We start from the raw sequence: 72,089 nt of genomic DNA on the forward strand, positions 1-72,089 counted from the left end.
CCCACATAACAAACAATTTGAACCACGGCACTTTCTATGTTGTCCAAGGCCCTCTCTCATGTCAGAGGAGATCTTCACACAACCTAAATTTTCTGAGGTGAAGTCTGGCTTGCTGCACTGTAACAATTTTGATTTATTTAAAGAGATATGACATTCAAAAAGTCCTGTTGCCCAGTTCCTGACAGTGAAGCCCTGGGAGACTACTGTATGATGCTTATTCAAACATTATTCAGTTTTCAAAACTTGACTTAAACTATATTGCAAGTAATCGAAGTCCACTGAGGACTGGTCTTCTACTTCTAACCTCATCCTGGTTGGTATTGACTCTTGTAACCAAAATGGCATTTATAATTGTACGGCTAATTAAATGGGATTGGTAGTTCTCATTTATTGTTTTTAAATAAGCCCTCAATGATGCTGCAGTAAGGCTGAGACTATCTGGATATGATGCATTTCGAAAATCCTCTGCTCATTTCAGACAGAGATTAAGTAATCCTTACTCTTGAAATAGGAAAGTGTGTCATCAGACAAAAAGCTCCGATGCTTAAGATCATACTGAAATAGTCATTCTGTTTGTTCAGCTGTACATATTATGGTAAGTCTGAGCTCACTGCCTATCTGCATTATAAAGGCACTTTACTTTAAATCGCTTATCTCTTCTAAGCATATGCTTTTTACTCCTGGATAGAGAGAAAAGAAGAAAGAAGAAAGGAGGAAGGGAATGAAAGGGAAGGGGTGGGAAAGGTAGAAGGAAAAGATTTGGTTTTGATTAATAGTGATTAGTGATGCTAAAACAAATCAGAAAAGTAGCAGTGGGTTCTAACCAGGTTTAAAGACAGAATCTTCTTGCTTCCTAGACCCATTTGTATTTGAAGATGACATCTTCCTCCTTCACAATTCACAGTGACCAAAAGAAGAATATCAATAGCATGGATAGCAAAACAAAAGATGAAATCACAAACAAAAATATCTGTGGTCATGTGTACTTCATGTCTGAAGTATGCATTTGAAGAGGAGAACAATCCATGTGCTGAACAGTAACAAAGATACCAGTTTTCTTGGGTTAAGGAATAAGTTCAGCTAGAAAACAGGTTAGCTTCAATGCAACTAACAGTATGCAAACTTATTTTTTTTATGCTTATTATAAAGCTAAATTTGAGCATGCACTCACATGGAGAGCAGAGAACATCCCTTTATCCAGGCACCCACCCAAACACCTCCATCTGAAACAGAAGGAATATAGAGCTTCTCAGAAACAAGGGTGCCACAGCCACAACTCCCAGAAACATTTTTTCTCTATCACACCCAGTCAAGAACAATTTCTAGATGAGTTTTATAGTGCTTTGTAAATATTTGACTTTTTTTTTTTTTTTCTCTGTTTGCTTGCTTTTCTTTAAACTCACAGGTCCATATAATGACTCTCTGGAGTCATTCCAATAAGCATTGGCACAGCTGTAGTTGTGCAGTGAGAATGAGTATGACTGCTGCCGGTGGGTGGGACCTACTCATTTCTTCAAGTTAGGTGCACGTTTAAGAGATTTGTTTGGACACTGTGCTCCACAGTAAGTGCTGTGTTGAATCAGGGCCTAAATGTAGTTTGCCGTGTGGGGCCTTCTTGGCCTTGCTGATTACCTACCTGGCAGCCTTTCTTGCTTAGATGAGAACTCCTTTACTTCAGAGCATGTGTTCAGCAATTTAAAGGCTACCTTCTTGTAGTAAAAAATCAGTGATTATTCTCTTTTGGATAATAATACAACATTCTCATGGTAAAACTTTGAATTAACGCTCTCTTGAGCTGAGATTACAGGATTAGGAGATCATCATAAACATCTGAAAACACAGCATGTATGGAGTTATATTGGGAGTTACACAGCTATCACAAACTACAAATAAAAATGTTGTCTGCTGCCTTTTGTAAAATTCTGCTTACATTTCCTTTCTTCATGCCTCCTTTTGCAATACGATGTAACTAGAGTTTTATTTCTTGCCAGGTTTAGCCAGGTGAGGAAACAGAAACCTCTTTTCCTTAACTAATGGGGAAATCTGAAACAGTTGTAGCAGCAAAGCAAACTTATTAGCATGCTTTTTCTGCTCTTTTTTCCTTCTGCGAACCCAAATTTTCCATAAAATAGGGTTGTTCAAATGAACCATGGGCTGTGCAGGAGCCACCAAACTCACGGCTTGCAAAACAATCCTCATATTCCAGCACAACCACTTTAGGTCACTGAAACTTGACCTGTGGCTGGAACGTTGCCCGTGCATTAGGGCTCACTTCCAAAGTCTGGCACTTGGGATGTTCACATTGCTTATCCTGAATAAAGAAAGAAAAATAAGAAGACAATATTGCATTTTCTTTTTTTTAAATGTGTAACTCATGAAAACAATGCTGTATGAGATTTAATTCACCAACAGGAGGAATAGTGAGTCATCATACTGTAGTTCTTTTTTAAAGTACATATCATTCTTAATTTTTCTGCTATTATATAAATACCTTTTGCCTAAAAAGTCTGCAATCGATTTGTACTGGATAGTACTTTGTAAAGTTCTTTAGGTCAGATTTCCAGGCAGGAATCCACACAGATCAATAAATCCAGCTGAAGTCAACAGAACTATTTTGGACACACATGACATGTAAGTATTGTGAACTCTCTCTCTTCTCTAGAATGCCAGAACTCATTCAGCTCTGGAGTTTATGTTAGCTGCTGTCCAAGGCTTTGCTGAAAACTGTATCCTCATGTAAGAGTTCATAGTATGTAAAAAAATATTGGATATCTCTCTTCGATAGCTTCATGGAGCTGTGATTAGATAGTGAGAAATTGGTATCCTCTCCTAAACTAGATAAAGAATTAGTAGTTGTAACTACTTAAAAAAATAATCAAAATTCCACTCGGATAAATACAATTACATACTGAAAACATTTACTCGGACGTCAGTATCTGCCTCTCAGTGACATTGGTAGATGCGACGATACCCACTAGAGGGAGCTCACACAGTCACGTTGCCTTCTACAGATTTACGAGATGTTTTTTGTAAGGTCATAAATAGATTTTTAAATACATTTTAATGAACGGCTGGATATAAATGAGTTTAGCTGAGAACTTTTACCACAGATTTTTTTCTTTCTATTAAGAATACTCCTTTTCGGAAATTATTTCACAGTTTGTGTATTCCTTTTCGATAGTAAATCAATCTTATCTAGCTCTTACTGTGTTTGGAGTGATGTACCCAATGACTCAGGTTGCAGTTGCAAGTGCTCAGCAGTTTTGCATATCACTTTCAAGTCCTACACTCAGGAAATGTGGAATCCATCAACAGAACAAGGGGCAATGGGCACAAATAGAGCAAGTTCCATTTGAACACGAGGAAAAACTTTTATACTGTGAGGGTGACAAAGCACTGGAACAGGCTGCCCAGAGAGGCTGTGGAGTCTCCTTCTCTTAAAATATTCAAGACCTGTATAAATGTTTTCCTGTGCGACCTGCTGTAGGGAACTGCTTTAGTAGGCGTTGGACTCAATGGTCTCCAGAGGCACCATCCAACCTCTATGATTCTGTGATTCTCATTCTCCTTGGCCTGCTGATAGTTATAGAATCAGAGAATATCCCGAGCTGGAAGGGACTGACGAGGATCACCACGTCCAATTCTGTCTCCATTCATGATCACCCCAAATCAAAACCTACATCTGACACTGTTGTCCAAACGCTCCTTGAGCTCCATCACTGGTGGCCGTGCCCACAGCCCCGTGCATCCCGTTCCCCGCCCACCGCCCTGTGGTGCAGCCCCTTTCCCTGACCCCCAGCTGCCCTCCCCTGACGCAGCTCCATGCCGTTCCCTCGGGCCCTGTCGCTGTCACACAGAGCAGAGCTCAGCGCTGCCCCTCCGCTCCCTGTGAGGAGCTGCAGCCGCCATCAGGCCTCCCCTCAGCTCCTCTGCTCTGCGCTGAGCACAGCGAGGGGCCTCAGCCGCTCCTCGTACATCTTGTCCTCCAGACCCTTCACCAGGAAGTATTCTACAGGAAGGTTTTATTTTGCATGTGAGCAGCAGACTTCTTTTCTGATCAGACACACAGCAAAGGACTGAGCTTCCCAAATATGCTGAATAAAGAATTAAAGACTATTCCAAGTTGGAAGGGACCTGTAAGGATCATTGAGTATAACTCGTGGCTCCACACAGGACCACCAAAAAATTACGTTCAGGACTGTATTACTATGAATATGTCCGAACAAGTCTGCCTTCTGTGAGTATGACCACTTCCTTAGTATTGTCTGTACTGACATTTTATCAGTGAGTCTCTGTGCTGACATGAACGCAGAAGGATTTGAGCAGAAGGCAGCTGAAGCTTTCAGCAGGTAACATTTTCAAAGGATGACTCTGCTGCTCTGCTGGCTGCTGTTAGCAGCTCTCAGGGGCAGACACCTCCAGCCAGCCCCACGCAGCGGGGTGGCTGACAGGCACACGCCAGAGGAACAGCTGGGAGCCCACTGTGGGGAGCGGGCTGCGGAGGAGGGCTGTGCGCTGGCAGGGAAGTCACGAGGCAGAAGTAGGAGGTTTTTCCCTTCCAGAACATCATGTCACTGTCTCTTCACATGGGTCACTGGGGGTCTAGTTAATACAACCAACTTACTGCACTTTTGTGGTGGTAGCAGTAAAAGCCAACTAGTGGGGATGCATTTATTACAGTGCCAAAGAGCTCTACTTTCAGAGTAGTTTTTATTATATATAGGCCGTAATCTGTAATTTAATTATTTTTAATGCAAATATAGTCACTAGCATAGATACATCTACACCAGCAGAATAGAGCCATATATCAGTGCTGGTTATTCCTCTTTGTATATGAGAATGCTCTGCAAAACTATAAGCTTCTTTACCCCAGGTAGCTCTGTTCATATTAAGCATGTAAGACAGAAACAGTACAAGAAAGATGCAGAGCTCTTGCAATGAGTCCAGAGGAGGGCCACTAAGATGATCAGTAGGCTGGAGCACCTCTCCTATGAAGAAAGGTTGAGGGAACTTATCTAGGGTTGCATCTAAGGAGGAATAATTGCTTGCACCAGTATAGGTTGGGGGATGAGCTGCTGGAGAGGAGCTCTGCAGAGAGGGACCTGGTGGACGACAGGTTGGCCATGAGCCAGCAGTGTGCCCTTGTGGCCAAAAAGGCCAATGGCATTCTGGGGTGCATTAAAAAGAGCGTGTCCAGCAGGTCGAGGGAGGTGATCCTCCCCCTCTACTCTGCCCTGGTGAGGCCTCATCTGCAGCACTGCGTCCAGTTCTGGGCCCCCCAGTACAAAAAAGACAGGGATCTCTTGGAAAGAGTCCAGCGGAGGGCCACAAAGATGGTGAAGGGCCTGGAGCATCTCTCCTATGAAGAAAGGCTGAGTGAACTGGGTCTGTTCAGCCTTGAGAAAAGACGACTGAGAGGGGACCTGATCCAGGTCTATAAATATCTAAGGTGTGGGGGGCAGAATGGCGAGGCCGGACTCTTTTCAGCAGTGTGTGGAGACAGGACAAGGGGAAACGGCTGGAAACTGTAGCATAGGAAGTTCTGCACAAATGTGTGCAAGAACTTCTTTACAGTGAGGTGATGGAGCACTGGAACAGGCTGCCCAGGGAGGTGGTGGAGTCTCCTTCTCTGGAGATGTTCAAGACCTGCCTGGATGCCTACCTGTGCGACCTGCTGTAGGGAACCTGCTTTGGCAGGGGGGTTGGACTCGATGATCTCTGGAGGTCCCTCCCAACCCCTACGATTCTGTGATTCTGTGAACTGTGCTTGTTTAGCTTGGAGAAGGCTCCAGGGAGACCTCATTGTGGCCTTCCAATACTTGAAGGAAGTGTATAAACAGGAGGGGGAATGGCTGTTTAATAGGGTGGACAGTGATAGGACAAGGGGGAATGGTTTTAAACTGAGACAGAGGAAGTTTAGGTTAGATGTTAGGAAGTTTTTCACGCAGAGGTGGTGAGGCACTGGAACAGGTTGCCCAAGGAGGCTGTGGATGCCCCATCCCTGGAGGCATTCAAGGCCAGGCTGGATGTGGCTCTGGGCAGCCTGGTCTGCTGGTTGGCGACCCTGCACACAGCAGGGGGGTTGAAACTGGATGATCATTGTGGTCCTTTTCAACCCAGGCCATTCTATAACTCTATGAACATTCCCATAATGTAAATATTTGGAAATAAATATTTCAGTGTAAAATATCCCAGTATAAAACCTTTAAGAGAAGCTTTTTAATTTTGGGCTGAGAATAACCGTCTGTACACCCCTCCAATGTCAGCCATAAAAAGCAAGCAAGCCAGCAGTCATAGCATACAGCTCACTCACCAGTTCCCCTTCTCGCAGCTCTCATATCCCTGTGCTCACCCTAGCCATCCAAAGCTCGGTCTTGCATCTGTCCATGCATTTGTTACATCAGCACACACATCCTTATTTCATTTCCCTAATTTATCTATTAAAATTAAATGCACAATTCAGTCAAATAACTAAATCCACAGATACTCATTCTCATATTTTCCTAAATAGTTCAGAGAAGGACAAAGCACCTCAAAGCTGGCAGCTGCAAGCTGGCTGAGCACTTTGCTGCCATGCAGCCATGCCCCAGCACTCAGTCATAGTGTCCTACAACCTGAACCTTTGGGAGACATGTGAAGAACAAGTGATCATCAGACCATGTCATGACATCACCAGTCAACTGGATCTGCACTCCGGACTATTGCTCTGTTCTCCAGAAGGGGTAAGGATGCATGGGCTGAGAATGAGGGAACTGAAGGAACTGAGGTTTAGAAGGGGGAACTGATGATGGTCACACAGAAATGCTGAATGACTCATGCTAAAGCCCTTGCTTGCTACAGCTTAAACCACTGGACTGTTCAGTCTAGAAAGCCTGGGTTGAGGTATTTTGTGAATGATTGCAGTCTTTTATTCATATGGGTGTGACTAACACATGATACGCCTTTTAAGGAACGCTGAAGAATCTATTCCAAGAAGGTAGGCTTTCTTTAATTTTAAATGTTAATTAAACAGCTTTTTGTTCATCTGAAGCATTATCTCCAAATCAAGGCATCCAAGAGAAGAAACAGTGAAGACTGCCCATCCAACTTTACCTTGCTTCCATTCTCTCCCTCTCCTTGCAGGATAGGCAACTGGGGGCAGCTTTTTGGTACTTGGTATTCTCCTCCTCATTCTGAAACAGCTCCAGGGCTCCCTTATTACACACCTTTTGGTGCCACTTGAAGACACGCAAGAGTATCTGTATGGATTTTCCAAGGATATTTATAGAATTATAGAATCATTTGAGTTGAAAGGGATCCTTAGAAGCCACCTGATCCAACTCCCCTGCAATGAACAGGCATTATCTACAGCTAGATAAGATTGCTCAGAGCCCTATCCAGCCTGACCTTGAGTGACTCCAGGGGCTGGGCATTCACCACATCTCAGCTCACCGTGTTCACCACTGCATTATCCATGGGTCTCCCACATTAATTTTTCTACACTGAAAGATGCATTAATTTTCTTAGTATGTGCTCCCATCCCTTCTCTCATATAGAACTGAGGCACACAGATTAGAACACAAAATGGCCATTAATACAGCCTGTTTGGAGATACACAGAGTATCGCAGACTGGGGCATTTAGCTTCAGAGAACACTTCAAGAGTTGAAAGTCCAACTTTCGTGGGTATTAATGCTCACTGAGTTGGGAAATTGGAGCCACAGTGCGTTCTGCCAACCTTCCTCATAGTCATGCTGGCCAGAATCAGCACTCCTCCTGCTACGCCTAAGCCTGAAGCAAAATTTCTCTCCCCGAGACCTTCTTCTTTAGTCAGTGCCCATTTTGCATTCTCCTCCACGAGAAGAGTAGCAAGGCTTCTCCCACCAGCAGCCCCCCTGGCCCTTCCGGTGCTGTCATCCTGAGCATCAACCAAGTGCAGAATGTTAGGTGGGGGAAAATGAGCTCCGTGTCATGGTCACAAGGGCCTCGGTGGCAACAAAGCTTTTTAGACAAGGGAGATGACACATTTCCGAAGATGATTAATCCACAGAAGCCACCAGAATAGAGATAACCTCGGAAAGAGGAACATTAAGATAGAGAAAAAAACATGCTGCCAAACCCAAACCTGCTGCAGGTTCTTATCTTCCAGACTTTTCACATGTGAAAGTACCCTGGGATCTGGCTGCTTTGAGACCACATGAGTCATATCCTTGCTAACTGGAATACTTAAATTAAGCTTGTTCAGCACTTTTTACGATGGAAGGAAGTTAGTAAAAATAGGAAATGGATAGCACAGGTCTTGTTCCTTTAAACCCATTTACTTCTTTCTTAAGTGGTCTGAAGCAAATCTTTGTCATTGTTTGTCATTGTAGTTGCATGTTTATTTTTGCTAATATTTGCCAAATAATACCAAGGAATACACTTTCCCTGTGTAGCAGACTCTATCTGCATAGTTTTATATGTTTAGAAACTCCTGCTATCTGAGCCCTTTTCATGTCTTTCCTTGCCCCTTTCCTTTGAAAATTCCACTCGTCTACTCTCTTTGAATCACATTGTGCGACCTGCTGTAGGGAACCTGCTTTAGCAGGGAATTGGACTCGATAGTCTCCAGACATCCCTTCCAACCCCTATGATTCTGTGATATTGTGATCCCAGATTCCACAGCATCCAGTGCTCAAAACGGAATCCTGAAGCCTGCACAAGGTATGTTAGCCATCAGAATGGCTTTTCCAGCATTCCCAAGTTTGACATCCCAAGTGCTTTTTATTCATTACCGTATTTTTTTTTCTCTCCAGTGTTCACAACGCAGAGTGCAAACTGGGTCCTCAAGTAACAGTGGGCTCAGAAAGAGGAACAGAATCATAGAATCTCTTGGGTTGGAAGGGACCCATAAGGATCATTGAGTCCACCTCCTGACTTTACACAAGGCCACCCAAAATTCAAACTCTGTGTCTGAGTCCTTCTATGAAAAGCTATGTATGTCCAAACGTGTCTTGAACTCTAGCAGGCTTGTGGCCTTGACCACTGCACAGTGTTTTACTGCTCATAAAGCAGTCCAACAGCAGACAGGCACATGTGATTGCTTATCACCCTTTACGTCTCCACTGGGGTGGGGTGATAGAACAAGTGCTGTGCACATACACTGCCCTGGCATCCCAGATGGAGAAGTGGGCACAAGGCTGCACTCCCGTGATCTCATGCTCTCCTGTTGCAATGTGAGGCACTGGCAGCAAAGCAGGGCCTGCCTCTACTCTTTGCCATGGGGAACGCTGAGGTGAAGAGGCAGCTCATGCTCCAGTCTCTGCTGCCAGAGTCACTGGGGTGCCAAAGGACTTCCCTAGGAAACGTTCAGATGAACCTAAAACCTAAGAGCTTACTGATAATAGTCACACTTAAAGGCAAAAATCTGAAGTTTTCAATTACTAAGACATTTTAGAACTGATGACAAATCAAGTTTGCATTGAATTCCAACCTCATGAAGATGTAACAAGACGAATTAACAATTCCAGCTAAAAATACAGGGAGGTTTAATAATGTTCAGAACATAAAATGGTTTTTCCATATTTGCTTTTAATGAAAAAAATACTGTATGAATAGAAATGGAAGTATAACAAAGAATTTCAATTGAATTAGGAAAATACAGGGATAAATAGAGCAAGTAAAACAAGCATTTTAATTCCAGGTTATTTGTGTATCATGGAACTCTTGTCTGTACTTATAGCTACTTACGTTTCCAAACAGACCAGAAGATGAGAACAAAATACCCTCATGATACGCTTACTGACATGTTCTCAGTTACAACTATGATGGTAGCATTCATATATTAACTTTTCATTTCTCAGATGGCAAAGAGCACAGTAAAAAAGACTCTCAGGTCATCTACGTTTGGGGAAGGAAAGCCTGATCTCATCTGTTCCTTGCAATTTCAAAACTTGCAAATTATTGTTGTCACTACTCTCACTTCACAACTAGTAACTGGGTTAATTCAATTCTAATGTACAATTTATCTGATTTTATACAGCAGTGTAAAGCTGACATGGGATAATAAAGTCTAGTTTTCACCCATGAGGAGATCCGTTTTAAGATAACTTCCAAACACTTTAGGCATGAGGAATATAATTTTAAAAATCTTCACCAAACTAAAATTAACATACGTGTATTCCATATATTAACATTGTCCCTGCTGTATGCCTTAGTATGGTCCAAATTCCCAACACAGAGACTATTTATATCATTTTCTAGTGTGTCCATATCTTCTTAAATTGGAAGAAATATGTTTAGAAAAGAAACCTGATCTACTAGAACATATAATGGGGATAGATTAACTTCAATTATGTTACTTGAAATAAAATATCCATTATATAATGGATGAAATATCCATTATATTAAGCTACTGGCTGGCAAGCATTAAATCAAATATAGACTTCTACATATTCTGTATCTGTAGTGAAGTATTATAACATATTAAACAGACCTTTATTTTAAAATCTCTTTCCAACACAGGATCAATCCTGTATTAACTGCCTGACATAAGCTAGTTGCGAGTTATGAGGATCCCTGCCTTTTTTGGTACTGTATTCTGAGCTTTTCCAGTTGTTCTACACACTGTGTCTGGGCCAGCTTCAGTGTTCGGTTCTCCTCTGTCAGTTCTGCATACTCCTTGGCCAGCTGAGCAGCATCCATGCTTTCTTTTTCCACTTGTTCCAGTCTGGCAATCAGCTCTTTTCTGGCAATAACATTAAAAAGAAATTCACAAAGATTAAAAATGGCAGCAAGCAAAACACGTATTGTCATGGGTTAGGAGAAAGCTGGAGTACACCTTGTTGATGTGAAATACACAGCTAGAATACATATCTGCTACAGATGCTCTTTTTCCTTTAAAAGATGAATTCTGTGATAGGTTTGTTTTCCTGAGGTCAAACCTGCAAAATGCTGGGGACCTTTAAGTAAATATCTCTACCTTCAGTAAGAGTTCACTGTGCAGCCGTATGGGGAGGACCAACATCCTAGAGACTGAATGCTAATATGCTGCCTGTGTAAGAACAGCAGCTATTTATTTTTCTCTCCCATACCAAATATATTTGAAAGCCATCAAGGTTTTCTAATGTTGTTGTTGTCCAGTTGCTTATCCAGTTGGTATATTCTGTGAAGCACGCCTGGTTTTGTTTTCTATGCTGCCAAGAAAAAGGATTCTAGAGCACACTAGGCACACAGATCTGAACTAAACAAATTGCTTCTTTTCAGTTTTTATACTCAGACCTTACTTCTGCTGCTGAAGCATGGTCACCAACTGCAAACCTGACCCCTCCTGGCCTTTTTGAGTGCAGACACCCAAGAATTCAAGCTGTTGCTCCATCCCAACTGGAGTCACCTGGTGCCCTGTGTTCCCAGATTTGGCCAGAAATCACAGGCTACTGTAGACCATCAGCTGAAATTCCCTCCACAGGAGTTAAGATAGCGGAGGCCTTAAAACAAAACACGCTGAACGCATATGGGATATCTAATCGCACTCCACTTAGTTAGCCAGCAGACTAGTCTGACCTCTGTTTTATTTCCCTTTAAGTCAAATCATTTTTCATCTCTGCTACAAGAAGTCTCTTTTAAAGGGTTCTTGGCTCTTTTGATCACTCTATCTCAGTGATTAGTTAATCTTTTAACTCTTTGGAGCCCTCTGACGTTCTCAGTCACGTCAAAACAATGCTTGTAGGTCATCTGCTGGAAGACGTAATGCCTTCAAAGCAGATTGCTTTTTCTGCAGTCTTTGAAGGAGTCCCCTGGCAAGCTGAACCAGTGCTTTCATGCAGGAAATTCTTACAGATTAGTGATTCCGCTTCCATAGGTCAGAGCATTCACAAAAAGATAACATTTCAGTATTTGCTGATCGCTTGCATTACTTACACCTGCAAAACCACAGTTTCTAGCAGTGAGATTTTAAGCACCTGGGTTTTCAAACAATTGTCTTATCTGGCCTTCTTTTAAGATTAATTTAATCTTTCTTTACTGCAGCTTTGAGAGATAGCATCGTTTAGCCAAGGATTTGCTGGCTGTTTACAGCCGCAGTTACTGCAGTTCAACGAGTTGTAAGAGAGCCGTGGCAGACCCATTTCTCAAAAAAATGATTCCCATACAAAAAAGAAATAGGGAAGAGTTAGCAGGCTTTACAGCACTTTAAATCACCCCCAAGATGCAGTATATGGAAGCCCTCCTGTAGCTATGTTTTAGCTTTGTTTTAGACCACTGGTGTAATGCACAGGTGATGCAGTGGCACAGGCTGCCCAGGGAGGTGGTGCAGTCACCGTCCCTGAGGTGTTCAGGAGCCGTGTGGATGTGGCACTGAGGGACGTGGGCAGTGGGCGTGGGGGGGGGAGATGGGCTGGTGGTTGGACTGGGGGATCTGAGAGGTCTTTTCCAATCTTTAGTAGAATTCTGTTAACATTTGGCATAATGGAGTTGTAAAAATTTTAAAACCAGCAAAGCCATTAACAGATTAATTTTTCATTGTTTAGGCTGTGCTACATCTACTGCTCTTCGATGTAGGCTAGATGAACTGATCATGCCAGACAGTTTGATATTCCAGTTCCTGTTAATGGGGCTACTGAACATGCAAAAAAATGCAGGTAAGATTTAGAGAGTAAGAAATGTATTGAATGCAGTGAAATTTTACTAGCTTAATCACTTCAGCCCCTTCAGCTTCCACTGGAAGATTTTTGTCTCTTAGAGCCAAAAGAGAGCTTTAGCAATACTTTCTTGCAATTATTCTACTGGCGCAGTGCTGGGCGGAAGGATTACATGACTCTTTTTCACACTACAGACTGCTGGATGAGGAGTCTTCTAAACCAATTAATTTGGAATAATTATTTTCTCACTCTTTATGAGGTTCTTAAATGCAGGGGCAGTGGACACACTTGTAAGTAATCAGCATAGTAAGAGCAGATAAACCTTTTCCATGGGAAATTTTAGCACTTGTGAAAGAAAGGTACTGCCTACCCTATTTGGACTTGAGCCAGAGGCGGCACAGGCAGACAGCGTACAAACTCAGACAGCTCTATTAATGAATGCCAGTCCTGATTTGATAAGGCTGCTTGCAAGCATGGTTTTCATGCTGCTATCTAATGAAACTCAAGTAGCATAGATTTTTTTTTTAATTATTATTATTATTTTTTTTTTTTCAGCAGCTTTGCTGCTGAAGAAAGCAAAAATGAATTAAGATCAAAGTAAACTCATTTCTGCAGTCCAGACTCTAGGACCTCCCTTCCTTGCCCTGAGGTAGTAAAATTGCCCTCTTCTGAGTCAGCAGAACCTACTTATTCCCTTCCCATCAGGATCAACACCTGTTTACAGGGTAGGGTGATGTTTCAGGCAAATACTACCAGCCTGCCACAGAGACCTAAAATTAGAATACCAGGGAATTGCTAAATGTTATGAATGGTGTGGTTTACGAAGCTTACAAAGGATGAGGACAGTAACTAACATTTGCTTCTGATCTAATCCAGAATTTGAACTTAGCTCTCAGAGGTTAAAGAACACCATACTAAGCTCTTGCACCATCTAGCCTTTGTTATGGATGACTAATAAATAGATTTATCATTGTGTAACCAGTGTTTGCTGTTAATGGTTACCCCATGTTTAAATATTAACAGCACTTATAAGGTATTTTCTAAAATGGTGTTGAGGTACTTAAATTTTTGAGACAATCTGTAACATGCACTTTAAATGCTCTTTTCTGGGGAGGGGTTAAGGTGGGAAAGAAAGACCAGTGTGATTTGCATCATAAACCCATAAACCATAATCAATATCAGAAAAGAAAAGAAAACGAAAGGAAAAAGAAAAGAAGAAAATCAGCATGATCTTAGGGAAAGTGTTATTTTAGTCCTGATCTTAATGACTTTGCCCATGCAAAGAACAGAATTACTTTATAGTAATATTCACAATGAATAAATACCAAAAAAAAAGGGACAGACGAAGCAGATATACTTGTCTCCAGATAAATCTATTGGCAGACAGATATATCAGACTCAAGGAAAACTGCTTCCACAGTGCAAAGACACAGGCTTGTCTCCCTGCAGTTCTGAACAAGGTATTCAGGATCACACACGTGGTACAATGCACGTCTTCCTAGCTGACGTGTTCTGGTGGCCATAAGGTCATTTACTTTTCCCATATTTGACACAGCTTTCACGTCAGGAGGAATCACGACACCCCCGTATGATAACTGCTGACTGGGAAGACTAACCTTGCATGTTTAAAGTCCAGTAACTAATTTTTAAACTGTGAGACAGCCTGTTTTAATGTTAATAAACAGGCTGTAATAAAGCTATTTCTCCAATACAAAAGAAATCTCCTATTTCTCACAGCAGATAAAAGATATGCATTTCTTACTACAACAGGGGAAGTTGTGGTTTCTCTTTGTACTTGAAAAGCTTTAATTTCTACTGATTTGGCAAGTTAACAAGATGTGCGTAAGAAATCAAGTCTGGAATGAAAAAAAATAGTAAGATAAAAGGTTGTTTTTATGCCATAACATCAGTCTTTTTCTGCAGTATCTGGAAGTCTGAAGAGGACTTTTCTTAACAGCACAGGGAAAGTCACACCAAAAAGTGTGCCTGGAGGAGCCACTTGAATTTGAGACCTTAGAAATACTCCAAGGTCACAGTAACACATTGAAGCACATAGAAGGCTCGCACAAAATTCAGTGGACGTCTCCACTGCATGTCTACTGTAATGTGCAAAGGCAGGAAAAACCATCATAACCATGGCAAAGAAGAAGAGTGAACCTAAACCAGGTGGTGGTCGAGTGATATTTTCTGGACAGTTATATTAGAATTGTCTGGGAGAGGAAAAAGAGAAAAGCAGCCAGAGCTAAGAATATAAGGTATAGCTAGCAACCATGGCAACTCTAATATTTAACTACATAATCCAGGGTCATTATCTAGTAATAGCAATATAACAAGTGCTCAAAATAACCAGCTATCCCATCCCTTTCACCCAAACTTAGATACCCAAAAACATCTGTTATGGAAATACATGTGTGTTTCTGGAACATAAATTAAATAACATTCTGTGACCTAAATGTGGTGTGTTCTCACTTCCCCACCCTTTTCTTTCTTTTTGATCATGTCTCCCATTCCAGACTGATTTTGTCCCTCCTACTTCGTATTGTTGGCATAAAAGGGAAGAGTCTGAGTCAAGACTGCAAACAGAGCTATGATGAATTATGTTAGCAAAGCAAATCTATTTAATATTCCCTTCAATTATTTCAATTTCTTGCTTCCTTTTGTCTTTTTCCTTGCCTCAGTCTACCTTCTCATTGCTTTGCCCTCTGATTTTTCCATTTTTGAACCTGAAACCTCCCTTTCACATTTCCCATTTTCTTATGAAATAGTTGTCATCTTCTCTCTCACTACTAGTCTAGTAGATTCCCTTTCCATCTGTACTACACAAAAAAGAAGGGGCAAATAAGCTCTGTTCTAGCTCTGAGGAAAAGCAACCCCAGTCATTTCACACTACTGCCTTTCAGTACTCCAGCCATACATAACGCACACACTCCAGGGAGAGACAAGCTAAACTAAGAATTAAAAACCATTGAAAAGTTTCAAAAAGAGTAACTATTTTAATTTTATTCATCTTTTTATTTCTCAAAGATGCTTCTTTTATAAGTATACCTATGCGTTATTTCTCTATATGAAAGGTTACTCTGAACTTTGGAGGCTGAAAAAAAAAAAAAACCACCAAAACACCACACCTCCAATAACTGTTAATTTCAGGTTGACTTTCTTTCTCCTAGCCACCAAATTAAAAAGAAAAAATCTTATTTTCTGCTTTGAGCCTGACAACCACCATCAATAATCTGCATGCACAGAATTACTAGTAGTAGGCACCACAGGTGCCGACACTGCCAGATGGGACTCAACATTTGAGTTCCACGGGTGAATTGACTTGTGAAGAAGAAATTCAGAAGACTAACAGGGCCGTCAGCCAATAGCACTTCTCATTATCTTTAGTAAAAACGGAAGCTGAAAAACACTGCACAAATTATTTGTTCCCATTACAAGGGATTCTTTGTCCATTTTATCACGTGGATATTTAAAAAAAATAGGCAGGTGTATTAAGCAATTGTGATTCTCCACTTCCATACATTCAAATTCAAATTTAGAAAATTAAGACACCTGTAACATTTCCTCATCTGCTCATGGTTCAGAAAGCTACAGCATCTCCACATTTTCCATTTGATTATAACTGTTCTTTAGTCTAAAATCTCTGCATCACCTTGGACTTCCTTTAGAAAAGACAAAGCATCTTTCTCTTCTGAGAAAGGAATACTGAATATGCATGTCACCCCAGCCGTCATGATCCACTCTTCACGTTGTCACTTCAGCATATGATAAATTTCCTATAACTTTCAAACTGTTACTATTGAGAATAATTTTGGATATAAATCACTGATTGCTAGACCAAAAATTTCATTTATGTCTTGCTTATCTCTACACCCATACTCCTTTCAACATAGTTTTATATAAAAAAACAAGGTAAATGTGTTCAGGTCCTGCATCCTTACATGTGTGTAGAGGTGTGTATCTCCTAGTAAGATTTTAATCCACCTTCCAACTTCAACCAAACTTTACATTTACATGTAAAATATAATTGAATAACAATGTTTCCGTTTCTCAAAGGTTTAAAAAACAAACATAGTGCTACAGAAAAGAAAGACACCCCCAAAGAGGAAAGACAGTACCATGACCCCTCCTCCAAAGCACTGAAAGATCGAGATTTATATGGAGGAGGGGACTTCAAAAATAGTTCCCTGGAGAAAAAGTTTCAGTTGGTATTTGCAGGTTTTTAAGCCTCAAAATCAAATACCTACAGTGCACCTACTGGTAGGAAATAAGAATCTTTGATCTAATGCTTGTTGGTCCATTTCTTTTGATTAAAAGATTTGAAAGGTGGGGAAAGATGCTGCACAGACATCTTTCACTTCTAGGGATTTCACAGCTACGAAGCATGTGAGCATCTGGGCCATTAGATGTGCAATTAGGAGGGTCGTAAGAAGGATTCTAATAGAATTCTATTTGCTGCCTTATTCAGCTGCTCTTCTATTATTGTATTTTCTGGAGCATGAAATCTTATGTCCACCACGCAAGTTCAGCAGAGATAGAAATATGGAAACTTCCTCAGATGCACTGTTTGCATCCTCTAGCGAAATGAAGGAAAATGGCAGCTTGAAGCCCTTTAATAATTCATCCAGAATTACAACTGTTGAGAAACTTTCTTCTGGTCTCAGAGGCTGATGAGGATAGTTTTTGAGCTCAAGTAAACAATTCCATGCATGCATCTGCCATTTTCAAGGAGAAAATGTTTATAATGTAGCTAGTACCACAGACTGCAAAAATGCACTCAAACAGCATTCTTTTTTTTTTCATTCTTGCAAATGCAGAACATATATATTAGTGTAGTTTTCAAGAGTCTCAAGATAAGTTTGCAAATGTGTAGAGCTGATTCAGGAATGAGTTAATAACAATAATGAATTTGTATTGGTGGGCTGCAAAATACAATTAATCTAAGGCTGTCATTTGAATTTGTGTCTGAAGCTAAGCAGCAACATTCAATATTTTATATTCAGTTGGCATTTACAGAAAGGATAAGCACATATGGTTCCCTCTGAATTCCCTTGGTTTTTAATTAAACACATAAACAGCTTATATTAGATGATCAAATTTGACAAATCATTGTAAAATTATTTGAACTGTGTATCTTCTCTCTACACAATTTTTAAAACGTCAGTTACTTTCCACTGGCCAAGTTTAATTAATGATGAAACAAGTGCAGTCACTGAGAGAATGTAGTGTTAAGACTCTTCAGGTTATCGTTTCCTTTTTTTTAACCTCTGTGCCAATACGATAGCAATTGAGTGCCATGCAGATCCCACAGTGGAAGAGGATTTGGTACTGGGAAACCTCAACTGTTTCTGATACGTTTGGCAACAACTAACCGTATTTTGTCTACAGCCATCGACTCTGATAAAGACAAGCGTCACTTTCTTACTCCACAAAGTTTGGTTTCACAGTGATCTCTCACTATATTACTTACAGTGATCTTACAAGACCACAGAATTTCATCAGTTTCCACCCCTTCAGCTTGCTGCAGACTCCCACAGATGCAAATGTGGCTGAACTGTGTGGTCATATCGTGCTACTATTGCCATGACACATCTAGAATGGTTCCTCCTCTAGTCAAAACCCTCTCTGCTAGAGCTTTTCCAAGCCCCATTGCTATGCTATGAATGTTTCTCTTCCAAACATGTTAAGAGCTATAGTCTTTCTTTTACTACTTTTACTTACAACTTTAACTACAGCAATCAGAAGAACTTTGTGCAACATTTGGATGTATGGTTGTGTGGTTTTATTTTCCCAATAAATCTCAGCTATCCACACTGAGGTAACTATCCTTGAGGATGGCAGCACTCCTTGAAGTCACCCTCAATGTGAATGTCAAAATAAAAAAGCACTTGTAGTAGAAAGTCTTCTTTGCAGTAACTGTTATTGCTTGGGGCTTACTGTCACTCACCCTTTTTCCTCCCTCACAGAATTCCTTTTTGCCAGGTTTCTTGTAGAAAGAGTCCCAGAAAACCCACTTTGTCATTTAATAGTCATGTGAAGATGACAGGGCTATGAATAGAGGACACAGACAAAAATTTAAAAAATAATTTAGATTTCTCCCTCCAGCTTAAGCACTCTGGATGTGAGCACCTGAAATACGAATCTACATAGAGATGACACCCAGAAAAAAATTTACTAACATTGTCAAATAACTGACATCAAACTGATCCATTATGCTTTTCATTAAGACATACAAAGTTACATTGGGAAAAAAACAACCCTAAAACTAACAAGGTAACTGCTCCAGATGATCTAGATTGCTGTGTGACAAGGATAAAGTGTCCCAATGCTGTGAGTGAGGGTTTTAAGGGACTCTGAACAACTGAGGGCCCAAAGCTCTGACAGCTCTGTGTTCTTAGTGGTCTCAGTTAATCCTAACCAAGGGCCTGTTGTGCTGTACTGTGACTGTCACGCGGAGGAATAAGGTCACAAAGTGTCATCTAAGACCCTCGCATTTAGAATGGAGCTTTACAAGGAGAATATACAGCAGTAAATACTGTGGGAAAGTTACTCACTTTCTTTCTTCCAGCAGAGCAATTTCTTTTTTCACCTCATGATACTCTTCTGCTATTTTGCAGTGTTGTTTGTACACCTGCATCGATTCCTTAGAGTCATGACAAGGAGGCAGAGGCTTTATGAACAGAAGAAGAAAAAAATACTGCTTTTGAATGCAATATTAGGAATAAACACATATTTTGAAAGATGCAATTGTCAGTTCATCTCCGTGAGAATACTTAGAGAAAAAGTCGAACACTTTGAGAAAAGCTGCTGTATTGAAAATACTCCTAGTGATGGCTTTCCACAGAAGGGAAAGAATGCTTTTCTGCACATGAATATGCATAACCCTTCAATCTTTGTAAGGATTTTCGGAGCTTTTCACAACAACTTTGCAAAGTATCATGAAAGACTGTTTAAAGAAAGACTTCTCCCTTACCTATTCCTTTTTCAGCTATAGAAAAGTAAGAATGATAAAGCTGACACATCAGTCATATCTACAAAATATGTGAGCATCTTTACACTGCAGAAACTACAGAACTGAAGAGGAGGGTAATTTGAGTGTAAACCAGCCCTTATTCTCCAATTCTCAAAAGGAGAATAAAAGGTATGGAAAGTTATTGACTAAACACTCTTTTTCAGAGAAGCCCTGCTTCCTCCAGCTTATTATTAAAATGGACGAGACTGTGAATTGAGTCTAGGGCTGACTCTGCTGGATTCACAAGGAGCTACACTTCTGACCCTGGTAAAGCCAAGATTTCATAGTGTGTGTGACCCAGCAATGCCTCAGTCTCTAAGTAGTTTGCTCAAGACTGTCTCCAGTTTCTCTGCACTGCTAGTTCCTGTAGAAGAGGATATACTTAGCAGAAATGTTATGGGAGCATTGGCAAAGTGTGTCCAATTTCCACCAGAGGAGTGTGTGAGATTCAGAGTAGAAAGATGACAGTCATTAAAAAATCTGATAAAAAACAGTGAAGTGAAAGCATTGTACCCCCAACCTGTATACCTTATTATTATTAATAATTATACATTATTACAGAAAGATTTGTTGTTGTTGTTGTTCCAGCGCATACTAAGTACAGCAGATTAAATCACCCTGTCCTCAGTCTCTTCATAAGAATTTCAACTAAAAAGCTTGAAAATATGGTGTGGTTAAGTGTCAGTGTATTTTGTTCCTTAAAAGAGTACAACTTAATTTGGCCTCAAGCTTGGCTGGCACATCGTGACCACAGCACTTTCAGGAAGTGTATTATTTTTAAGTTATTAGCCATGAATCAATTGACTGTAAATGAAGTCCAAATAGCATGCTTGAGCCACCTGTTTGAAGCAAAAGGAAGCACTTAAAATAGTTCCTTTACTGTCCAGTTAAAGAAATCCAATTGCCTTTCACAATATAAGCAGACTTTTATTTCTTGTCGTTCTATTTTGACTCTTATTTGTAGCGTAATATTCCTTCAAGTGCATTCTTAGAAAAAGAAAAACACAAGTCTTCAGACATTTCCTATCCATGGTCTTGCAATCTTGTGTTCTAGCTAAACTGGAAATACATATTTTATCAAACACGTTCAGAAACAAACGTGAAAAATGTTTTTATCCAAGAGGCAGAGTGTGTTGGCTTGAGATGCGCACCAGTGCAAAAATGTAACTAATGAATGGACCTCTGAAAGTATTTGCAGATGGTATGCAGTTCCGCATTGAAAATTTAAAACAGATAGTCATTTTCCATCTTCTAAATGTAAGAAATGCCACAGCAGAATAGTTTTCATGGCACAGTTCTGAGCTCGGAGAATTTGGGACCCCAGAGAAAGGGCTGTTCATTACTGGGTGAATGTGGTCCTAGGAATGGGCTTTTAATTGCATTTCAATGTGGCTGAGCAATAGCACCATTCATATAGTCACCCAAATAATAACCACAAATTTAACAGGACAGAATATAGAAGTCTCGGCGCTCTAATCCAAGAATGCAAGGGTGAGCCAAAGTAGCATCTGTGGTATCTACCAGAGATCAGCAAACAACAAATGCATCATAACAAAACGATCTTTAACAATACCCAGTGAGGGAAAGTCCCCGGAGTGATACTTCAAAGAAGAAGAAACCTGCTTTTGCTTTCAACATAGTTTCCGCAAAACTAGCTGGTTTAAATCAGTTTAAAAATTAAAGCAGCATTCAGTTTCTGTATTCCAGCTTCCCACTCAAAAGATATATTTAGACAGTTAAAATTATCTAGTCATGCTGAGCCTTAATATCTAATTCCCACTTAGAACCAGTTGCTGGCTTTCAAACTCCTACCATTGTTTCCTCTTCAGCGTCATTTTTTCTTACATTGATATTTTATCACTAGACAATAAAAGATACGGTTTACTGATATTCTGTTCGTACAATTCTGTTTCAACTTCGACGGATGTTCTTACACAATAAATCAATAACTTTGTTTCTAATTGTGAAAAGATACCTATTCGGTACATAAAAATCAGGACTGCATTTTGCTTTAAAATGTAGATTTGATAATGTTTTCGTATGACTGGACATTTTGGTTTGCTCTTTGGTAAAACTGACATTTCTAAGAATGGTTTTGGAGATAATACCTACAGTTCCTATGAGTAATTTCTGGGCTGTGGTACATAAAACACAGGCTTATGCATCATTATTTAACAAGCAGCTGTACTGTAATCACAAGAGACGTGAAGGAGCAACATTCTGTTTCTTTGCTGCTCACCATAAAAGACCAAGCAACACATAAGCACAGGGAAATTATTTTAGCCATGTCGAACAGTCTACTTTTTGCCATAAAGAAGGGTGCAGAGAATTAATGATACATCTGTTCCCAATAAAATAAGCATTTTCAGAAGATGGAAGGGCAAACTCCTGAAAAAAAACACCTCAGAAAGATGGGAAGGTTACTTGTTCCAAAGCTGTACCTCTGAATTGGCACACATTTACAGTGTAGACAAATTTCCTTAGAAAAGAAATGAAAAACAGTAATGTAGCAGTTACTGAACTTGTCCATAATCATCCAAATAAGACTGGGAGAAATGTGCTAAAATCTGAATCCAGCCCCATGTTATCAGAATCAAATTCTGCAGTCCACGGGCTTATCATGTTGTTAGAGCAGCTTAAGTCCTCTGCCTCAGCTAAGGGTCTGCCCCAGAGCCTCACCAAGACTAGAAATTACGCTGTTACTTCCAGTCCCATTTTGCCGAAGACAAATTTCCAGTTTTTTTATTATGCCAGCATTGGCTTTCATTCAAATGGTGCTCCTTTATCCTGCCTATTCTACCCCTGTGATATGCTTACAGAGAGTTCTCATGCACTTTCCAACCCTACATCCAAGCTGCACTCCTCTAATCCCTCACAGACAAAGCTTTTTCCTCTAGCTTGTCCTAAGCAGCCTCTGCTCCCTGTTCTACCTCCAGTGCCTTTTTGAATACCTGTGACCAGGCCACATGAAGCCTTACAGTGCCCACCCAGAGGGCAGTCCTCTGGCACAGAACTGGCATCCCCATTCTAATCCATGAAGTCTGTATGCTATTTTTTGGTAAGAGCACTCTAGCTTCCATAGGTGACAAACGACAGAAGTCCTAAAAAAGTTCAATTTACAGTATGGTGTCTTTTTTTTCATTCGGATACTTCAGGAAGTGTCTTGCCAGTCCATAATTAATATATATAAAAGCATACCTGCTACGTAAGCAAAAAAAGCTCCGGCCAAAGAAAGTTATATTTAATGGCAACAGTTGCTACTTTTAATCCTGCTTATTTCAGGCTTCAGTGTCATCCACCCTCATTTTCCTGTGTTGGCAAAATATGTGCACACAGCATCTCTGATTTGGTTCTCAAAGCTATTACAGAAACTATAGTTTTCAGTGGTACCGTTGGTCTATCCTGCCATCCCTAATTTTCAGCAAGGTCTGATTTTCCTTGCACTTTATGGAATGACTCACCTTGACAAACTTTCTCAAGAACCCAGCAAACAGACACTAAGAGATCCTGTTATAGGCTATTCTGTTACTGCACATAGGTACGCACATCTGTACACGACATCTGCAATGTCTATTTAGGTTTTCATTTCAAATGCAGATATGAAAGACGTTGAAAGATGATACGTAAGGATAGTTCATGAAAAGACAGCTAAGACACTGAGCTTTCTGCCTAAGACAGGCTGTTCTGATTATCTTTGCTGAACAATTTTCAATTTTGTTTTGTGCATTTTTCCTTGATTTGTTCACTTTGCAAACTACATTTTCCCTTGCCACATGAATTCTCAACCCACAGAAGTTCACAGTCAAATCTGTAAGCTCTGTGTAGTCAATAGTGTCACTGCGGTATTCAAAAACTTTAAAAATCAATTTTTTATGTATTAATTTTTGTTTGTGGTGTTGTAGTTGTTCTAGGTACTTCAAAAAGAAATCAAGACTTGTTTCTGGGAAGTTTAAAGAAAAAGATTGTGTCATGCATTTTTGCCAGCTGAGCATGCAGACTCAACGAGGAGGTAATCTCCAGCCCAGATCTGGAGTGGCATCCTGTATTTTTTGTAGGTCTGGTAAACTAAATCCAGCTAAACCATTCTGGAAGAACAGAAAGCCCAGTGACAATATTTTGCATGTGGCCTATTTTCATTACATGGCCTTGTGCTTTCATGTGATAGCTGGACATTGCAGCTCCTTTTTGGTAGCAACTGCAACTCTTCAAGCAATTTCAGGCAGCTAGTCTAGGATATATCTAGTCTAGTCTACTTTTACTATGGAAATAAGCAGCTATCTTTCTTTCAAACAATTCAGGTCAGCTGGATGGAAGCAACTGAGAGTTTTGCTTTCATTGCCTGAGAGATTTTCTATACTTTCGCAATCACAGTGCGATGCTTTGGCTTTGTCAACACCCATGTCACACAGAATCTAAAAGTGCAGTTATTACAGCAGTGTTACGGGAGACTTCATCAGTTCATTGGCAATCAAATCTAATTATAGAGTACCAAAGTACTGTAGGAAGTCTCTTGGAATTTAGAGCTTTTAATACAGAGCAAACTTTTTAGAACTTCTGTATGCTTTTTAACTTTCTAAAATATTTTTTTTGTTGTTTGTGTACCAGTAGTCTTGGCAGCGAGCAGAAGCAATGGTTCCATTATTTAAGTTCCGGACAGAATAAACAAAGTTTCTGATAAATGCTTGTGTCACATTCAAACTGTCCTTACTGCAATGTTTTCCTCGCTTCTTTTGTATAGACATTTCCTACTTAAGCATGAAAAACAACTCCTTGACTTAACAAGCTGATATTATGAACAGTTGGAGTCTTTTCTCTGCCATAGGAAATGTTATGGTCATCCAACTCTACTGATTACAGGAGATTTATCATTCATACAAAATATGATACAAACACTTGTCTCAGGCTCGCGATTTCATGAAGGATAAGGAGTTACAGAACACTCCATATATCTGCACGAGATCTGTGTTCTTTCCTATTTAGAATCAAACACCCAGATGGAATAAATTGTTTCTGGGAGATGAACCACAGGAAATGCTGGAGCAGGACAGACAGCCTAGCAATTTAAGTCTTTAATACCAGATACATTCATCTACATTCTGTGACCTGTGCAATAAGGCTTTACATGCTGATGTAGATGTCTAAATATAGACAAAATCAGTAGTGAAATGTTTGTCAGAGAGGCCATCAGCACTGTGCAGCTAATCAAGGCCTGGTTTAGCTCTGACACAAGGCAAAACACTTCCCAACAACAAACTAATAAATGCAGCAAGACTGCCTCTCTTCACCTCTGACTTTAACTGCTTGTACAGTGGGGGGAAGAACACACACCCGAAGCCCAAATAAGCTAGTGCTTTATCCTCAAAGTGTTGCTTTTCAGTGGGAAGATAATACATTCCAATACTGCAAACAAAGGAAAGCCAAATTAAAAACTTACTAACATGAGTTTGGTTTCATTTAAGCATATAAGGAACTTCTTTACATATTTTCTTTTAATAACGAAGTTTCAAAAAAGATGAAGCCTTTCTTGTCTATTAATTGCTGTGTTCTCATATATAGAGCTATTGCGTCTGATTGGCCATACACAATACTTCTTTTTTTTAAAGGCTAAGAAACAAGAACAAAACTTTTGAATTAGAGAACTGGTATCATTTTCTTACGTATTACTTCTTGAAACATTTTCCTCTCACGAGTGGAAAAAAGTAACATTCAGAAAGGTAATTGGAGAAGATAATGTTTTTGTCTGAACATATCTAGTTGATCTGAACACTGGACTGATCATTTCTATTCTTCAGAAAGCAGCTCTGACTTTCAACCAGTTTCCCCTCGAGTAAGAATTCTTACAGAGCATTAAGTATTTGCAGTTGGTCTCCTAGAAATACCCTTCCTGCAGCCAATCCTACCTCCACCTCTGCATAGCTGGCAGCAGTGCTTGGACAGCAGGCACGATCACCCTGCCAGGGATGGCCACACTGAACTCTGCCCTGCCATCGGACACCAGTGCCCAAGCAGGAGGCATGGCAGGACTGTGGGAGGAAAAGTGGGAACACTAGGTAATTCTGCTCAAACAGCCAAGATGACTGCCAGGGACAAAGATAGAAGGGCAAGGGCTTGAAGCCCAAAAGAGAGGTGCAAATTGCTTGGTACTCAGGCTGTGGTCTGACGCCTGCATGCATAAAATACTAAGGCACTGATTTTCCAAGTGGCTCGGTGAACTTACATATCTTTCAAGCTGCTTTCAAAATCTAACCTGAAGATCGGTTAATTCGGGCTCTTCTTTTTAAAGGTTTCAAGGTCTCACCAGTTTTCAAAAATACAGTCTTTTTTTTTTTCTTTTTTAAGTTCCTGGTACTGTACAGACACATACCCTGCATATATCATTTTTTCTTTAAATAAAATAGTAATGCTTTTGACTGTATTTACAGCACGGCAATGAAAATCTCATGGCTGTATATGTGATGTTTTTATTATAAAAATATGTACCAACATTCTTACAAACCCAAGTATTTCAGGCAGCTATGCCATGGTTGATTAAAGGGCTTGCTGAGATGTGTGCTGCTTTATACTAGCTAACTCTGGGATACAGAAAAGCATGGATGGGGTGGTAAGGGACACCGCTATTCACTACTATTCAGTACTTCTGCAGGTCCTGGTGAAGTCCATGTTGTTGAAGTTTGCTTCTGCAGTATGAGAGCTACCTGTTCCAATGCTGCCAAGGTTCCATTAACAGAAATTGCAAACATATGCTATACGGGACTGACATACCCTATGCAAACTGAATCACACTAACTGAAAAATGTGATTAATAAGAAATTGCAACTGGGTACATTATGACTTTTTTACACTTACTGTTATTTTGGAACTTTAAAGCAATTTAAACCTAATTATATTAAATGTTTATCATTTTGTGATCCACATTGATGGAAGCAAAAAAATTAAAGTGTTTGTTGCTAAAGCTATTACCTCTACATAGCTCAGAACCCTATGCTAACTAACTGCCACCAGTTCAGCATTAAGACATTTAAACATAATATGCACATAAGCTTGGAAAGCTAATGGGTGAAGCAGCACCATTAACATTATAATTTTGAGTGCTTGAATCAGATATTATTCATAAGATCCTTCGAATTACCTCAGATTTATCCCTAAAATAGTTAATGAAGGATAATAAGAAGAATACAATCTGAATCAAAGCCTTTGATTGTTCTTTGAACTTGTTGTCATCTTGAAATCATGAGGGCAAGGGAAGTTTCTTTTGAAAATATTTTACTTAGCAGACCGTTATTTATCCAACACACTTGAAGTCTTCCACTCTATTTCAGCCTATCATAAAATTACACATTTAGAGCACATTACTTGCTCCAGAAATGGGCTGTAAAAGTCCTAATAAGAAATAATAACTTGGCCTGTAAAATACCTACATCTAACACTAGTAATTTTCTTTTTAGGTACCAACAGCAGTAATGACAGTCATACTTTGCTCTTTTAGAGCAGCCTTTGCTTACTCATTTCAGTGCTCTTTGACAAGGAAGGCAGTAATTATTAACCTCATTTCACAGACCAACAGAGGGATGAGGCAATTTATCCATGAACAGACAGTGTGTCGCTGACTGAAAAAAAAATGCAGGTATTGACTTTCTGTTCAATGTGTCTGCCACAAAACAATACAGATTTTCTGAAATGGAGTTCTTCTGAGGGAAGAAAAACTATCAATTGTCTCTGCTGCTCTTTTCAGCTCAGGCTGTAAGGTGCTATTCATTCCTTTAATCTTTCCTTGTTATGCCCAAGCAGCCTGTCTCTATTCCCAGGATTAGAGGGACAGAGCAAGAAGAGTCTCTGTCATCCTCCATTCCTTCCTCAGTCATCCTTTTGATGAGAACAGCAGGAGAGAAAATTAAGTCCTTTAAGTCAGCAACCCTCCAGTGTTGTCTCACTCGTTGATGGGGACAGGAAGGATGACATCATTGAACAACACGCTCTGCTAATGCCTTTCTCAATTTACACTCAGGAAACAACTGCCTTCATATTGAAATATCAGAGGAAGTCTAAATGCTCCTGGGAAACAGATGATCTAAAGTAGCTTACAGAGGCCAACAAACACTCCAGAACTGCCAGAGAGGAAAAGGAAATAATCCCTGGACACAGAGCTGGCTCTGTGCCTGGCAGGCTATGGAGTTGCCATCAATTGCTACCTGATTGCCCAGCAGTCAGGGCTCCACTGACATCACAAATCAGAGCAGGCACAAAGGAGTTCACCTTTTCTGTCTTGTACTGCTTGCAGACATCTTCTAGGGCAACTGTGTGGCTTGCTGGCCATGCAGTATGAATTCAGTGGTTTTGACTGATGACTGGCCTTTGTTATCCAAGAATTGAGATGGGATGGCACTGCAGAATGAACCTTTGTGTTCTCTAGGGATGCTTAAGAGAAGGCTGATCACAGTCTTAGCACACTTTGTATACATGCATGGCTCATTTCCTTTCCCATCAAATCACAAAAACTCCCTTCATTACTGTGCAGTAGTGCATGCTGTGTTTTGCATAGGAATTGTAAAAAAAAAAAAAAAACAAACAACCAACCAAACAAACAAAAAACAACCATAAAAGCATGTGAGATTATTAAAGTAATTATTTCCCTGCAATTGGATTAAAGATGCTGAAACACTTTTCTCAGATCTTAACAAGACAACGCTTTCCTCTATGGAAACATACAGTCTTATTAAGTGTTCATAGATTAGAGAAGTACCACTGAAAACTTTCATCTTAGTGTAACATCCAGAGTCTTTTAACAAAACAAATCTAGTCAAGTAGAACTGCAGTCAAAAAAGAAAAGGTTTACCTGCAGCTGCTGATCTAGTTCTGGAAATGCCAAAGGGAAGGAGTTTTCAGGAGCATCATCATCTAGAAGGTATAGATGACATTAAAAGCCAGTATGTACCAAGAAGGCAATTTCAAATAATCTGTTCAAAGTAGTTCTAAATTGCATATATTCACAAACATCTTCATGTATATGCTTATTTTTCTACACTTGAGATACCTTAATGAACTCTTTGACAATATCAATGAGTGGGAAATAAGGAAATGTTTAGGTTCTAGAAAAGCAGAAATGTATTTTGAATTGCCGTGATTAAGAAACAAAACAAAGCCAGTTACAGAAGAAGAGTTGTGACAATTTAAAAACAATACAGTGAAACAATCTTACTCCCTGAGATATCCATTAAAGTGCAAAATAAGGAACCTTCCACAAACAGCACCCTTACAATGAAAAAGTTCCTCACTGGAATGAAAGGGAAGGATAACTTCCCCATCACAGTACAATGACTTACCAGGGCTAAAACAACAACAATAGAAACCTTTTCTCCCACCATCCAAAGACAACTGCATGAACAAGAAAATTAGACTGGCACACCAGCAACTAGAAGACAGTCACCAACATAGATATTATTAAAGTGAGGAAGCACCGCAAGCTTCTCCATACTGTAAGGAAATGCCTTTACTTTAACCTGCGGATTGTAGTCCTTCCCTCCTAGAGTCAGTTCATTCATGACAATGAGCCAAACTTTGTTTTTATTTATTTCTTTATTTTTAGTACGGGCTTCATGCAAAGGTGGGACAGAGTGTGCCAGTTGCGTCAGTGTTGTGGTGTGGACACCTGCCCACTAGTAGCTGGACTGAGATCAGAAATATGAATCATACTACGCAGCGTCACAGCTAGACACCGCAATATTTCTTTCTCAGTGACTTTCACACTATCAGTTTTGCATTGGGTTGTGATGACGGTTTGTGTATCTTACTACAGGTTATGGGAGGTGAAGAGAAGGTTACTATTAGCCAGCTTACAGAGGCAGTTATTTGTAATGTGTCAAAATAAAACAAGGATGGCTCTCACTGGAGAAAATTGCTACCATAGGTCAGATCCTGTAGACTGCTTTTTGCTGACAAACCTGTATGCCACAAATCCCCAAAAGGATTTAAAAAAACTAGGTGTCAAAGCAGGTTTAAATTGTTTTTCCAATATAGTTATCTCTTTATCCAGCCACCAGTGGTCATGTACTGGCTAACAGACAGTCAGAATCTTACTTTTAACTAGCTCAGCCTGAGATGGACACCACCAGGAAGGAATGCCCAGAGGAGGGCAGGGAGGAAAAATACAGTGATACGAAAGGGCAAAGCAAATATTTATGAACCTCTGCAAGAAACAAAGCAAAGAAGTATGTTTTTATGGGCTATGTGTCTTCCTCATAAAGTCACACCCACACCCACAACTTCCATTTGTGCACCATGTCCCATACATGCCTATTGTAGGAAATATTTAAATGGTTTTAATTTCAGAGTTGTATCCTGATGATATGCAAGTGTTTACCTTTAATTTTCTGTTGCTTTCTTGCACGATATTTAAAAATAGACCAATAATCTAAAAGAAGAAAGATGAATCATATGACAGAGCTAAAAGGAAGGACAGAATAGGACTCAGTCAGACGAGGGGTACAGCTGCTCTACAGATATTTGGCCAAATAGCTGTTGAATATTCTGACAGAGATACTGGACCAGAGGAATGGTCCTATTTGTTTTGACAATTTCAGCAGTACAACTTCAGTACAGTAGCAGTAAGGAGGGAACTTAAACAATTCTATCTTAAGGAAAATCAAAGAAAAACTTATCCCAGAAGAACAGACATCAGCCAAAAAATACTTTTTCACTGAATCAGATATTAATAAGGAAAAATAATGTTGCAGAACATTAGAAAATATTTTGGATTCCACTCAGGAAAACAAACAAACAAACAGTAAATAAGGTTTTAAAATGTTTTAGAAAGGATGGAATAAGGAGAGAATTTACTGTAGAGGAAATCCTTTCAATAAGCAGATGTTCAGTACTTATTTTCTGAACTCAAGTGACTGAGTCAATGGTACTAAAAATGGAACATATTGGTATCCTAACCATTAAGGCATACCATAGTACATTTTATAATGGGCCTGCCCTAGCATCTATTGAACAGCTGCTAGGGTTTTTTTTAGTTATGCTAGTTTAAGACTTGTTTAAATCATCCTCTCAATGATGCTCACCACATCAGATAAGCTGGGGACTTTGGTGGCTTGAAATTTTTCTGAGTTCCTAATTCTCTTGGGCTCCTATCAAAATTTTCAGCTTAAGTGTTTAGCCCACAAAACCAAAGAGGTATCTGCACAGCTAACTGCAAGCTTGTTTTCCACAAAACCAACAACAAAAATATTTCTCCATAGCTTCCAGTGAAATTAATTACTTCTTCAGGTTGGTCTGTATTTCACCGTTGTCAAAGTAACAGCCACAACAACAAAAATTACTTGGTAAAAATAAAACACATTTAGATTTCACAAAAGAGGAAAGCAAGTGACAGCAATTATTCACTTCCTAATATTCTTTTGAGGATACAGGCAGAAAATCAAGAGGCAAGAAACTCTTGCAGTTTCTTCTAAAATAATTACTACTGCCTTAGCGCACAGGGGAACAGACTAAATCACATTCTTTTTGCTTTCCATTCAGCTGAGCTCAGACAAAGCATCTTTACGTTTCAAAACCAACTCTGATCATTCCTATAGTAAAGCCAGCAACATAACAAATGAAGAAGCTCCCTAAGCTGCTCAGCCAACACACCTTCATGCTGGGATGGCATGATGGGCAGTGGTGTGCATGGGCAGCAAGGATAAGCCATTCGACCTCTGTTGTCCGGGTGAGCTCTTGTCTCTCTGCTGATCACACCTACTCACACAGATGTGATGATGGATTTATTATAAGGAATGGTACAGAGATTCACTCAAGCAATCTGATTTAGAAAGCTGAACTACATTAAGACTGACTTTCTTTGTACAAAAGGCTTATTACTTATTAGTGATGTTGCTATGCATTCGGTCCCCCAACATACACTGACGTTGTGCATTTAAGAACAAATCATGCTTTCTGGGAAGCTCACCATGTTTTGGCCTTCTGGAAATATCAATAGCACAGATTTCCATGATGTAGACAATTAAAATCCCTCACATTCTACTGTCTGACAAAATGCTTGGTATAGTAGTAAGAGTAACACTCCTGTCTCTTCCTATATACCTGCTCCACTGGGATGTGAGCAACAGCCGATGATTAAGCACTTGAAGAACAACATCTGATTTGTTTGCAGCATGAACTCACAAATTACAGTATCTCTTGGATCTTCACAAAGATAGCCGGAAATAGAACATAAAAATTTAAATGCGTTAAAAGCACATTCAGGTTGCTAAATCAAGCACTCAAAATTTAGGAAATGCCAATCACAACTCTGCTTCCTCGAGTAACTGAGTTATGATCCAGTCTTTAATTATACAATCAGATGCTAATTTTCTCTCCTACACGCGTGGGCAAGTGTATTCAAATCTCTTCCTCCTAAATTAAAGAATTAAATTGGTAACATAAGCAGGCTGTTATCCTATAAGCAGATCAGCCCTTGCACAGGAAAAGTGCTCAAACCCGACTGCAACTGACAGTTGGACACCACTGGAAAACTGTGTTACAGGGGGTCCGGCCTTGGCCCTAAGAGGGCAGTGAGGCCCAGTAGCTACAGTGCTGGCTACTGACAGATGAGCACAGACTGATGGAGTTCATCCTGGAAGGCTGTGTGGCTAAGTGACTGGGACTTGGCACCACTGTGTGAAACTCCCTGGGTTCTATTCACGGTCCTGCCCGAAGCGACCTTACGCAACCCCTCAGTTACCTCACGCATAAAATAGTGAGGAATGGTCACTGCCCGACCCAGGAATAGGCTATGAAGGCTTGCTCAATAATAAGAGTTGCAGAGCTCCCCAAAATAGCACAGCCCATAACACAAGAGGTAAGAGCAAAACCCTCCTGCTCAGTATACCTTCAACCTAAGCCCGACGTGTCCTGTGAGGAATGTACAGCCTCTGTCCCTTTGAGGGTATCTCACGTAGGTTCCTAACTTCCCCAAAATACAACAAGTACTTCCTATCCTAATAAGGTCTTGCACACAGGATTTATGAAACATTTGGGGCTGCAAAGACATGCACGAGCCCAAACTAAAAAATGAATGGACTGCAGTGTTATGTTGTCCCACTCTTAGAATTTCTTATTTTATGTCACAGAAATGCCCAAAAGACCTCAAAAATGGGCTGATCATGCCAGCCCCTGAACAGACAGCCACACTGGCAGTGTGTTTCCCCCCTCAGGAGCATGTTTGTAGATAAGAAACAGAGTGAGATGAGGTGAGTGGTATCTGATGATTCTCATCATTTCCAAAGACCCAGCCACTTACTTGTAGGCTGAGTGCAGTTTTGGAAAACCAGCTTTATAAATTTCACCCATATATTTTAGCAATCTCCATTAGTTTCCAATCCATATATTATCAGTTGGAAAGTCTTTGTTGCCATTACAAATGAAAATGAAGATGAAGTAGGGCTTTGAAGCTTGCTATTGACGCAGCCATTACAAAACAGTCTTACCAGATCAAATATAAAAGCAAAAAATTATTTATGGTCACTAGGAAAACAAAGGCATAAAGAGGAATAAAGTCATTTGCTATGCTAGCAAAAATACCATGTCATTTCACTGTCTGTCAGTTTTATTAAAAGAGGTATATTTTGCCTTTGTTATCTGTGATTTTTCCCAGAGAGTGCTATCAGAGGTAGAGCAGTAATTTATCACCACATTGCTACCAGAATTCTTTTGTTAGATTCAAGCTTTTATTCTGGAAGGGAAATTAAAGAGATATTTACCTGTACAGTTTTTTTTTTAGAACTACTACACAATACATATCTAGTACTCTACATTTAACAATTGGATATGATGTTTTAATGATATGGTCAGTAAATAAGATTTAATGACATAAATTAGGATATACTGAATTTAATTGGTTTAAATAAATCAGTGTTGATAAATTAAAATGAACTTTCTATTTGGGACCACTTATTTAAATTTTTGAACATCATATTCAGTTTAACTTGTATTGATATAAGATAGACTGATATTATATGTCTCAAATACATCAATTTAAAACAGTACCTTAAATCAAACTGGTGCAATATGATGTGCAGACATACTCTGGGAAACCTATGTTTGATGCCAGCTTAGTGAACTTGAATAAAAGAGCCAAACATAGATATCTATATATACAGGAATAAGAGATACACAATAAAACTGCCATCTTATATAGCACTCAAATCAGCTGCTGTTCTTGGGACTTTTAAGGAACTGGTTTGCCAACATTCACATGAAAATGCTCTACAAAGCACAAAGCAAAGCATTGACTGACAAATAATGTAACACAATTAAGTTATTTCTTGTACACTCGGGATGGGCGAGCTCCCGTCTTGTAGGTCAGTTAACACAAAGTAATCTCTTCTCATGAGTTGAGAGCAGTTTCTCCTTTCACTGCTTCTCCCACCCAGTGCTTGGTTACAATCCTAGCCAGTGAGATAATCACCACCCAGAAGAAACATTCCATTTCCCCTTTTTATATCTAGTTATGCTGCAAGTTCCTCCAAGTAAGCTGTGGTACAACCCCTGGAAGGATAATGCAGCGTTACTTGGTGAAACCTATCACTGTGCCTTTCAAATGAGATAAAATTCAAGGAAAAGTTTAAGTCAGAGAGATTCTGTCACCACTTAGCCCTGGTGAAGGACTTCCTGTATGTACCCAGCTCATCTTAAAAAATGTGCTATGTAGCTCTTTATGCTATCTTGATCTGACTATGGTTTATTGTAAATTTGGAAACCTTACAAAAGTTTCTTTGCTTTGCCTTCTCTGAATATATTACATGTAATAATATTAAATAATATTAAATGTAATAATATTTATAATGTAAAAGGTAATAATATTTACATGTTACTACTAGAAGAAAGAGTAGAAATCTTGTGCTGCAGTAAAACAGGGCATGAGTTTAGACCTCTTACTAGCCCCTAAGGGCTAGTCGTGCAGTGAAATATATGGCAGTCACTTTTACTGGTTGCTATTTAATTTTATCACTACTCAAAGATTGTGGATTGCATATTGCTGGAACTTTTGTCTTTATGTAATAAATGACTCAAAACTATGGAAAGGTTTAACAGAATGTAACAGAAAAAGATTACCTTTCTGTAACTGAGATTCTTTCTGTAAATGTTAAGAGAGGCTGAAATTATTAGCAGGATAGAGAAGTAAAAAATAAATATGATGCAACATTAAGGAAGCTAGGCTTCCTGCCTTTCATGTCCCTCTTCTTCCAAGCTATTCACAACCTTGTTATTTCCTATTGCCGTCTCCTGTCACAAACCACTCTACCCTCTTTGATTTTCCCATGGTCTCAGCTTTCCCTGACTTGTTTTCAGTGTCTCCCATAAGCATTCTCTTTCTGTAATTCAAAAGATCACTCCCCTTTCTTTTCAGTCTAAGACCCAGATTTGCCACAATTCTTGTAAGAAATGTACTGTGCCATTATAGCTTCAGAAGTGACAAGGATTGATTATTACTTTCTGTAATAAAAATGTAATTAGCATGTTATTGTAATTTACAAAAAGAGGGCACAGAGACAGCCACATGTATTTCCTTATGTTACTTCTCCCAATCTTTGTGGATTACCCATCTTTATAAGCTGCAAGTTATGCGCAATAATATAAATGTTTGTTTTGAATTCTCCTTGCATAAGGGATCATACTTTACTCCAAACTAATAGCTGCAAAATGGTATTATGCAATAATTACCTAGGGCATATGAAGTACATTCTACAATATTTCTTACAATGAGAAAATGATATCCAAGTTAAGGCTATTCTCAGAAAGCTCAGGAAGAGACTTCACATATTATCCTGTCCCATAGAGCACTCATCAGCAGTGGGTTGAAGTTATCTTTATCAGAGATCCTCAGATTTCACATCATCAACACGTCTCAGACAGTGACTCACCTTTATCAACAGCTCAGTCAACTTTATTTAAGATACTTCCTAGCTTCCATTTTACCTTGTCACACCCTGATTTTTTATTGCACATCAACGGCTCTCCAGACCTTAATAATATTTAAGATACAAACTAAGAATATTCATTTGTTCCAAAGTCTGAAGGGGTCATGGGCACACAGAGCATATTTGAGCAAATTAATGCTCAGTCAGCACTAGCTGACAGGATAAACATCAATGAAATTTCTGCTGCTTTCTCAGAGAACATGCCATGTGGGGCATCCGTTTCCTGAAACCTTTCACCAAGCTGGGCACGTGTGGCACTTTCCAACCTTCCTGTTGAAGGGAAAGTCTCTTCCTGTTCTAGCCTCACTGACAGTACAAAATGTCCCTTTTATTCTGTTATTTTAAAATTGCCTGAAAATCAAGCATACTGTAAATACAAATGATTTTGATAGTTAATTAAAACCTGAAGTCTATCTTCCTGAAACCATTGGAAAAAAGTAATCTAAACTGTCAGTCATTTTAGTCTAATGAAATTGCTAATGGAAACAGTAAAAGCTACTGGTCAAGAAAATTGATCATACGATACTGCTATCACTCAGGAAGAAAATTCACCTATAACTCTGGACTTCATTTGATATTGTAGACACTAGTAAAAAGCATGTAAAAAATTAAAGCAATCACTTCCCTGTGGCTTAATCTGTAAATTAAATTGTACCTGGGGATTCATCCAGGCTGAAGGCAATTCGTACTGGCTTATCAGCAGGTACCCTGGCGGTGGTGATCATGTGGGCACTTGAGCCAATGCTTTTACTTGTCTGTTCCAGCTGCAATAATATAAACAAAACATTTATTACAGAGCATGTGATACCATCCAGCAAATGAGTTTTTTAATGCTTCTCATGCATTCATAGCTACCTTTCTCATTCTAACCAAGCAATGTTTAGAATCAAAGCCAAGGGAATGCCATTTCACTTATCCATTTAAAAAGGATTCAAGTGCAGACTGCCTTTCTTTTGCTATTCGCAGATTAGAAAGTACAATGGCAAAGGAAGCTTCCCCTCTCCTCACCTGCTTGCTCCCCGCCATTGCCCCTTCAGCAAGCCTTGACTCGTGGCAATGCTGCCTGGTTCTGAAGGTGAAGAAGGAAGAAGGGGTGGGGAGTTGAGAGTAACATGACCCCAAGCCTGCCATGTGATTGGAAACGTGCACACCACTCCAGATGGTGTCAATGAGGAGGCACCCAACCTCCCACCTTCCACCCATACTCCCCCATTCAATGGACAGAAAGTTAGTGGCTTGCCAAACCTTGGTGGTGGTTCTTCAGCGGTCCTCTGTGCAGATGTAGGGGTCTTTCTGCATGGGTTTGCCTCCCGGATCAGGACCTTAGGCAGTCCTTGGTATTTCTTCTGAGACCAGCAGCTCCAAAAAGCAGTTTTAATGAGATGAGACCCTGTCCATCAAGAAAACTGCTAATTCACTTCAAGCAGAGCAATAAAGAATCATTGAGTAACAAAGAAGTTCGTTACTACTGATCTGTACTAGTATAATTAAAGTATCTTCATTCAAAAGTTGTACTCACAGATCTAGTGCATGCATTAACCATTTGAATGAATGGTATGATTGAACTCTACTAAGTAGATGAATGCAAACTTGACCTTGTTGTATCCCTAGCACAAAGCTGCTGAAATTCACAGATATTAACTTTCTAATTAGCTCCATGTGTGAAGAATGTGAAGTCAATGGGACTTCATGCATGCAAGAGATCTGCCCCTAAAAAATTATTTTAGGACTGTAGACTATGCTATCCAGAGTGCATTGTATTCATACCAACAACGTGGACAAATAATGAGAGTAGCTTTTAAATCACTGTAAAAACTCCAGGGTCAATGAGAAACCAAGTTTTTCAGGAAAAAGCAACAACAACAACAACAATAATAATAATTGCTAAATGTTGTAATATCATTAAGAACATAGCATTTACCTAGTGAAAACACAAGCCAATTTCCTAAGCCAATAATCTTGCAGTTTTTCAGTGAAGTAGCAATTGTATTGCACTGAAATCCCAACAACCCATTCCAATTTACACTTAGTTATTTGGCAGTCTCAGAAAGTCAATAGAACAGAATAATATTACAGGATTACAATCTTCCTTGGTGATGCATGAGTGAATCAAATTCTTCCCTGGCATCATTGCATTGCAACCAGTGGAAGAATATTAAATTTGCATTTGGCCCATTAATTTCAGCCTTTATCTGCATTAATATTTAGCTAACAGATACAGTTACTCTGTGGCAACGTTACACAGTCATTCATCAGAATTAACCCTAATCAAAGAAATTGTAATTTAAAAGTCTTACTTTTTCTGAAAATAACAAATATTCTAATATCATTAAATAAATCTCATTTGGAGGTGAGAACTTCTCTTTCTGCTGACACATGAAAAGTATCAAGCATTATTCCTTATTCTCTCTTGCTATTCATCAAGGCACAAAAATTCAAACTGATATCTATTGGGCAGAGACAAACAAAGGTCAAATAGCTGCCACAGTGTATGATTTTAGTCTCAGAGAAAGATCTCTAGAGTCAATTGAAATATTCTATTATGAAGAGCACTAACATTTACTTTCTCAACATTACTGATCTTTTTTTCTTCCTCCGGAAACACTTTATAAGAAATATTTGAGACATTTTATTTTCTTAAAAGACAACAGAACTGCTAATGCAAAATTGTTTGATTTTATTTCCCTTCTCCCCAGTACAAGGTAAAGAGGAAAAACAAAGAGATTTTAAATGATAAGCACATCCTTGAAACAAGGCTATTCATCATTCTGTATCATTCCCCTGACATCTACTATCACGAGTGGTCTTCCACTTCACAATTCATATCATAGCCTAAGAAACTAAAATGATGCATTCTGCTGAAGGATTTAAATTTCTATAGCAATACTGTTTGGAATAATTACCAATTATTAATACCAACCAATTACATGGTCTGTGGTCTTTAGTATCTTTACACTAGATCTCTTAACTCTAGCTGTTTGAGGGCAAGAATCAATACCCTTTCAGTAAGTGATGGCGATTTCTATCATAACACAAAAGAAAGTTTTCATTTTATTCTAATTCACACACACACAAACAACAACAGCAACAACAAAACAGAAAAGAAATCACATCTTTGTACAGAGCAATTACTCTGCTATCCGGTTTCTTATATTACATTTATACCTTCAATCAGTTTTGTGCAGCATCCTCAAGCTCTTCATCACAACAAGCAATGAGAGTACAGAGAGAGGTGGAAGCGTTCTGTGTGCAAGCAAGTTTTGATGCAGGAAACACACAGCCTGAAAGCCCCCATCCCACCCGCCTTCTCCACACATGATGAACGGTATTGCTGTAGACAGGGATGAATGTGAGTGGGCAACCTGGAATTTAATGTCCTTTAATGAGCAGCCCCCTAGCTCATGACAATTGCCTATAGCGCTGGCTGCTGACAGTTCATAAAAAATCTGTAGCAGAACCCGGATAATCTAAGTGTTGTTACAGCGCTATCAGTTTAGTTCAGTTTTCACACCTGTTGCCTTACCTCACTTAGTGGAGTGTCTGCACTTGTGTAATCCAGGGCCAGCCACTGCCTTGGCTTGTCGTTGCCTTTATGGAGTAAAGCTTCAATAAAAGAAAAGGCTGCACCTGCTGCATAGCAACAAACTGACAAGGTCTGAGAAGCTGAGACAGCTGTCAGGGCAACATGCTGCTACCTGCACTTCCCATGGGCTTTGCGGTCCCAGAAGATCACCCTTTTCTGCTTTTCTTCACAATTCTGCTTTTCCTTCCTCTCCTTTCCAGTGGCGAGGGATTATGATGCTGTCATGCTTCAGGGAGGAAAAAATCCTTCTGTCACAGGCATTATTAAACAGCAAGCTGTGGCGAGACCAAGATTTTTAATTCATTAGTCCTGGCAAACCTAAAATACAAACAGACTTGCTTCATAGGACAGGAATGTTTTCAGCATGACCCAATCAGTGTCTGTGTCTATTCCAGCAAACTGGCAAAGATAGCATGACTCCAGTCAGCAAAAATGTCTGTGGCTCCAATCAGCTTGGGGTGACATTGCCAACTTGGACCGGCTGCAAGCGGACTATCAAATGATAGCAGCAACGATCAGAGCTAACAACAAGGGATGGGCTCGGTGTTTTGGGCTCGGTTCGCGCTGGCTGCGGTGAAGCGAGGCTCGGCTAATAGCAGGCGACAGCACTGCAGCTCCACAGAGGCAGCGGCACATTTCAGAATGCGTGCGCCGTGAAAGCAGATGTATTTATAGATGAACTGATAATGACGGCGATAAATGAAGCTGACTAAATCAGAGACTTGACTGAACTCAGAGGATTTCCTAGTGTGATTTCTGGTAGCATTTCTCAGCTTTGAAACTGCAGGCAAGTAATTAAGAGAGAAATCTTGAACTATCACAAAAGAGAAAAACTCCTTCTGTTTAAATTTTTATCAGGCACGTGTACTGCCTACATAATGTTATTTGATTGATTGCTACCACTGTAATTAAAGAAATGGAAAACAATTACAAAATGAGTACACAACAATATTAAAAAAGGGGTTCTTTTTTTCTAAAAAAAAAAAATAATCAAGTTATGTTTTGAAGGTATATTTAATTCTAAACTCCAGATGGAAAAGCTTTATCTAACCCAAGTGGAGGAACTGCTAGATTCTTCTGTTGGCTCAGCTGAGATATACAGAGGTTGCAGGACAAGTTGAAGTGTAAAGGCTCTCTGAAGCCAAATCTTCATCCTCAGCCTCCCACCTCTCCTCAGTTTCTGGCTTCAGCCCAGGATTGCTGTAATCATTGCAGATCTCAGGAACTCAGCAGCTGCCCTCACAAGACCTTTTTCATACTCTGAAATGACCAAACTACAGAGATATTCTATCCACATTGCCCTTCCGCCAGCAATGATCCAGAAGGGTATCAGAGAGCCATACCATTAGCTAGGTGTTTGGTGAGGCAATCTTCTGAACTGAACTGTGATTTTAGAGCAAGCATTAGGCCCAAATAGTCAGTCAAAAGCAGAAATGCATCTCTGACTATGCTCACCCTTTTCTCTTGATGTATATCTGAAAACAAAAACAAAACAAAAAAAATGATGGTGCTTTCCTCTATGTCTCCTTTGGAAGAGGAAGGAAAGAGATTTGTCCCCAATCATAATCACTGCTTCTAACAACTTTCTACGGATCAATAGCATCAGCAGCTAATATTGATCTCCAGCTCTAGGACCAGCTATTGGGAAAGTATTTGGAAATACAGAAAACCCTTGCTTCACTGACGTTACTAAAAATACTTTTTTTTTTTTCTGTTTCTACAGAAACAAGGTTTAACTGAAATCAGTCTGGGGCTCCTCAGTACAAGAGGCCCTGGAGCGTGTCCAGAGAAAGGCAACAGAGCTGTGAGGGATCTGGAGCACAAATCTGATGGGGAGCTGCTGAGGGAGCTGAGCTTGTTCAGTCTGGAGAAGAGGAGGCTTAGGGGAGACCTCATAGCTCTCTACAGCCACTTGAAAGGAGACTGTGGTGAGGTGGGGGTCATCCTTTTCTCCTAGGTGACAGCAATAGGATGAGAGGGAATGGCCCCAAATTGCTCCAGGAGAGGTTCAGTTTGGGTATTAGGAAGACTTTCTTTTCAGCAAGAGCAGTGATGCAGTGGCACAGGGAGGTGGTGTAGTAACTGTCTCTGGAAGTGTTCAAGAGCTGTGTGCATGTGGCACTGAGGGACGTGGGCATGGTGAGGGTGGGCTGGTGGCTGGACTGGGGGATCTTAGAGGTCTTTTCCAACCTTAATGATTGGAAACATAGGAATGGTCCTATGTAATCTCTTCTGCCTTTATGTGGACAGATGACATTTAGATGGTATAGGTGGCTTCATTACATGTCATTACAATAAAGCCTAAAAAAGGCTCTCCACATAAAATTATGACATGCAAGATCTTCAGTAGTCATAACAGCAAGGGTCTTGGTCAGAAAATATGGCTGAATAGTTCAGGAGTGGCTTTTCCAGAAAGCTCTGACACTCCACATTTCCAGATTGACACTTCAGTTGTACTCTGTTCAAACAGCATATGTGTTTGAAAACTGAGTTCATAATCATGTTTGCAATCCATTGTATACATATTTTTAAATGTCAGTGTTTCTAGTTAAACCTTGTGTTGTTATCCATGGTTTACAATGGAAGACAGAAACACCTGTGCTGCACTGAACGTGCACACATTTGGGTTCTTCTCCAGAAGACTATTAATCATGAGCTAAGATATCAAAATTGTACAAACAGCCAAGATTTACATTCATTTAAATATCAGTTCTATGCTTTACACAATCCTTGGTCATCTGGAATTACTAGTTAATGTAAAGGCAGCATATTTTAAGAATCCCAGAACATTGTGGCATTCTACATATAGGACATTAAATCTGAAATATCAAGTTGAATGATTTGACTGTAATCATTTTGTCACATATTTACTACTGAGGTAATACAAGAAATAACAATATATACTTAAATAGCATATTTTTGTAAGTTTTTCTTTTTTAAATTACTTCACAGCAATAAACTGGAGAAGAAATCCATTTTAAACAATGGGTAAATTGAAGTTCAGGGTGCTTCAATACTGTGATTTGCTGCAACTAGTAGTTGAAGGCATTGTAAATCTGGGAAGGAGACACATCCCGCTTCTCCTATTCTGTAGTCTGATTGAAATCTATGTATCCAAGAAAACTATTCACCCCTTTATTGCAACACAAAGAATACTTCTTCCTAACAGTTTGCATGTACTCCTCATTGTCATATTTGTGAAAATTACAGGATGCCTATAACTCCATTATTTATTTTATTTTACTTCATTTCATTTCATTTCATTTCATTTCATTTCATTTCATTTCATTTCATTTCATTTCATTTTGTGCAGGGCTGTGCCCTGTTTCATTTCCACAATACTCTTAGACATCAGATGCCTGGTACCCAAACATGTTAATGCTTTATCACACTGCAAAGCTGGTGATAAGCAAGAAGAAGATATCATCAAAAACATCTTAAAGAGACATACACTAAATTAGGAACACTGGAAGTCATTGATGCTCAGTAGCAGAGACATGCAAATCTGTAACAATTTTAGAATGAAGTATAAGTTATTCTACGGATGTTAAAACAAAAAAAAAAAAAAAGCCAATATCTGCTATCTAATAAAACACCTGTTGCCTTCTCTTTTTTAGCTTTGCTACTCTCAATTCATCTCGGCTTCCTAGTATAAGTAGTATTTTAGTAGCATATGATCTCATTCGTGCTAAAATGGTGTTTCGCAGATTGTCAGTCACTGTTTAAAAATACACTTTAAATATTCCATCATATGGAAGATGTCCCAAGGAGAAATGAAGAAAAAAAAAAATATATATCCTTTGCTTAAAATTGCTCCTACAGCAAAATCTTCATTTTACAAATTCCTCTGAGCATGAAAAGAATCAGTTTTGAATATTTCTGATTTTGCTGCACATTATTGCTGTAGCAAAAAAATTGTTATAAGAAACCTCTGCAGGAACCATTTGGTCCTCCTTACTTAGATTGAGGCTGACCAGGTCAAAGCTGCTCCTTGCCAAGGAGAATTGACTTTAAAAACATAAAAACTGGTGGGTAACACTTTTAGTTCCATATTAGGTGTAGAATTAAGGAAAACAACATAAACAAATACCAAAACACCTTGATTGCAAAGCTCAGCATTTGCCAGACATTGAAAGCTTGGTTGTATATTCCATTTTGCCTGCCGTGGTAATTGAAAAAATGCCTTCACACCATCTTTATTGATTCAATCTCTTCTATAAGGATAACCATTTCAAATCAGCATGAAATGAGTAGAGAAATAAGTAGAGAAGTGGTTTTTTGTTTGTTTTTGTTTTTTATTTTTGTTAAAGAGGAATTTTAAAAATTGGCTTAGTCAAGGTAATACAGAATGACAGGAGCTGACTCAACATTTTTTTCACCTGCCTTGTGATCATCTGGAAATAACTGCAACTTGAATCATTTGAAAGTCTGACTATTGAAAAGCTCCAGCAATCTGTAGACAAAAACTGTGGGAAGCTAATGATGCTGACAGGAAGAAAACATAAACCTCTGAGACAGGAAGCTGCCAAAGGTCCTCGAATATTTATTGGATGAAGAGTAAGATGAAAGCTGAAGTTAGAAATATTACTGGAAAAGGATCGCTGTTGTCAGAAATTAACAGGTGCAAACATTCACTCACATCAGCACAGAGATGCAAATAACCTTTAGAAATTAAATACAGGAAGAATACAGCAGGTCATCTGAATAGGGAATGATGAAGAGGGATATGGATAGACAGTATGCAGCAACGCACTGGGAGATTAATAGACAAATATTCGAAGCTGGCACTGGCTAGAAAGAAACATTAGCACTCTCCTGAAAGCACTAAAACACAAATACATCAAGTTTATTTACTGATTGTGTCGCTAAACCATAATAAACTGTCTTAGGACAAAAGGACAGCTCTCTTACAGTCATGTAAAAGTTGTCACTCCACTTCAATTGGACCTTTCTTGTCCTAAGGAAATGCTTAATTCATTTTGCTAAAGAACTTACCTGGAGGAAATGCTGCAGAACATTACAGACTTATTCGATGATGGCTGAGGTCATCATGCTCCCATGGATACAGCCACAAGACTTTCAAACCAATACACTTTTTTATCAAACTTTGTTGCTGTCAGGTAGAAATCAGCCTCCAAGAGAACCTGTGACAGAATCCCGAGCAGCAGCCGATACTCTGTGCCAATGGCTTTAGCAGTTTAATTAAAATATAGAGGACTTTTAACAGTATTTGCAGTAATGACTCTCAAACATACTGAACAGCTTTGAAAACCGTTATTTCTAGATAACAGAGAATTAGTACTGATTTTGGTAGTCTCTTATTTACACTTACGTCAGATTATGAATAGAATGTACATACCTGCTCTTCAATGCTGCCCCTTAGAGGACACATTCAAGAAATTCATCCATCTCCCGTCAAAGAGCCTTTGGAAGCAGTACAAAGAGAATGCATCAGGACAATATAATGTTGTGCCATTTGAAACCTATTAACAATTTTGATTCTGACTGTTCACCATTACGGTATATTAACATGTCAAATTCCTTAATCACTTCTAGGAAATGCCTCTGCTTCAGTGATGTTTGTCAAACAAAGCAAAAGATTTCCCATACCACTTTTGTGTAAGTCCTCTATTGACATCCCAGTTTTAACTTTGTGATTTTCTTCACATAGTCATCCACACTAATCTGAGAATAAAAAGAAATCTACAAACTAAACATGTACTCTTCTTTTTGTTTTAATTCTTTTTCCTTTTTATGTACTCCTTTTTGTTTAGTTCTGTTGTCAGTACCAGCCGATTGTCTTAACTCCATGGACTGTACCCAGGCTGCCATAGCTCCTGCTTGAGATCTCTCGATCCTGATACTCTTGTGTGAGCAACAAGAATGCCACCTTATCAGGGAGGCAGCACAGAATACTGCTCTCTAGATAATCTGAATTAAGGGATCCTCATAAAAATGTTGAATAATCTCATCTTTCAAGATGCAGAAACTCTATGTTTGAAGTCTGATGATACTTCAAATTCCAACAGATGTGTGCAGTTAGGTTGTAACATCTGGTAGCCATCTATTTCAGATGAAACGTTGAAAGGTTGTGATATTTAAGACTGAAGTCTCAAGTATTCTCCAACAGCATCAAAAGAAAAGCTGAAAGGTAGGTGGGGTAGCACATATTTGGGGACAAATTGCACATTCCAGGTAACAGTTCAGATCATCACCCTGTTTGCCTTTTGACTATTGTCTTTAAACACAGCGTAGAACTAAAGAAGTTGCTATTCGAATAATTAAAATGAAAATTACTCCTGTCTATTCACTCAATTCCTATACTTCTATAGTCATAATAAAATGTCACCCATTTAAAATTAACAAAACCAGCTATCAGTACAGCCCACGCTCCTTGAAATGTTAATTCCAATACCAGTAGCACTAAACAGTTTGTATTACCAATGATTTTCTATGAGTCTGTGCAATGTCATGCTAAGGATTCACTCTAATGAATTTAAGGGAGAAATACCAGAAGTGTGTATCTGGAATTCTTTAGCACAGACACCTAGACATAAAGCATAAGGATTTATTTTCATTAGTTTTAAAGTAAAAATACCATGGATGACACCCTTAGAAATAGATACTCAGTGTTTTATTATTTTAGTTTGGTCTGTGATCCCAGTATGTAAAATCAATTATTAGCTCTCAGCTTCATAATCTCACATGAGTCTCACCAGAACACCACCTTTTGTTTTGTAGTTCTTCCATACCTGCCATGGTAACAGAAAGTCAAGACGAACTACCACAGAGGATGGAGGCATAATGAAGTACCTCAGTAGGTGTTGGAGTTCAAGCTTTCAAACTGAAGGCTTGAAAGGCAGACATCAGACCGCCTAAGAGAGCAAAAGCTGTTACACTTATTTCTTCAAAACCATCATAAATAGAATCATATGTTGCTGAATGACTGCTTTGGGTTTTTCATCTTCTCTACAGATTTCTCTCTGAATCCTATTCCACGGTGTTTTTCTGAGTTCATGCACAAAGCAAGTCTAATCGTCAAATGTCTTATTTTATTTCTAAAGCACGTGAAGTTCAAACAAAGCAAAAAATTTAGCAGTACGGTTCAGAGTTCTGTAGACTCTGCCCCCCAACATTTCCTTCTGTGAAAGTGCTGTCTTCTGGGCCAACCTATCCAAAACCTCTGTAAGTGATCAAGCAAGCAATTATTCTGTCAGAGTTTCTGGAAATGTTAGGAACATAGATGACTTCCATGTATATCTGTGGCATGTTGATGTTCAAAGTGGTGGCATGGCTTGTTGCCACACAGTGTTCTACTTCAGGCACTGGTTTAATGTCTTCTGATTTTGTTGCCAGCTGGCTGAGAAGAAGGATTTCTGCTAATGGACCAGAATAACCAGTGTGAAGTTCTATTTTTGGACCATTTTCACCCAAGGGAATGACTACCAGAAAATTTGCTGTGAATCTCATGAGGGACATTTCTGGGCTTCACAGTATAAAAAGATTATTGAAGGAATCCAAAGGAAGGCAACAAAGCTGGTAATAACACTGGAAGGGATGGTCTGTGAGGAGAGGACACTTGTACTGTCAGGTCTTGTCTGGAAGAGGTCAAGCAGGTCTCATTGCTCCTCGCATCTTCCTGAGCAGAGGAAATGGAGAGGAAGGCATTGATCTCTTCTCACTGGAAATCAATGACTGGATGCATGGCAAAGCTGTGCTGGGGAGGCTCAGGCTGATATTTGGAAAAACTTTTTTTGCTGTGAGTGTGGTCACACACTGAAATAGGCTTCCTAGAGGGGTAGTTGAAGCCCCATGGCCGTCAGTGTTCAAGAGGTATTTGGATAAAATCTCCAGTAAAATGCTTTAATTTTTGGTTACCCCTAAACCGGTCAGGCAGTTGGCCTAGATGGTCTTTTAAACGTCCCTTCCAAGGGAACTATTCTTTTCTGTTCTATTCTATTCCATTCTGTTCTTTCGCTGCATGCATATTACAACACTGGTACATTCACAATTATCTGTCTTGAAGTTGTTATTAAAAAATGTTTGCTGCTTATTTTTTACATTTAAACCATGTCTTGCTGCTTAAATGATACTTTGTGTATGGGAACTGCTGAATCACGACCACCTGAGGCAAGCAATGAGTCAGCCCTGGGAGCACAGGTGAAGGCAATTCACCTGTGCTGCCGGAAGGGGTAGAGCCTGGCTGCACCTCTCCTAGACTGATTTAAGAGCTGACTATCAGTAGGGAAGGATCTCTTCTGCAGATCCCTCATCTGGAGTTTTGCAGTAAATCTGGGATGTGGGTAAGTGTTCTATTTATTCTCTTTTTGTTATTGTAATCTGCTTTGCCAAACTCTCTTGTTAATTTCATAATCATAATGTCTTTATATTCATTGAGTATGCATTTAGGCAATTGTCCATTTACAATATTTATATAACTATATAAATATTACTTTTTCCCTACTGTGTAACTTAAATGCCAATAGTATATTTTTCATCTTAACAGGTTTTAAGTGGCAGGTGGTCTGACTCCTGTTCAGAGACAGGATCACAGTTTAGGGATTTAACTAATGTATTGGAATCAAATCTTGTGATATGGTCCCAGATTTTGGCATGGATACATCTACGGCCTTTGGCATGACACTAAAGCATAATTTCCTTCTTTATACAATGTGGTATTATATCTCCTACTTTGCAGAAGTGTATAGCATTTAGTTATTAACATTTCTTTAAATACTTAAGAAACTGTGTGAGGAAGACTATGCATCACTTGGCAAGATGTGATATTTAGCTACACCTAGGAAAGCTTTTGCGGGACAGAAAGGGCTGCAAAGTGTCTTTTGAACTCTTCTGGTTCACAACCAAATACAGTCAGGCCAATTGCCTGGCTGCTGGCAGATACATGGGGCTGAAAGAGAAGCCAGGAAATAATGGGATACACAGAAGTTCCCTAGGTCATGCTGGTGGGTCACAATCTGTGCTGGCAGAAGGATAAAGAGAGCTCTGCAGTCCCTGGGCCTGATGCCTCATCTCTGGAACTGTTCAAGTCCAGGTAGGATGGGGTTTTGAGTAACCTGACCTAGTGGAAGAGACCTCTGCACATGTCAGGGGTGTTGGAACTGTATGAACTTTAAGGTCTCTTCCAAGTCAAACCATTCTATGATTTAGAAGCAGCTGGGCTAGGAGACTCTCACTGATCTACATTCGGGAGACTTCATGGGTTTCTCAACAGGTATATTCTGAAGATATACAATTACAAAACCTAAGATTTATCCCCAAATACAAACAGAGGTAATACAAGAAAGAAAATCTTCAGTTACTTGGACAAGGTCTTTAAGATTATTTGGGTAGAGAAATGAGGTATTAAAAAAACTGAAAAAAGAAAAAACTCCTCTTTTTTTTTTTTTTTTTTTTTTCCTGAAACATTTATTATTGCTTGAGACTAACCCTTAGAAAATTCTAGATTGGTCCTCTGAGTCAAGGCAGGACACAGTGCAGAAAGGTCTTAGACCTCAGTGGCCCAAGTGCCAACCAGCCTAAGGTCTTGAGCTCACAATCCCACTACTTAGCTATATTTGCTTTATTTAGCGTCAGCAGAGTGAAAGAAATGCAGATCAGATGTGATAGTAGCTTGTTTCTAGGAGTCTGCAAACAGTTGTGATTTCTTTTATTCTTCATGACTTCAACTGAGTGCTATTTCTGCAGAAGTCTTTGGCTATCCAATCCTCAGCCCACCATCCTGTTCCAGTATTTCCTATCTTTTGAAAGTACAGCCTAAAATGACTTTCCCCCACTCCTCAGTTTGATGTTCTCCAAGTTTCCACATCCCATACATGCTGATAAATTCTTCCCACCTCCAGCAAGAGCAGCCAAACATAATAGCAGCTGGTTTGTATTTCCCAGATACTGTGCAATGCACTGGGAAAAAACTCTCAAATCACCATTTCAAGAACTAAAGAGAGATGACTCCCCAGGCCTTAACTGATGCCTGGATTTGGCTTTCTCATGGAAAACAGAACAGAACATCTAAATCTGTTGTTTTTACCCAAAGAATCTTTCTTATGCTATCAAAACCAGAAAGAGCTCAATGATTTTTGCTTTCCCTCATAAAGCAGATGTCCTTGGATTGCGTTTTGGTGTGTGTGTCTGTGACTCATCACGATTTTATACCTGAATAGTACCTGCAACATAAAATAGTTCAAACAGCATCACTTCCATTCTGATACTATCAGCCTTTCCAATCTTGTTTGATTAGAAAAACTTCTGATCTCTTGCCACGTATACAGAGAGAATCAAACATTATGGATCTTTAGCTCAGTGAGGGACTGTGAATGCTAGTTTAAAAATAAGTCAACATTTTCAAAGAATTCCACCCCATGCAAAGATGATTCCTCTCTAAAATCCTCAGAAGTGGGGACTTCAGGAGTGACCAGCTAATTGGATTAGCTACAGCAGAAAGCTTGTATATTGAGTTAAAAATACACTGATGGTAAACAAGTCTTTTTCCTGTCTTGGTTGTACCAGCAAGTGAGATAAGCCTGGGATGCATGTAGCATTTAACTCAGGAGCTGTGCACCAATGACCTAAGAAGTACTCATAGCTGATTAGAGCACTCCTTCTCGTTTTGTGACAGGTGAGATAATCCCAGTCTGGAAAAAGACTGTGCAATTTACTGCTGCTGTTACCAAGAGAATAATGCTCATCTTGAATGCTCAGTCCTATGTGGTTCACACTTCTGTGTGTCCTGCGTAAGTGTGATTCTCTGCAAACTAGGTGTGATTCTCAGGTTTTCATCAACATGATGCTCACATTTGATCACTGGACAAACATCAGCACTGATTGACAAACACAATTGGATATTTTACTCACCATCTCACCAAACACTTTTATGTCCCTAATTTTTCCAATTTGTCAGGTTCCCACTGTGGAATAGGTAAATAGAATCTAAGCCCTTTAACATTCTGCCCTTTTTATGAACTTCGCAAGATCTTGTTAAATTTTACCATCCCAGAATTTGACAAACATATGCCGACAGATAAGTTGGGGATTTCCAAGTGTACAGTAATAGATTTGGGCTGTCAAAAGGGCAGCCAACTGCCAATAGCCAACCCTGTGACCTTTGGATGGTCCTCTAGCATGGTGATGTCTGCACAGAATATAAATGAATAGCTAAAAAAAGATCAAGGCCAAGTCAAAGTCATGATTAGACACTGAGTCCCAAATACCTCCCAATTATAACAGAGTATTTTAGTTCCATATAGATTAATGTATACATGTATATGTTCATAATAATGTAGGTATATATACATGTATATTCCAGAATCAGTAGTATTCTGGTTTATAAAAAATGTAGCAACATAAACTTAACGGAATATATTAGAGCAAGAGAGCAGTTCCAGAAATAATAGAAGACAGCATAAGGCAACATTGCCACAGAGACTGTTGAGTGGTTCCCTTCTTCCCTACTTAAGAGCAAAAACAAACACTGAGTAAATATAACACGCAAAAAAAAAAAAAAAAAAAAAGGATGCCTAGACTGAAGTGAAATGGACAGCTGAAGTGCTGAATAATAATAAGATTTAAACCAGAAGCTGCTTAAGTAACTGGACTTAAATTAAACAGGAGTGCCATGCAATGGTCCAACAATTGAGAGCCCGTGGAGCTTCTTAGGGATCTCAAAAGAGTTCCAGAGACCCCCCCATGGAGCTGCATAGTGTCCACATAGAGCTGCCTAGTGACCCCATAACAGTTCCATTATGACCCCACAGAACTCCATAGTGTTGCCCTAGACCTCTATAGAAACCCCATAGAGCTACATGGTGAAATCAAAATAGTACCATTATGACCCCATGGAAGCCCAAAGTAATCCCTGAGCTGTTCCATTGTGTCCCCATCACAGTTCCCTTGTGACCCCATAGAGATTCCTAGGGACACCAGAACAGCTCCAAAGACACCCCATGGACATTAAAAGAGACCACAAAGAGCTGCCTAGTGACCCCATCAGAGTTCCCTGGTGACCCTGTACAGCTTTGTAGGGACCTGAGAACAGTTCAATGGACGCCCCATGGAGTTCCATAGAGACAACATAGAGCTCCATGGTGACCACAGAACAGTTCCATTATGACCCCATGGAGTCCCAATGTAATCACTGAGCTGTTCCTCTGTGTCTCCATAACAGTTCCGTTGTGACAACATAGGGCATCTTAGGGACTTCAGAACAGTTCAACAGACAACCCCTGGAGATCCAAAGTGACCCAATAGAGCTGACTAGTGACCCCGTAATAGTTCCCTTGTGACCGCACAGAAATCCTTAGGGACCTGCTTACAGTTCCGTAGACACCCCATGCAGTTCCATAGAGCGGCCTAGTGACCCAAAAACAGTTCCGTTATGACCCCATAGAGCACCAAAGTAATCTGTGAGCTGTTCCATTGTGACACCATAACACTACCCTCGTGACCCCATAGAGCTTCTTAGGGACCTCAGAACAGTTCCATAGACACCCCACGGAGATCCATAGAGACCCCGTAGAGTTGCCTAGTGACCCCATAATAGCTCCCTTGTGACCCCACAGAGCTCCGTATGTTCCACCTAGCAGATCGATGATGACCTCCAAGAGCTCCATAGTTACCCCCAAGCAGTTCCATTATGACCCCATGGAGCTCCTTAGTGATCCCATAAATGTTCCTTCGTGACCCCATCACAGTTCCCTTATGACCATAAGAGTTCCATAGTGACGCCATAGAGCTGCATAGTGACACAATAGAGCTCCACAGTGACCCCATAACAGTTCCCTTGTGACCCCCCATAGAGCTTCTTAGGGACATGAGAAGAGTTCCATAGACACCCCATGGAAGTCCACAGAGATCCCACTGAGCTGCTTAGTTACCTGAGAGCAGTTCCATTATGACCCCATGGAGCCCCAAAGTAATCCCTGTGCTGTTCCATTCTGTCCCAGTCACAGTTCCATTGTGACCCCGTAGAGCTTTGTAGGGACCTGCTTACAGTTCCGTAGACACCCCATGGAGTTCCATAGAGACCCCATAGAGCTGCCTAGTGACCCCTTCAGAGTTCCCCTGTGACCCCCTAGAGATTCTTAGGGACCTGAGACCAGTTCCATAGGCACCCCATGCAGTTCCATAGAGGCCCCACAGAGCGGCCTAGTGACCCAAAAACAGTTCCGTTATGACCCCATGCAGCTCCATAGAAATCCCTGAGCTGTTCCATTGTCAGCGCATAACACTTCCCTTGTGACCCCATAGAGCTTCTTAGGGACCTCAGAACAGTTCCATAGACACCCCACGGAGATCCATAGTGACCCCGTAGAGTTGCCTAGTGACCCCATAATAGCTCCCTTGTGACCCCACAGAGCTCCGTATGTTCCACCTAGCAGATCGATTGTGAACTCCAAGAGCTCCATAGTTACCCCCAAGCAGTTCCATTATGACCCCATGGAGCTCCTTAGTGATCCCATAAATGTTCCTTCGTGACCCCATCACAGTTCCCTTATGACCATAAGAGTTCCATAGTGACGCCATAGAGCTGCATAGTGACACAATAGAGCTCCACAGTGACCCCATAACAGTTCCCTTGTGACCCCATGGAGCTCCGTAGGTTCCACATAATAGATGTATTATGACCCCACAGAGTACCATAGTGACCCCATAAAGCTCCACAGTGACCCCATAAAAGTTCCTTTGTTACCCCTTAACAGCTTCTTTATGACCATATAGAGCTCCATAGTGACCTCACAGAGCTCCGTGGTGACCCCATTAATCTTCTATTACCCCAGAACAGCTCCATTATGACCATAAGAGCTCCATAGTGACGCCACAGAGCTCCATGGTGGCCCCATAACAGTTCCATTCTGACCCCATGGAACTTTATATTGACCCCCTTGGAGCTCCAATATGACCCCACAGAGCACCATAGTGACCCCATAAGAGCTCCACTGTGACACCCTACAGCTGCACAGTGGACCCAAAACAGTTCCATCCTGACCCCACTGAGCTTCTTAGTCACCTAAGTATAATTCTTTGGAGACTCCATGGAGGCCCAAAGTGCCCCTATAACAGGAACATTAGGACCACATAGCAGCTCCATGGTGACCCCGTCGAGCTCCATAGTGGCCCATAACATTTCCATCCTGAGCCCCTAGAGCTCGATAGCGACCCCACAACAGATTCGCTAGGAGCCCATAGAGCTTCATGTGACTCCTTAGCAGTTCCCTTGTGAGCCCATAGAGCTTCTAAGGGACCTCGAAAGAGTTCCACAGACCCCCCAGGAGCTGCATAGTGTCGCCACAGAGCTGCCTGGTGACCCCATCAGAGTTCCCCTGTGACCCCCTAGAGATTCTTAGGGACCTGAGACCAGTTCCATAGGCACCCCATGCAGTTCCATAGAGGCCCCACAGAGCGGCCTAGTGACCCAAAAACAGTTCCGTTATGACCCCATGCAGCTCCATAGAAATCCCTGAGCTGTTCCATTGTCAGCCCATAACACTTCCCTTGTGACCCCATAGAGCTTCTTAGGGACCTCAGAACAGTTCTATAGACACCCCACGGAGATCCATAGTGACCCTGTAGAGTTGCCTTGTGACCCCACAGAGCTCCGTGTGTTCCACCTAGCAGATCGATTATGACCTCCAAGAGCTCCATAGTTACCCCCAAGCAGTTCCATTATGACCCCATGGAGCTCCTTAGTGATCCCATAAATGTTCCTTCGTGACCCCATCACAGTTCCCTTATGACCATAAGAGTTCCATAGTGACGCCATAGAGCTGCATAGTGACACAATAGAGCTCCACAGTGACCCCATAACAGTTCCCTTGTGACCCCATGGAGCTCCGTAGGTTCCACATAATAGATGTATTATGACCCCACAGAGTACCATAGTGACCCCATAAAGCTCCACAGTGACCCCATAAAAGTTCCTTTGTTACCCCTTAACAGCTTCTTTATGACCATATAGAGCTCCATAGTGACCTCACAGAGCTCCGTGGTGACCCCATTAATCTTCTATTCTTACCCCAGAACAGCTCCATTATGACCATAAGAGCTCCATAGTGACGCCACAGAGCTCCATGGTGGCCCCATAACAGTTCCATTCTGACCCCATGGAACTTTATATTGACCCCCTTGGAGCTCCAATATGACCCCACAGAGCTCCATAGTGACCCCATAAGAGCTCCACTGTGACACCCTACAGCTGCACAGTGGCCCCAAAACAGTTCCATTCTGACCCCATGGAACTTTATATTGACCCCCTTGGAGCTCCAATATGACCCCACAGAGCTCCACTGTGACACCCTACTGCTGCACAGTGACCCGAAAACAGTTCCATCCTGACCCCACTGAGCTTCTTAGTCACCTAAGTACAATTCTTTGGAGACACCATGGAGGCCCAAAGTGCCCCTATAACAGGAACATTAGGACCACATAGCAGCTCCATGGTGACCCCGTCGAGCTCCATAGTGGCCCATAACATTTCCATCCTGAGCCCCTAGAGCTCGATAGCGACCCCACAACAGATTCGCTAGGAGCCCATAGAGCTTCATGTGACTCCCTAGCAGTTCCCTTGTGAGCCCATAGAGCTTCTAAGGGACCTCGAAAGAGTTCCATAGACCGCCCAGGAGCTGCATAGTGTCGCCACAGAGCTGCCTAGTGACCCCTTCAGAGTTCCCCTGTGACCCCCTAGAGATTCTTAGGGACCTGAGACCAGTTCCATAGACACCCCGTGCAGTTCCATAGAGGCCCCACAGAGCGGCCTAGTGACCCAAAAACAGTTCCGTTATGACCCCATGCAGCTCCATAGAAATCCCTGAGCTGTTCCATTGTCAGCGCATAACACTTCCCTTGTGACCCCATAGAGCTTCTTAGGGACCTCAGAACAGTTCCATAGACACCCCACGGAGATCCATAGTGACCCCGTAGAGTTGCCTAGTGACCCCATAATAGCTCCCTTGTGACCCCACAGAGCTCCGTATGTTCCACCTAGCAGATCGATTGTGAACTCCAAGAGCTCCATAGTTACCCCCAAGCAGTTCCATTATGACCCCATGGAGCTCCTTAGTGATCCCATAAATGTTCCTTCGTGACCCCATCACAGTTCCCTTATGACCATAAGAGTTCCATAGTGACGCCATAGAGCTGCATAGTGACACAATAGAGCTCCACAGTGACCCCATAACAGTTCCCTTGTGACCCCATGGAGCTCCGTAGGTTCCACATAATAGATGTATTATGACCCCACAGAGTACCATAGTGACCCCATAAAAGTTCCTTTGTTACCCCTTAACAGCTTCTTTATGACCACATAGAGCTCCATAGTGACCTCACAGAGCTCCGTGGTGGCCCCATTAATCTTCTATTCTTACCCCAGAACAGCTCCATTATGACCATAAGAGCTCCATAGTGACGCCACAGAGCTCCATGGTGGCCCCATAACAGTTCCATTCTGACCCCATGGAACTTTATATTGACCCCCTTGGAGCTCCAATATGACCCCACAGAGCTCCATAGTGACCCCATAAGAGCTCCACTGTGACACCCTACAGCTGCACAGTGGACCCAAAACAGTTCCATCCTGACCCCACTGAGCTTCTTAGTCACCTAAGTACAATTCTTTGGAGACACCATGGAGGCCCAAAGTGCCCCTATAACAGGAACATTAGGACCACATAGCAGCTCCATGGTGACCCCGTCGAGCTCCATAGTGGCCCATAACATTTCCATCCTGAGGCCCTAGAGCTCGATAGCGACCCCACAACAGATTCGCTAGGAGCCCATAAAGCTTCATGTGACTCCTTAGCAGTTCCCTTGTAAGCCCATAGAGCTTCTAAGGGACCTCGAAAGAGTTCCACAGACCCCCCATGGAGCTGCATAGTGTCGCCACAGAGCTGCCTGGTGACCCCATCAGAGTTCCCCTGTGACCCCCTAGAGATTCTTAGGGACCTGAGACCAGTTCCATAGACACCCCATCCAGTTCCATAGAGGCCCCATAGAGCGGCCTAGTGACCCCATCAGAGTTCCCCTGTGACCCCCTAGAGATTCTTAGGGACCTGAGACCAGTTCCATAGGCACCCCATGCAGTTCCATAGAGGCCCCACAGAGCGGCCTAGTGACCCAAAAACAGTTCCGTTATGACCCCATGCAGCTCCATAGAAATCCCTGAGCTGTTCCATTGTCAGCGCATAACACTTCCCTTGTGAGCCCATAGAGCTTCTTAGGGACCTCAGAACAGTTCCATAGACACCCCACGGAGATCCATAGTGACCCCGTAGAGTTGCCTAGTGACCCCATAATAGCTCCCTTGTGACCCCACAGAGCTCCGTATGTTCCACCTAGCAGATCGATTGTGAACTCCAAGAGCTCCATAGTTACCCCCAAGCAGTTCCATTATGACCCCATGGAGCTCCTTAGTGATCCCATAAATGTTCCTTCGTGACCCCATCACAGTTCCCTTATGACCATAAGAGTTCCATAGTGACGCCATAGAGCTGCATAGTGACACAATAGAGCTCCACAGTGACCCCATAACAGTTCCCTTGTGACCCCATGGAGCTCCGTAGGTTCCACATAATAGATGTATTATGACCCCACAGAGTACCATAGTGACCCCATAAAAGTTCCACTGTTATCCCTTAACAGCTTCTTTATGACCATATAGAGCTCCATAGTGACCTCACAGAGCTCCGTGGTGACCCCATTAATCTTCTATTCTTACCCCAGAACAGCTCCATTATGACCATAAGAGCTCCATAGTGACGCCACAGAGCTCCATGGTGGCCCCATAACAGTTCCATTCTGACCTCATGGAACTTTATATTGACCCTCTTGGAGCTCCAATATGACCCCACAGAGCTCCATAGTGACCCCATAAGAGCTCCATAGTGACGCCACAGAGCTCCATGGTGGCCCCAAAACAGTTCCATTCTGACCCCATGGAACTTTATATTGACCCCCTTGGAGCTCCAATATGACCCCACAGAGCTCCATAGTGACCCCATAAGAGCTCCACTGTGACACCCTACTGCTGCACAGTGACCCCAAAACAGTTCCATCCTGACCCCACTGAGCTTCTTAGTCACCTAAGTACAATTCTTTGGAGACACCATGGAGGCCCAAAGTGCCCCTATAACAGGAACATTAGGACCACATAGCAGCTCCATGGTGACCCCGTCGAGCTCCATAGTGGCCCATAACATTTCCATCCTGAGCCCCTAGAGCTCGATAGCGACCCCACAACAGATTCGCTAGGAGCCCATAGAGCTTCATGTGACTCCCTAGCAGTTCCCTTGTGAGCCCATAGAGCTTCTAAGGGACCTCGAAAGAGTTCCACAGACCCCCCAGGAGCTGCATAGTGTCGCCACAGAGCTGCCTAGTGACCCCTTCAGAGTTCCCCTGTGACTCCCTAGAGATTCTTAGGGACCTGAGACCAGTTCCATAGGCACCCCATGCAGTTCCATAGAGGCCCAACAGAGCGGCCTAGTGACCCAAAAACAGTTCCGTTATGACCCCATGCAGCTCCATAGAAATCCCTGAGCTGTTCCATTGTCAGCCCATAACACTTCCCTTGTGACCCCATAGAGCTTCTTAGGGACCTCAGAACAGTTCCATAGACACCCCACGGAGATCCATAGTGACCCCGTAGAGTTGCCTAGTGACCCCATAATAGCTCCCTTGTGACCCCACAGAGCTCCGTATGTTCCACCTAGCAGATCGATTGTGAACTCCAAGAGCTCCATAGTTACCCCCAAGCAGTTCCATTATGACCCCATGGAGCTCCTTAGTGATCCCATAAATGTTCCTTCGTGACCCCATCACAGTTCCCTTATGACCATAAGAGTTCCATAGTGACGCCATAGAGCTGCATAGTGACACAATAGAGCTCCACAGTGACCCCATAACAGTTCCCTTGTGACCCCATGGAGCTCCGTAGGTTCCACATAATAGATGTATTATGACCCCACAGAGTACCATAGTGACCCCATAAAAGTTCCACTGTTATCCCTTAACAGCTTCTTTATGACCACATAGAGCTCCATAGTGACCTCACAGAGCTCCGTGGTGACCCCATTAATCTTCTATTCTTACCCCAGAACAGCTCCATTATGACCATAAGAGCTCCATAGTGACGCCACAGAGCTCCATGGTGGCCCCATAACAGTTCCATTCTGACCCCATGGAACTTTATATTGACCCCCTTGGAGCTCCAATATGACCCCACAGAGCTCCATTGTGGCCCCATAAGAGCTCCACTGTGACACCCTACAGCTGCATGGTGGCCCCATAACAGTTCCATTCTGACCCCATGGAACTTTATATTGACCCCCTTGGAGCTCCAATATGACCCCACAGAGCTCCATAGTGACCCCATAAGAGCTCCACTGTGACACCCTACTGCTGCACAGTGACCCCAAAACAGTTCCATCCTGACCCCACTGAGCTTCTTAGTCACCTAGTACAATTCTTTGGAGACTCCATGGAGGCCCAAAGTGCCCCTATAACAGGAACATTAGGACCACATAGCAGCTCCATGGTGACCCCGTCGAGCTCCATAGTGGCCCATAACATTTCCATCCTGAGCCCCTTGAGCTCGATAGCGACCCCACAACAGATTCGCTAGGAGCCCATAAAGCTTCATGTGACTCCTTAGCAGTTCCCTTGTGAGCCCATAGAGCTTCTTAGGGACCTCAGAACAGTTCCATAGACACCCCACGGAGATCCATGGTGACCCCGTAGAGTTGCCTAGTGACCCCATAATAGCTCCCTTGTGACCCCACAGAGCTCCGTATGTTCCACCTAGCAGATCGATTGTGAACTCCAAGAGCTCCATAGTTACCCCCAAGCAGTTCCATTATGACCCCATGGAGCTCCTTAGTGATCCCATAAATGTTCCTTCGTGACCCCATCACAGTTCCCTTATGACCATAAGAGTTCCATAGTGACGCCATAGAGCTGCATAGTGACACAATAGAGCTCCACAGTGACCCCATAACAGTTCCCTTGTGACCCCATGGAGCTCCGTAGGTTCCACATAATAGATGTATTATGACCCCACAGAGTACCATAGTGACCCCATAAAAGTTCCTTTGTTACCCCTTAACAGCTTCTTTATGACCATATAGAGCTCCATAGTGACCTCACAGAGCTCCGTGGTGACCCCATTAATCTTCTATTCTTACCCCAGAACAGCTCCATTATGACCATAAGAGCTCCATAGTGACACCACAGAGCTCCATGGTGGCCCCATAACAGTTCCATTCTGACCCCATGGAACTTTATATTGACCCCCTTGGAGCTCCAATATGACCCCACAGAGCTCCATAGTGACCCCATAAGAGCTCCACTGTGACACCCTACAGCTGCACAGTGGCCCCAAAACAGTTCCATTCTGACCCCATGGAACTTTATATTGACCCCCTTGAGCTCCAATATGACCCCACAGAGCTCCACTGTGACACCCTACTGCTGCACAGTGACCCCAAAACAGTTCCATCCTGACCCCACTGAGCTTCTTAGTCACCTAAGTACAATTCTTTGGAGACACCATGGAGGCCCAAAGTGCCCCTATAACAGGAACATTAGGACCACATAGCAGCTCCATGGTGACCCCGTCGAGCTCCATAGTGGGCCCATAACATTTCCATCCTGAGCCCCTAGAGCTCGATAGCGACCCCACAACAGATTCGCTAGGAGCCCATAGAGCTTCATGTGACTCCCTAGCAGTTCCCTTGTGAGCCCATAGAGCTTCTAAGGGACCTCGAAAGAGTTCCACAGACCCCCCAGGAGCTGCATAGTGTCGCCACAGAGCTGCCTAGTGACCCCTTCAGAGTTCCCCTGTGACCCCCTAGAGATTCTTAGGGACCTGAGACCAGTTCCATAGGCACCCCATGCAGTTCCATAGAGGCCCCACAGAGCGGCCTAGTGACCCAAAAACAGTTCCGTTATGACCCCATGCAGCTCCATAGAAATCCCTGAGCTGTTCCATTGTCAGCCCATAACACTTCCCTTGTGACCCCATAGAGCTTCTTAGGGACCTCAGAACAGTTCCATAGACACCCCACGGAGATCCATAGTGACCCCGTAGAGTTGCCTAGTGACCCCATAATAGCTCCCTTGTGACCCCACAGAGCTCCGTATGTTCCACCTAGCAGATCGATTGTGAACTCCAAGAGCTCCATAGTTACCCCCAAGCAGTTCCATTATGACCCCATGGAGCTCCTTAGTGATCCCATAAATGTTCCTTCGTGACCCCATCACAGTTCCCTTATGACCATAAGAGTTCCATAGTGACGCCATAGAGCTGCATAGTGACACAATAGAGCTCCACAGTGACCCCATAACAGTTCCCTTGTGACCCCATGGAGCTCCGTAGGTTCCACATAATAGATGTATTATGACCCCACAGAGTACCATAGTGACCCCATAAAAGTTCCACTGTTACCCCTTAACAGCTTCTTTATGACCACATAGAGCTCCATAGTGACCTCACAGAGCTCCGTGGTGACCCCATTAATCTTCTATTCTTACCCCAGAACAGCTCCATTATGACCATAAGAGCTCCATAGTGACGCCACAGAGCTCCATGGTGGCCCCATAACAGTTCCATTCTGACCCCATGGAACTTTATATTGACCCCCTTGGAGCTCCAATATGACCCCACAGAGCTCCATAGTGACCCCATAAGAGCTCCACTGTGACACCCTACAGCTGCACAGTGGACCCAAAACAGTTCCATCCTGACCCCACTGAGCTTCTTAGTCACCTAAGTACAATTCTTTGGAGACACCATGGAGGCCCAAAGTGCCCCTATAACAGGAACATTAGGACCACATAGCAGCTCCATGGTGACCCCGTCGAGCTCCATAGTGGCCCATAACATTTCCATCCTGAGCCCCTAGAGCTCGATAGCGACCCCACAACAGATTCGCTAGGAGCCCATAGAGCTTCATGCGACTCCTTAGCAGTTCCCTTGTGAGCCCATAGAGCTTCTAAGGGACCTCGAAGATTTCCACAGACCCCCCAGGAGCTGCATAGTGTCGCCATACAGCTGCCTAGTGACCCCTTCAGATTTCCCCTGTGACCCCCTAGAGATTCTTAGGGACCTGAGACCAGTTCCATAGACACCCCATCCAGTTCCATATAGGCCCCATAGAGCGGCCTAGTGACCCCATCAGAGTTCCCCTGTGACCCCCTAGAGATTCTTAGGGACCTGAGACCAGTTCCATAGGCACCCCATGCAGTTCCATAGAGGCCCCACAGAGCGGCCTAGTGACCCAAAAACAGTTCCGTTATGACCCCATGCAGCTCCATAGAAATCCCTGAGCTGTTCCATTGTCAGCCCATAACACTTCCCTTGTGACCCCATAGAGCTTCTTAGGGACCTCAGAACAGTTCCATAGACACCCCACGGAGATCCATAGTGACCCCGTAGAGTTGCCTAGTGGCCCCATAATAGCTCCCTTGTGACCCCACAGAGCTCCGTATGTTCCACCTAGCAGATCGATTGTGAACTCCAAGAGCTCCATAGTTACCCCCAAGCAGTTCCATTATGACCCCATGGAGCTCCTTAGTGATCCCATAAATGTTCCTTCGTGACCCCATCACAGTTCCCTTATGACCATAAGAGTTCCATAGTGACGCCATAGAGCTGCATAGTGACACAATAGAGCTCCACAGTGACCCCATAACAGTTCCCTTGTGACCCCATGGAGCTCCGTAGGTTCCACATAATAGATGTATTATGACCCCACAGAGTACCATAGTGACCCCATAAAAGTTCCTTTGTTACCCCTTAACAGCTTCTTTATGACCACATAGAGCTCCATAGTGACCTCACGGAGCTCCGTGGTGACCCCATTAATCTTCTATTCTTACCCCAGAACAGCTCCATTATGACCATAAGAGCTCCATAGTGACGCCACAGAGCTCCATGGTGGCCCCATAACAGTTCCATTCTGACCTCATGGAACTTTATATTGACCCTCTTGGAGCTCCAATATGACCCCACAGAGCTCCATAGTGACCCCATAAGAGCTCCACTGTGACACCCTACAGCTGCACAGTGGCCCCAAAACAGTTCCATTCTGACCCCATGGAACTTTATATTGACCCTCTTGGAGCTCCAATATGACCCCACAGAGCTCCATAGTGACCCCATAAGAGCTCCACTGTGACACCCTACTGCTGCACAGTGACCCCAAAACAGTTCCATCCTGACCCCACTGAGCTTCTTAGTCACCTAAGTACAATTCTTTGGAGACACCATGGAGGCCCAAAGTGCCCCTATAACAGGAACATTAGGACCACATAGCAGCTCCATGGTGACCCCGTCGAGCTCCATAGTGGCCCATAACATTTCCATCCTGAGCCCCTAGAGCTCGATAGCGACCCCACAACAGATTCGCTAGGAGCCCATAGAGCTTCATGTGACTCCTTAGCAGTTCCCTTGTGAGCCCATAGAGCTTCTAAGGGACCTCGAAAGAGTTCCACAGACCCCCCAGGAGCTGCATAGTGTCGCCACAGAGCTGCCTAGTGACCCCTTCAGAGTTCCCCTGTGACTCCCTAGAGATTCTTAGGGACCTGAGACCAGTTCCATAGGCACCCCATGCAGTTCCATAGAGGCCCCACAGAGCGGCCTAGTGACCCAAAAACAGTTCCGTTATGACCCCATGCAGCTCCATAGAAATCCCTGAGCTGTTCCATTGTCAGCGCATAACACTTCCCTTGTGACCCCATAGAGCTTCTTAGGGACCTCAGAACAGTTCCATAGACACCCCACGGAGATCCATAGTGACCCCGTAGAGTTGCCTAGTGACCCCATAATAGCTCCCTTGTGACCCCACAGAGCTCCGTATGTTCCACCTAGCAGATCGATTGTGAACTCCAAGAGCTCCATAGTTACCCCCAAGCAGTTCCATTATGACCCCATGGAGCTCCTTAGTGATCCCATAAATGTTCCTTCGTGACCCCATCACAGTTCCCTTATGACCATAAGAGTTCCATAGTGACGCCATAGAGCTGCATAGTGACACAATAGAGCTCCACAGTGACCCCATAACAGTTCCCTTGTGACCCCATGGAGCTCCGTAGGTTCCACATAATAGATGTATTATGACCCCACAGAGTACCATAGTGACCCCATAAAAGTTCCACTGTTACCCCTTAACAGCTTCTTTATGACCACATAGAGCTCCATAGTGACCTCACAGAGCTCCGTGGTGACCCCATTAATCTTCTATTCTTACCCCAGAACAGCTCCATTATGACCATAAGAGCTCCATAGTGACGCCACAGAGCTCCATGGTGGCCCCATAACAGTTCCATTCTGACCCCATGGAACTTTATATTGACCCCCTTGGAGCTCCAATATGACCCCACAGAGCTCCATTGTGGCCCCATAAGAGCTCCACAGTGACACCCTACAGCTGCATGGTGGCCCCATAACAGTTCCATTCTGACCCCATGGAACTTTATATTGACCCCCTTGGAGCTCCAATATGACCCCACAGAGCTCCATAGTGACCCCATAAGAGCTCCACTGTGACACCCTACTGCTGCACAGTGACCCCAAAACAGTTCCATCCTGACCCCACTGAGCTTCTTAGTCACCTAAGTACAATTCTTTGGAGACTCCATGGAGGCCCAAAGTGCCCCTATAACAGGAACATTAGGACCACATAGCAGCTCCATGGTGACCCCGTCGAGCTCCATAGTGGCCCATAACATTTCCATCCTGAGCCCCTTGAGCTCGATAGCGACCCCACAACAGATTCGCTAGGAGCCCATAAAGCTTCATGTGACTCCTTAGCAGTTCCCTTGTGAGCCCATAGAGCTTCTTAGGGACCTCAGAACAGTTCCATAGACACCCCACGGAGATCCATGGTGACCCCGTAGAGTTGCCTAGTGACCCCATAATAGCTCCCTTGTGACCCCACAGAGCTCCGTATGTTCCACCTAGCAGATCGATTGTGAACTCCAAGAGCTCCATAGTTACCCCCAAGCAGTTCCATTATGACCCCATGGAGCTCCTTAGTGATCCCATAAATGTTCCTTCGTGACCCCATCACAGTTCCCTTATGACCATAAGAGTTCCATAGTGACGCCATAGAGCTGCATAGTGACACAATAGAGCTCCACAGTGACCCCATAACAGTTCCCTTGTGACCCCATGGAGCTCCGTAGGTTCCACATAATAGATGTATTATGACCCCACAGAGTACCATAGTGACCCCATAAAAGTTCCTTTGTTACCCCTTAACAGCTTCTTTATGACCATATAGAGCTCCATAGTGACCTCACAGAGCTCCGTGGTGACCCCATTAATCTTCTATTCTTACCCCAGAACAGCTCCATTATGACCATAAGAGCTCCATAGTGACGCCACAGAGCTCCATGGTGGCCCCATAACAGTTCCATTCTGACCCCATGGAACTTTATATTGACCCCCTTGGAGCTCCAATATGACCCGACAGAGCTCCATAGTGACCCCATAAGAGCTCCACTGTGACACCCTACAGCTGCACAGTGGCCCCAAAACAGTTCCATTCTGACCCCATGGAACTTTATATTGACCCCCTTGGAGCTCCAATATGACCCCACAGAGCTCCACTGTGACACCCTACTGCTGCACAGTGACCCCAAAACAGTTCCATCCTGACCCCACTGAGCTTCTTAGTCACCTAAGTACAATTCTTTGGAGACACCATGGAGGCCCAAAGTGCCCCTATAACAGGAACATTAGGACCACATAGCAGCTCCATGGTGACCCCGTCGAGCTCCATAGTGGCCCATAACATTTCCATCCTGAGCCCCTAGAGCTCGATAGCGACCCCACAACAGATTCGCTAGGAGCCCATAGAGCTTCATGTGACTCCTTAGCAGTTCCCTTGTGAGCCCATAGAGCTTCTAAGGGACCTCGAAAGAGTTCCACAGACCCCCCAGGAGCTGCATAGTGTCGCCACAGAGCTGCCTAGTGACCCCTTCAGAGTTCCCCTGTGACCCCCTAGAGATTCTTAGGGACCTGAGACCAGTTCCATAGGCACCCCTTGCAGTTCCATAGAGGCCCCACAGAGCGGCCTAGTGACCCAAAAACAGTTCCGTTATGACCCCATGCAGCTCCATAGAAATCCCTGAGCTGTTCCATTGTCAGCCCATAACACTTCCCTTGTGACCCCATAGAGCTTCTTAGGGACCTCAGAACAGTTCCATAGACACCCCACGGAGATCCATAGTGACCCCGTAGAGTTGCCTAGTGACCCCATAATAGCTCCCTTGTGACCCCACAGAGCTCCGTATGTTCCACCTAGCAGATCGATTGTGAACTCCAAGAGCTCCATAGTTACCCCCAAGCAGTTCCATTATGACCCCATGGAGCTCCTTAGTGATCCCATAAATGTTCCTTCGTGACCCCATCACAGTTCCCTTATGACCATAAGAGTTCCATAGTGACGCCATAGAGCTGCATAGTGACACAATAGAGCTCCACAGTGACCCCATAACAGTTCCCTTGTGACCCCATGGAGCTCCGTAGGTTCCACATAATAGATGTATTATGACCCCACAGAGTACCATAGTGACCCCATAAAAGTTCCTTTGTTACCCCTTAACAGCTTCTTTATGACCATATAGAGCTCCATAGTGACCTCACAGAGCTCCGTGGTGACCCCATTAATCTTCTATTCTTACCCCAGAACAGCTCCATTATGACCATAAGAGCTCCATAGTGACGCCACAGAGCTCCATGGTGGCCCCATAACAGTTCCATTCTGACCCCATGGAACTTTATATTGACCCCCTTGGAGCTCCAATATGACCCCACAGAGCTCCATAGTGACCCCATAAGAGCTCCACTGTGACACCCTACAGCTGCACAGTGGACCCAAAACAGTTCCATCCTGACCCCACTGAGCTTCTTAGTCACCTAAGTACAATTCTTTGGAGACACCATGGAGGCCCAAAGTGCCCCTATAACAGGAACATTAGGACCACATAGCAGCTCCATGGTGACCCCGTCGAGCTCCATAGTGGCCCATAACATTTCCATCCTGAGCCCCTAGAGCTCGATAGCGACCCCACAACAGATTCGCTAGGAGCCCATAGAGCTTCATGTGACTCCCTAGCAGTTCCCTTGTGAGCCCATAGAGCTTCTAAGGGACCTCGAAAGAGTTCCACAGACCCCCCAGGAGCTGCATAGTGTCGCCACAGAGCTGCCTAGTGACCCCTTCAGAGTTCCCCTGTGACCCCCTAGAGATTCTTAGGGACCTGAGACCAGTTCCATAGGCACCCCATGCAGTTCCATAGAGGCCCCACAGAGCGGCCTAGTGACCCAAAAACAGTTCCGTTATGACCCCATGCAGCTCCATAGAAATCCCTGAGCTGTTCCATTGTCAGCGCATAACACTTCCCTTGTGACCCCATAGAGCTTCTTAGGGACCTCAGAACAGTTCCATAGACACCCCACGGAGATCCATAGTGACCCCGTAGAGTTGCCTAGTGACCCCATAATAGCTCCCTTGTGACCCCACAGAGCTCCGTGTGTTCCACCTAGCAGATCGATTATGACCTCCAAGAGCTCCATAGTTACCCCCAAGCAGTTCCATTATGACCCCATGGAGCTCCTTAGTGATCCCATAAATGTTCCTTCGTGACCCCATCACAGTTCCCTTATGACCATAAGAGTTCCATAGTGACGCCATAGAGCTGCATAGTGACACAATAGAGCTCCACAGTGACCCCATAACAGTTCCCTTGTGACCCCATGGAGCTCCGTAGGTTCCACATAATAGATGTATTATGACCCCACAGAGTACCATAGTGACCCCATAAAAGTTCCTTTGTTACCCCTTAACAGCTTCTTTATGACCATATAGAGCTCCATAGTGACCTCACAGAGCTCCGTGGTGACCCCATTAATCTTCTATTCTTACCCCAGAACAGCTCCATTATGACCATAAGAGCTCCATAGTGACGCCACAGAGCTCCATGGTGGCCCCATAACAGTTCCATTCTGACCCCATGGAACTTTATATTGACCCCTTGGAGCTCCAATATGACCCCACAGAGCTCCATAGTGACCCCATAAGAGCTCCACTGTGACACCCTACAGCTGCACAGTGGCCCCAAAACAGTTCCATTCTGACCCCATGGAACTTTATATTGACCCCCTTGGAGCTCCAATATGACCCCACAGAGCTCCACTGTGACACCCTACTGCTGCACAGTGACCCCAAAACAGTTCCATCCTGACCCCACTGAGCTTCTTAGTCACCTAAGTACAATTCTTTGGAGACACCATGGAGGCCCAAAGTGCCCCTATAACAGGAACATTAGGACCACATAGCAGCTCCATGGTGACCCCGTCGAGCTCCATAGTGGCCCATAACATTTCCATCCTGAGGCCCTAGAGCTCGATAGCGACCCCACAACAGATTCGCTAGGAGCCCATAAAGCTTCATGTGACTCCTTATCAGTTCCCTTGTAAGCCCATAGAGCTTCTAAGGGACCTCGAAAGAGTTCCACAGACCCCCCATGGAGCTGCATAGTGTCGCCACAGAGCTGCCTGGTGACCCCATCAGAGTTCCCCTGTGACCCCCTAGAGATTCTTAGGGACCTGAGACCAGTTCCATAGACACCCCATCCAGTTCCATAGAGGCCCCATAGAGCGGCCTAGTGACCCCATCAGAGTTCCCCTGTGACCCCCTAGAGATTCTTAGGGACCTGAGACCAGTTCCATAGGCACCCCATGCAGTTCCATAGAGGCCCCACAGAGCGGCCTAGTGACCCAAAAACAGTTCCGTTATGACCCCTTGCAGCTCCATAGAAATCCCTGAGCTGTTCCATTGTCAGCCCATAACACTTCCCTTGTGACCCCATAGAGCTTCTTAGGGACCTCAGAACAGTTCCATAGACACCCCACGGAGATCCATAGTGACCCCGTAGAGTTGCCTAGTGACCCCATAATAGCTCCCTTGTGACCCCACAGAGCTCCGTGTGTTCCACCTAGCAGATCGATTATGACCTCCAAGAGCTCCATAGTTACCCCCAAGCAGTTCCATTATGACCCCATGGAGCTCCTTAGTGATCCCATAAATGTTCCTTCGTGACCCCATCACAGTTCCCTTATGACCATAAGAGTTCCATAGTGACGCCATAGAGCTGCATAGTGACACAATAGAGCTCCACAGTGACCCCATAACAGTTCCCTTGTGACCCCATGGAGCTCCGTAGGTTCCACATAATAGATGTATTATGACCCCACAGAGTACCATAGTGACCCCATAAAAGTTCCTTTGTTACCCCTTAACAGCTTCTTTATGACCACATAGAGCTCCATAGTGACAGAATCACAGAATCACAGAATCACCCGGGTTGGAAGGGACCTCAAGGATCATGTAGTTCCAACCCCCCTGCCTAGCAGGGCCACCAAACATACACATTTAGATCAGGTTGCCCAGGACCCCGTCCAACCTGGCCTTGAACACGTCCAAGGACGGGGCATCCACAACCTCCCTGGGCAGCCCGTTCCAGGGCCTAACCACTCTCCTCGTAAAGAACTTCCCCCTAACATCCAACCTAAATCTTCCCTCCTTCAACTTGGATCCATTTCCCCTAGTCCTGCTATTGTCAGCCCTTATGAAGAGTTTACTCCCCTCCTGGGTGTAGGTTCCCTTCAGGTATTGATAGGCTGCAATGAGGTCGCCCCGCAGCCTTCTCTTCTCCAGGCTGAACAAGCCCAACTCCCTCAGCCTGTCCTCATAGGGGAGGTGCTCTAGCCCCCTGATCATCTTAGTCGCCCTCCTCTGGACCCTTTCCAAAATCTCCATGTCTTTCTTGTACTGAGGGCTCCACACCTGGACACAGTACTCCAGATGGGGCCTCACAAGAGCCGAGTAGAGAGGGACAATCACTTCCCTGTCCCTGCTGACCACCCCTCTCCTGATGGAGCCCAGGATCCCATTTGCCTTTCGAGCTGCCAGAGCGCACTGCTGGCTCATGTTGAGTCTCTCGTCCATCAGGACCCCCAGGTCCTTCTCTGCCGAGCTGCTCTCAAGGACCACTCCTCCCAGCTTGTACGGGTGCCTGGGGTTCTTCCGGCCCAAATGCAAAACCTTGCACTTTGCCGTGTTGAACCTCATTAGGTTCACCCGAGCCCAGCTTTCCAGCCTGTCGAGGTCCCTCTGAATGGCATCCCTTCCTTCCACCGTATCAACCGCACCACTCAGCTTGGTGTCGTCAGCAAACTTGCTGAGGGTGCACTCAATTCCCTCATCGATGTCATTGATAAAGATGTTAAAGAGCACCGGTCCCAAGACAGACCCTTGGGGGACACCACTTGTTACCGGCCTCCACCTGGACATAGAGCCATTGACCATCACCCTCTGTCTGCGGCCTTTCAACCAATTGCTTATCCATCGGGTCGTCCACCCATCAAATCCACTTCCCTCCAATTAGGAGATGAGGATGTGGTGGGGGACCATGTCAAAGGCCTTGCTCAGGTCCAGGAAAATGACATCGGTCGCCTTCCCTTCGTCCACCAATGCCGTCACTCCATCATAGAAGGCCACAAGATTAGTTAGGCATGACCTTCCTTTGGTGAAGCCGTGCTGGCTGTCTCGGATCACATGCTCATTCTTTATGTGATCGAGCATGTTGTCCAGGAGGATCTGTTCCATGATTTTCCCAGGCACGGAGGTGAGACTCACCGGCCTGTAGTTCCCCGGGTCCTCCCTGCTCCCCTTCTTGTATATGGGAGTGACGTGACCCTTCCTCCAGTCGTCCGGGACCTCACCTGACAGCCACGACTTCTCAAATATGATGGAGAGCGGCTCGGCAACCACCTCAGCCAGCTCCTTCAGGACCCTGGGATGCACGCCATCCGGCCCCATAGACTTATATTCATTCAGTCTAAGGAGGCACTGTCGGACTTGCTCTGCCCTTACAGTGGGGAGGGATTTACCTCCTTGGTCCCCACATAGAGGTTTGGGGATGCAGGGCTCAGGGACGTGAAAAAGACTAGAATCCTGGCCACCAGTGAAGACCGAGGTGAAGAATTCATTCAGCACCTCAGCTTTTTCTTCATCTGTTGAAGCCAGTTCTCCTTTTAAATTTACCAAAGTAGGTACACCCGTTTTGGCCTGTCTCTTCTGGCCAATGTACCTGTAGAAGGTTTTCTTATTGTTTTTCACATCCCTTGCCAAGTTCAGTTCTGCCTGCGCCTTGGCTTCCCTGATCCCACGTCTGCAAGTCCGGACAGCATCCCTGTACTCTTCCCAGGTGACACAGCCTTGTTTCCAGAGCTTGTACACCCCTTTCTTCGCCCTCAGTTCTCTCAGCAGGTCCTTGCTGAGCCATGCCGGTTTCCTACCTCGCCTGCCCACTTTCTTATTCAGAGGAATGGAGACCTCTTGTGCTTCCAGGAGGGCATCCTTGAAGAGCAGCCAGCTCTCCTCAACATCTTTGTCTTTGAGGGCGGCGCGCCAGGGGATCTTGGCCAGCAATCCATTGAGTAGCTTGAAGTCTGCTCTTCTAAAGTTCAGCGTCCTGATCCTGCTCTTTGCCAGGCCCACATCGCTTGAGATCACAAACTCAACCAAGGCGTGGTCGCTGGAGCCCAGGCAGCCTCCAACTTTGACACCTTTGATGATCTCCTCAGCGTTTGTGAGCAGCAGGTCCAGCAACGCTTCACCTCTGGTCGGTCTGTCCAATACCTGAACCAGAAAGCTATCGTCAATGGATTCCAAGAGCTTTCTGGAGCTCTTGCAGCTCGCCGTGTGGTTTTCCCAGCAGATGTCCGGATGGTTGAAGTCCCCCACCAGGACAAGAGCCCGTGAGCCAGACATCTCACGCATCTGGAGCAAGAAAGCCTCGTCAACAGCCTCCCCCTGATCAGGTGGCCTGTAGTATACCCCTAACACCAGCTGACCTGTATTAGTCCCATCTCTAATCCTAACCCACAGGCTCTCAACCTGTTCCTGACTGTTTCTCGTAGGGAGCTCCTCACAGTTTATCCAATCTCTGACATAGAGAGCAACTCCCCCACCCCTCCTACCTCGCCTATCTCTCCTAAAGAGTCTATAGCCATCGATCGCAGTATCCCAATTGTGGGAGTCATCCCACCATGTTTCTGTGATAGCAACAAGGTCATAACTTTCCGAGTGCATCACAGTTTCCAGTTCCTCCTGCTTGTTACTCAGGCTGCGTGCATTGGTATAAAGGCACTTCAGCCGGGCTATCCTCACAGAGCTCCGTGGTGACCCCATTAATCTTCTATTCTTACCCCAGAACAGCTCCATTATGACCATAAGAGCTCCATAGTGACGCCACAGAGCTCCATGGTGGCCCCATAACAGTTCCATTCTGACCCCATGGAACTTTATATTGACCCTCTTGGAGCTCCAATATGACCCCACAGAGCTCCATAGTGACCCCATAAGAGCTCCACTGTGACACCCTACAGCTGCACAGTGGCCCCAAAACAGTTCCATTCTGACCCCATGGAACTTTATATTGACCCTCTTGGAGCTCCAATATGACCCCACAGAGCTCCATAGTGACCCCATAAGAGCTCCACTGTGACACCCTACTGCTGCACAGTGACCCCAAAACAGTTCCATCCTGACCCCACTGAGCTTCTTAGTCACCTAAGTACAATTCTTTGGAGACACCATGGAGGCCCAAAGTGCCCCTATAACAGGAACATTAGGACCACATAGCAGCTCCATGGTGACCCCGTCGAGCTCCATAGTGGCCCATAACATTTCCATCCTGAGCCCCTAGAGCTCGATAGCGACCCCACAACAGATTCGCTAGGAGCCCATAGAGCTTCATGTGACTCCTTAGCAGTTCCCTTGTGAGCCCATAGAGCTTCTAAGGGACCTCGAAAGAGTTCCACAGACCCCCCAGGAGCTGCATAGTGTCGCCACAGAGCTGCCTAGTGACCCCTTC

The 72,089-nt window shown here is 42.9% G+C and overlaps 1 protein-coding gene across 1 annotated transcript; it reads right to left on the reverse strand.

Moving 5' to 3' along the window:
- Positions 1 to 10,523: 10,523 nt before the first annotated feature.
- Positions 10,524 to 36,586, reverse strand: MAP3K7CL (MAP3K7 C-terminal like; the record flags this gene model as incomplete). Its single annotated transcript, XM_079537106.1, has 5 exons — positions 10,524 to 10,704; positions 19,147 to 19,262; positions 28,438 to 28,499; positions 36,216 to 36,324; positions 36,569 to 36,586. 5 exons carry the CDS (start codon positions 36,584 to 36,586, stop codon positions 10,524 to 10,526), a joined length of 486 nt encoding a protein of 161 aa, XP_079393232.1.
- Between the last annotated feature and the right edge of the window lie 35,503 nt (positions 36,587 to 72,089).

This window comes from Tetrao urogallus, assembly GCF_951394365.1.
Source record: "Tetrao urogallus genome assembly, chromosome: 1".
Taxonomy (NCBI): domain Eukaryota; kingdom Metazoa; phylum Chordata; class Aves; order Galliformes; family Phasianidae; genus Tetrao; species Tetrao urogallus.